Below are 72,089 nucleotides of genomic sequence, written 5' to 3' on the forward strand. Positions count from 1 at the left end.
CGACTCAACGGACGTAGCCCGCTAGGCTCCGCTGTTCATGGGGATTCTCCAGGCAAGAATACTGGAGGGGGTTACCACATCTTCCTCCAGGGAATCTTCCCAACTCAGGATCGAACCCAGGTCTCCGGCATTGCAGGCAAATTCTTTAACAACTGAGCCATCAGGGAAGCCCCACTATTTCCCTAAAATGAGTGAATTATGTGAAAACATCATCCTCTTCTATTCCACTCATCCCAGTATCAGAGTACATGGGTAACTGCCTTTGCTAAGTGTCTAGTCAACCCTGAGTTCATGTCACCCAAGTCCTGCCCTTGTGAAGCTGTATAAGGCAGCAACAACCATCAAAACGCAAATATTTACTAATTATGGCTACTTTTAAAATGAAAGCCCTGAAATCCTACTAAAATATCCCTTACTGCTTAATGATAGCATCAAGAGCCACTGATTTTTAGACATGGCAACTATCCAATGCTATTCAATGCAAATATAAGAGAAGTTAATCAAAATCATGCAAAAGACATGATTTCATGCAGTGGTGGAAATGTTATGAGAGAACTGCCCTGATAAAATACATAGGAATTATTAAACAGTAACTGGCAAATTTATATCTTTTAACAATTGAAGAGAGAAATTATGGAATGAGCTCTTTAAAAGACAATGATTTGCATGTCAAAGGAACAAGAGAGGGTCTAAAAAAGTTAGGGAATTCCTTGAAGAGTTTTGCAAAAACAAATCTCTTTATGATTGTGCTATGAAACAAATGATAAGATTAAAAAAATAATAATCTCATACACACATATTATTCATCTGTTCTTATCCATGCTAATATATCCTCACAATTTTAAGATAATTTATTTTGTGTTCGTCTTTCTTTTTCAAGATAAAATTCTAACTAGAACTTTACTTTTAAGAAATTTTAGGACCCATTTAAAATGTATTAAATTTAAATGTCTGCTTCCTGCTAACAACTGTCTGGATGGTGGGAACTCTTCAATCCATTTTTTGTCAGTAAGAAACTTTTGTTTGGGAATCCTCACTCTCCCCTCTCTTGCAGAGCTTAAACTTTTTTTTCTTCCTTGGTTGTACCTCCTTCATCACACAGGATGTGTCCACACACATCAGCTCTTCACTTAGTTTTACTGTCTCTGGTTGGCTTCCGTGGCCCCATCTACTCAAAGTGGTCTGTAGATCAGCCACTTCTGATCTGTTTGTTAAAAATATAGAACCTTAGGCCCTGCTCTCAGCATCTGAAATAGAATGTATTTACATTTTAACAAGATCCCCAGCCTCCAGTGATTCATATGTACCTTAACATTTAGCACTGTTCTAGATGATTCCCCAGCACTTTTTCTTCAATACTCTATTTCATGGAGAAGCAAATAGCAGCCCACTCCAGTATTCTTGCCTGGAGAATTCCATGGACAGAGAAGCCTGGCAGGCTACAGTCTAAGTTACACAGACTTAGACATGACTGAAGTGACTTAACACGCACATACATACAGAGGCTGATCAATAAATCCCTGTTGAATGCATAAGTACTGCAATAAACACTGCTTCTCAAATAATTCTAAATGCAAGTTTTATAGAAAATACTAACTTATATATGTATTTTGATAGATATTAATATATTATTGAAAGGGAAACTCTATAAGAAAGGACATTTTATCATGGGCATGTTTCTGAAACACTCTTAGAAGAAAAAGCTATTAATGAGGTGCACATAAATGACATACATTTTGGACAGAAGTTATGAGCAATCTCCAGCTTTAAGTTCAATAACTTCTTGAAAACTTTATGGACCACAGTAAGAGGTCAAGTATAGCATTAGCATGCGTGAATGTTCAGAAAAAGGAACTTTTATTTTGTTTTTTCTTAAATAGCGTTGAATGAGTAGAGGTAAAACATAAAACTTCTAAATTGGAAGTGTAAAATACTAGAATTATCCGTGCTTAAATTGTAGCCATACAGCCTGGGGAACACATCAGAATCACAGGAGAGTAGAAGACGAAAAGAAGGGAGAGAAAAAAGGGAGAAGGGAAAGCAGGGAGGGGGGAGGCAGAAAGAGAATACATTGCAAAGATGATCTACTTTCAATAATGGCAAATATCTCAACACTCTTCATGCTATACGGTGTCTTCATACCCTTTAGCAGACACTTGACAAGAAGCCTCTATACTAGAATTAAATTTTCAGCCATATGCTTTACGACTCAGATTATGTATAAATATTAGAATTCAAACTACTACTGATTGACATGTGCATGTAATTTTAAATACAATTTTCTTGATAATTCAATGTCCTGCAAGACCTTTGATATTTCTATTGTGTCGCCTCCTTTTCAGAGAAAATGCTGTTTTCACAATAATGTTCACTTTTTCTACTCTCTTTTTTCACTCAGCAGCCCTATATTGTTATCATTTAGGTAAATATAATGGACTTATTAATTGCAAGAGAGGTAAAAATGTAAAGTACTAGCACAAATGGTGCATATTGTCAAAGGAAGGGCTGAAGAATAAAATTCTCTGTTTTTTGAAGCATAAAACAAAATTCTTGTGACTTAAATTTTATTTTGGGGCCCATAGTAAATGACACTGTCCCTTTCCTGGAGTGAAAAATTAAGAGAATTAAGAGCTAAACTTTTGAAACTAGTTCAAGCACTATCTTTTTCCTGACCATTTCACTATAAGGTACCATCTCCTTTTCTTTTACTCCTCCAGTACATATATGAGATTAGAATTATTTAGCTCATGTGTACATATTTGTTTATACTCTTTTACATTCCCAGATTGATAAATTACCCAAAAAATGAAGCTGTACCCAATCAATCTTGCATTTTTCAGTACAGTATTCTTTTTGGCCAAAGGAATATATTGAATACCCAATAAATGTTTGGAGAAGGAAATGGCAACCCACTCCAGTGTTCTTGCCTGGAGAATCCCAGGGACGGTGGAGCCTGGTGGGCGGCCGTCTATGGGGTCGCACAGAGTTGGACACGACTGAAGCGACTTAGCAGCAGCAGCAGCAATAAATGTTTAGTAGATCAGTGTCTTTAAAAGTCAATAACAAAATAATGACATACTTCTGCTTGTTTTTCTAACAACAGTTTATTATCAGAAATTCATTATCAACAATTTATTACCAGAAAATAATACATAATTAGGCTGGGAAATACAGAGAGAATAAAAAAACATTAAGAAGCAGAAAAAAGTATGTGATTTCAATAACAAGAGACAACCTCTATCAATACTGTTTTCCTTTACTTATCCATTGTCAAGTTCATACATATGTCACTGGACCTCTTTTAGATGAGTATTCACAAAGGGAGCTATTTCTAAGTCAAACTGTTCTAAAACTGTTTTTACAAGGTCAGTAGTTCTTAAATGTGTTGAAACAAAAAAGGACAAGGGAGTGAGGTAATAAGTTTGTGCAGCATCATTTATGTGATGGTTATTTTAATGACCTGGCCTTAACTGATTTTCTGACCACCTTTCATAAAACTTCACAACTCTTATGACACTTTCAGTGACAAAGCCTGCCTGATGTTTCAAGTTCAGATCTTTAGACATTTACGTTTAACTATGTTTCTCTGCTGGATCTTTCTGGAAAAATTACAAAACAATCTTGACTACACATACTGAGGAGGGGACAAATAAGTAGCTAATGCTGCTACATATAAACTAACTCTCCAGAGCTCCTGCTATTTCTGTGAATTTGCTAAAATACAGGCTACAAATGTAATCTTCTCTTATACTCTGAGGTTCAGTGTTATTTACTACTACCAGAATTTTAGTTCCAGCTAAACATTTCAAATGTCAAGAGGGAGATATGCTTTACAAAACAACTTACAACAACCTTTTAGAAAATTGCACGCCTTAAGATCAAATTTTATTCTTTCATGCTACCCCTGGAACAGTCTTCCTTCTGTTCACCAGGCAATTTTCCAACGTCTTTTGGGATTTCTCTTCCTAAACAATTTCTTCCAAAAGAGTTTTTGGCAATAATCTGACACTTTGGTTTGCCCTCATAAGCTGGGTGAGTTAGAAAAATCTGAAAATAGATTCCAAAGAAAATGAAGCAGGGAGTGAACACTTACCTGAGACTCAGTGTCTCCCTGATGAAAGCCTTGCTCTGTCACATTCAAAGATAAACTCAATAAGTGAAAACATGTTACTTTTAATTTTTATGTTCAGCTTTAAGCATTCATTTACTGAGATCATGCAGTGACTTCACTGCAATGCTTCCCCCAACTAATCCCAATTATTTAAAAAAGATAAAATTTGAAATAAGTAGTTGCTTTAATACTGTTACTGTATGTGTGTGTGCATAACACTTAAGAGTATACTTAGAACACAACAGCTGGGGTTAAAATATGGAACTTGCCCTTAATTAGCTGTGTGACCTCAGCTAACTTACTTAACCTTTCAGTATCTCAGTTCCTCATCTACAAATTGGTTATAGGAACAATACCAACCTCATAGAGCTCGTGTGAGAATTAAATGAATTCATACAAATGAAGTTCTAAGAACAGTGCCAGGCAGACAGGCTTAAATAAGAAGCTCCTCAAAGCTGGCCTATGGGATGCATATGTTTTAGATCCTTTCTAGAATATCGTGAGCATTCATTCCCTATGAATCAATCATATTAGAATCAATAATATTTTTCAGTTTTAAAACTCTTAAATCTAAACCTTTCTATTGGTAATTTATACAAAGTTTGGTGATCTTCACTTCCTCATTGCTAAGAATTTCTGTCTCTATTCTTTCTTCTATGAATGTGGGGAAAAGATAAACATCTTTTACACTAGAATAATGATGACAAATACTGATTGTGAACCCCTTGTTTTCCAGGTCTTGTGATAAGGGTTATATATGTAGATGATTATTTCATCCCCACAAATTCCTAAGGAATCAGATTCTCTTGTTATCCTCAATTTATACACAGGGTCTGGGCCGTCACACAGCTAGCCATCTAGTCTAGTAACGTCAAAGCAGAAAGTAAGAAAGGGCCTGTGTGACTGCAAAGATCAAAGCTGAGCTCTTAAATATGGCACTATATCATGGAATGGACTAAATAGGAAATTCAGTTTAATTTCTTAATTTCCCAGTAGAACAACCTAGAGCAAGGCAATGAGGAAGATGATGCAAAATCTAAGTCTTTTGCCTTATAGTCTGAGGGGTTCTTTGTTGCACTACTTTGTATCCTCCTTCCCTCTAGCTCAATCCTGGATTTATATTTTCTCACTTCTTCAATTTTGAGTAGAAAGTCAGAGGAAAAAAACCATGTTTGCCCTGAATATATTCCTCCCCCACACATCCATTTTTTCCTCCTTTGAAGTAGCAACAACAGCTGCCAACAGAGGATCCCCCGGGCTTATACAGCATCAGTTAGCTTCACAGATGAAGGCAAAGATGAGAAGACAGAAATCCCTCCTTTAGAGAACTTTGCTAATGTTTTTCACTCAATTCATTCTTTCTCAGTGAACACTTTTAAGACAACACTGAAACCTCAAGGCAAGAATGGCAAAGCACTGAATTCCAGGAGCCACAAGTGGTCCCTAATTGATGATTGCCAAGGGACAAATGAAAGGAAGTCAAGTGAATGGACACTCAGATCTCCATCGTCTCCAATTCATTTTATTTAAACCCATCCTTTCCATAGCCTACAGTCTCTTCCATCTCCCCATATGTTATCAGAGACAAATTTCTTTAGCCAAAGGCAAAGGGAAAAGAAGACTGCTTTCATATTTATTTAGGGTTCAAGTGACTTGAGGCTTATCAGGAGAAGTCAAAATACGAGTTAGAGACAGTACTTCTTGGCTTAGACCAGAAGTGCTTGCATCTAAATCTCAATTTTGGAAGGAAAAAGCATTCTTAATTTTTAAGTATAAACTGTCTTTATACTCGGGTATACATTCATTATGCACACATGAATACACACATGCAAAATGCAATAATATTACTCTGGGTTAATTTGCAAAAAATAGAGGGGTGCTCTATTTCAATTTTTGCATTTAAAAGGGTCTTCTTTTAACATGAGGGGCGTTCAAGGACAAAACAGTAGTATATTAATTTGTGCACACATTTACTAGGCATGGACTGCCATGTACTAGGCACTCTCCTAGGCATAGAGAATACCCCAGTGAACAAAACAGGCAACATTCCTGCTTTCCTGGAACTTTATTTCTAGGGGAGAAACCAAGTAAAAAACAAGATGAATAATTATATAGGATCTTAACTTATAGTAAGTTCTATGGGAAAAAAAAGTGCAAATCAGGAAAAGATAACATGAAATCATTAGATGAAAAGTGTAGAAATTTGAGAGTGCATGGTCAGCAAAGATCTTATAAGAAAGTGATCTTTGAATTAAAACAGAAAGGAAGTGAGAAGACATTTAAGAAACTGGAATTCCGCCAGAGAAGAGCAATTCCAAAAGTCCTGAGGTGGAAAATTATCTTGCATCCCTGAAGAACGAGAGTGACTCCATTGGAGAGAATGAAGGGAAGGGTTATAAGAAATGAGATTAGAGAAGTAAGAGAAAGCAGATTATGCAGACCCTTACGGATCATGCTAAACATTTTTGCTTTAACCAGGGTGAAATAGGAATATAGTAAACAATTTTAAGCAGAAGAATAACATCATCTGACTTATAACTTAACAGAATCACTCTGATTAGGGGATTACAAAAGGACTGAAGTGGTACAAGGTCAGTAACTGGTGGCTCTTGTAACAAACGAGATGAAAAGAGGATGATGACTTGGAGCAGCCTGGTAGCAGGGAGTGCGATGTGAAATGGTGAATGTTGGATATATTTTGACAGTAGAGATGAAAAGATTTGCTGATGAAACTGATAAGATGTGAAAAATAAAAGAAAAAGTTAAGGTTGAAATCTAACTTTTCATCTATGGAACTGAAATAAAGAAGATTTTAGGAATGATCGCATGTATATAATCGTTTGCTTTATTTCTTTTGTTTTGTTCACTAGAGATCAGGAAGGCATATCAGAAGCTCATTTTTTTTTAACATGTTCAATTTAAGATGTCTATTAACCACCCAAGTGGAGATGTCAAGTAGATAATTGGATATACAGGTTTGAATTGATAGGAGAGGTTTGTGAGGAAGAAATGAATTTGGGAGTCATTAGCATATAGATGAAGAAGCATCAACAAAAGTGACTGAGAAAGAGCTGTCAGAAAGTAGAAGGAAAACTAGGGGAATGTGGTATCCTTCAAGTCAAGTGGTGGGATGAGGTGGGAGGGTGGCAGGGAGGCTCAACAGAGGGGATATATGTATACTTACAGCTGATTTGTTGTATAGCAGAAACTAACAACATTACAAGGCAATTATAATCTAATAATAAAAAACAAAAAAATTACTTCAAGGAGGAGAAAGTAACAGTCTGACGAATACTGTTCATAGGTCAAGAAAGTTGAGAACTAAGAACTGACGGCTGGATCTGACAATGTGTTATTATCCATAGCCTTGATAAAAGTAGTATCGAGTGGAGCCGAGAAGTATGAACAGAAACTTGCCATTAGTGAAAGTTTTTGTTCACTAGGGAAAGTGAAATTGAAGATAGTGAATACAGACAACTCTCAAGAAGGTATGCTGCAAGGGATAATGAGTAATAGGGGAAATAAATGAAGAGAAAACAGGATCAGGAAAGTATGGTTTACTTTGCTATGTTTAAAGAAAAGTATATAGGAAATTATGTAAATGTAATTAAATCTAGAGATTGTCTGAATTAAAGTCTAAATAAAATCGTTAGTAGTTTTAACATTATATTCCAAAATTAATCATTTTTGTTATCTAAGTAGGACACATTATTATTATTAGGTCATTAAGTTTGCATGGTCTAATGATATGTAACTCTTTTCTGAACTCTGTATGTGGGTATCTCACCATCCAGGGACTCTCTCTACCACAGGCAACTAACATGCAGTGTATAACAATAAAATCTACTGTCTCCCTAAAGTCATACTTCTACTTGTATTACTACCTTGATGAGCAACATTCACCACCCAAATTCCTAAACCTGGAAATTCCCCCAAGCAACTTCCTCTCCTACACTTCTCACATCTATTTAATCACTATTAATTTCACCCCAATTCTTTATGAAATCTATCCTTCTGAACTCCACTGACAGTATTCTAGGACATCACTTCCTGCCCAAGTTACGAGAATATGCTCCTAAAGTGATGCTATTATCTCTGATACGCTTTGTTGTTTCTACAACCCCATCTGCCTACCCAAGTCATAAAAATGCCAATGTAATAAACTCAGAGACAAAACTAATGACTTCACAGCCTGTTTAAGACTCCTGAATTACATCCAAGATAATGTCCAAACGTCTTTGGTTGACCCTGAAGCCCTGGGAGTTGGTAACTGCTAGTATTTCCAGTCTCATTTCTTGCTACTTACTCCATCAGCATTCACACCATGCTTGTATTAATAGAACTTCTGTAACCACTAGGTTTCTAGTCTGGAGCACAGGTTGCTACATTTATATAGAAAAATCAGCTCCCCCCCATTTGCAAATGAGAACTCAACATATAAAATGGAAATTATAATCAATTTACTAGATTATGAGAGAAATGCAAACTGTTTAACCTTAACAAATCATAGCTACTTTTATTTTCCATAACTAACAATTATCATAATTTAAGCTTTCTTTCTTTCAGTGTGTGCCTTTTAAATCTGTTTTTCCGAAAACACATTATGGCTTTTATGTTGTTTATAAACATCATCAAATCATAAAGTTTCACTATTGTTTTCTTTTACTTCTTCAGTGCAGGTATTTGCATTTCTGGGAAATTGTAAGAAGCCTTCCAATTATATTGTATTTTTCTTCATTTCTCTTTAATTTGCAAATAAGAGTACCAATTTCCCCTGACATTCATGCCATAGTCTTCTAAGGATGCTGTTATTTTGTTGACTGATAGTTCATTAATAAGTATAATTACCATCTGACATGTTGCATCTTAAATTATCCAGTAATTGCATGTATATTAGTTTTCAATTTTGTAAATTAAGCTCTTGAAAAGACACTCTTCTCTTTTTATTACCAGGTAATTTTTTGAAGAATTAGATTTGTGAATCTACTTTATGTTTTGTTACTGCCATATTGTAATAATAATGTAAAATTTCACAGTCCTTTCCATGAATGCTCTGTTATTTAATATTATGTTTAATATATAAACTATTGTGCTTTTACATTAAATTTACCATATGATGCAATTTTTGAAAAAGACAAAAATAAGAAGTATTTGGTTTTCTGGGCATTGTGGTTAAACAATAAAGTCCAGCTGAAATCATCTGGATATATTCTGAAGGAAAAAAATAGCCTGGATTTCGAGGTAATATACACAAGGAAGATTTGAGGAGCCTCAGTACTCACCTCAGTTTAAAGCTGTTTTTAAGGGTAAAGGCACACGCCTCTATAAATATATATTTATATATATCAATTTTATTAAAGATATTTTCTTTATTTCTTCTGCCAAACTGTTGAGAAAATAAATATATCTTCTTTCTAGATATAAATAATTCCAGAATTCTCCTAAGGAATCAAAACATTTTTTTTTTCTTTTTTATAAGACTCCTTTTCATTTAATTTTCGTTTAGCCATATTTCTATTCATGTCTTCTCTCTGTATTTTTATTTTAAATCACATATATTATATAAGACAGTGGCCTCTGATCTATACCATTTGGGACCTGAGATTTGGATGTGGGCAATTTTGTAGTATTTGTAAAAAGAATACATTAAAATTACCCATAAGCCCAAATTCAATACACACACTTACCGACATAACTCTAATAACAGATCATTGGATTTTAAAGTTAGAAGGGGCCTTAGAGAGCAGAGAATCCAACCTTTACACATTGAAGGAAAACAAAGTGAAGCCAAGGAGTTTTAATTCACTGGTCAGTCACTCAACTAACTAAAAGAGGACAAGGAATTAGACCTTTAGATTCCCTGAAGCCAAGTCCTGTGCTTTTTTAATGTTCGCTCATGATATAGACTTCCAGTATTAGTCTGTCATTCTGCACGAGGTGAAAATAGAGTTAACTGAGTTTGCTGTGTGCCTGTGAAGCTGCTAAGCATTCATTCATGAAAGCAAAACTTGAACCTATGAAATTTCATTATCAGAAGCTTTTCTCCAAGGCTGCCTTTTCTGTCTGTTCACATGTAATATGCCTAGGACAATGTCCTCCACAGGCAGTAGCTATTAATCTCTGACAAATTTTTTAAGAAGCAACAGTGCTAATTTTAGGCTACTATATTAAAAAATAATAATTTCTTACTCAGTATCTAATGATCTTGGATATTCTTTGCAGATTTTATTTTCATGTTTTGTCTAAAACCGCTTTTCCCATGCTCAGAGAAATCTGTAGACAATAAGTCTGGAGTTTGAAACGTGTGCTGTGACAGACCTCAATTAAGGGTTTTTGTTGTTGTTGTTTTTATGAAGAATAAGGAGCAGCTGATTATCCTGACAGAAATCCCAGAGGCAGTGAATTCTTCATGGTAACTGACTACAGTGGAGCAGGAAAAGCTCAAGTTTCCTCCTCTGTTTATCCTTATGCTCTAAAAATTACCAACCAAGCCCCATCAAGAATATTTTGTGTGATGATCCAGCAAAGTACGCGGTAAAGGAGGAAAAGGAAGAACAGGGCACTTCCCGAGAGGGTGGGGGAAAGAGGTTCTGTGAGCTTTCCCGCGTGATTAGAGCTGGGGAAGTTGATCTCTTTTCATGCCGTGGATGTGGCTGCTGCAGTCACGCCTCCCGCTGCCAGCCCAGCACCAGGATCTTAATCAGTCACTATGAAAACTCATTAGCTTTACAGCAATGAGTCTTCCACTGCTGAAGCTTGGCGCTGTGCTTAGTACCATGGCAATGATCTCAAACTGGATGTCCCAAACTCTCCCATCCTTGGTAGGACTGAACACCACGAGGCTATCAACGCCAGATACCTTAGTAAGTCACTCCGGTGGGTTTGGCTGTCTTGGGATGTAAGTGCATTAAAATAGTGGGCTTTTATTTTTATAAACTGCAAAGGCTGAGATTTTGCTTCTCTATTTACAGGTCTACTTCAACGATACAGTATTTATGTGGTAACTATAGTCATGCATATTCTTTTATGAACACTTTAAAGTTACATCAAAGAATAAATGAACTGCCTGAGAAATTAGCTGTGACAGGACATACTAGATTCATTAAATTCTTAATGAAAGCTTTAGTTTATATTATTCTGAGGTTTTTAAAGGATTCTTTCTTTTTAAAGTATGTTTTGTTTCTTGTAATTTCACTTCTTTTAACATGTAAAATCCTCATAATTTGTACTACAGAGTATGCTACAGAGTATATTCTAGCTAATCTAGTTTTACTATAGCAGGCTCTTCTTCAGAATTCAGTTCCTGTGACTGAAATGTATTCAGTCAGAGAAACCAATCTCTATTAAATATAAATGAATAATAATAAAAACAGCTCAACAATTTAAAGCCTGACAAAAAAAAACCTTTTTTTTTTGAGAGCTAAGAATCATGAACAACAGAAAACTTACTTGATAAAATCATCTCCCTGTATTGTTTCATAAAGACTTCTCCTGTCACAAGTTTAACTCCTGTACTCCTGTAGTTTTTGCTCATTAATGTTTTTTTAACCATTCCCACATTATAACAAATGTCTTTTCTCATAGTTTATGAAACATGGTTTAATCAGCAATACCCTAAAATGTTTCAAATAAAAACTATTGTTTTGTCAAATAGAAGGTTACAGATTAAAATAGAAGGAATATCCTAGAAAAACAATTTCTCTGTGAGCAAATAAAAACTACAGAAATCATTAGTATTTGGAGCCCTTTACTTTTTTATCTGTTTTTACCATTGGACTGCTCCAACAGATCAGAAAAAGTCGTATACTTTAAAAAAAAAAAAAAGCAACTCGCCTTCAAGACCTGTTTGCAGTTACTACTAATAATTACTCAATCGATGTATAATTAACTGAATAGAGTCAGATCAAATTAATTACATAATTTGCCAGTTACACCCAGTGCTCAGGGCACCAGCAGAGTACATGTGAGGCACACTGTGACCTGCTTTCACAGTTTTACCTCCCTCCAGTCACTGCTGCTACCTCAGTGTCTCCATAATTGAGAATGCCCTCCTTCCCTGTATGATGTGTGTGGCAGGAGGGATGTAAAAGAGATTATTCATAGTTATAAAGAAAGCATATAACACAATGACAAAACAATGAAATGTAAACTATTTAATATTTAGCAAACCAAGTATCTTCAATGTTCAAGTACCTGGTGATTTTTAACTACTTAGTTTTTGAATTAACTCTTTCAGGAAATGAACCATTTAAGCAATTCATGAATAAATTATATTTCAAACATGGTACCTTGGTTCTGATATATACATTTTTTGCATCTATAGATATTGGTTTCGTTATCTTCTATTTGTTGTTGATGGAGGAGAATCAACTTTCCAAAATCATAAATGATTTTTTTAGGATTTCTTACTCTTTTGTGAGTTAAAAGTAAATACATTCCTTTACTTTCTGATTAGCAATCTTGGTTGAAAAATATAAAATATTGGTATGGCCTACAAATGTTCTGATACAACTGAATCTTGCTTTGAGTGACAAAAATCAAACTAGAATTCAGAGAAGTTTACACTATGGTATTCACTAGAATGGAAAAATCAGGTTGTAAAAGTGTATGCGAGTAAGTGTGTATCTGTTTCTATGTGCATGTTTTACAGAAGTGGCAAACTTTACAGAAGTACTTTCTCCACGTTAACTATTCAAGATAATTGCTCATATCTTAGGATACCCATGGTGAAAAATGAATGAATATATATTTCCTAGATTAAGATCATTAAATGTTAACGCTGGAAAGGATCTTAGAAACTATCCAGGCCAGTTATTTTTGCACTACTTTTGGCAGTGGTGTCTCTTTTTTTTTTTTTAATTAAATCTTATGTAATACAGGCAGAATAAATATTTGTTGAATGAATCTTGAAGTGGAAATCTAATATATAAAACAGGTTATGGGTCAAAAAATAAATGATGGGGGGAAGCTTTACTGGGCCTCTACCATCTGTTCCCTCCCCACATAATCAACCCCCTTCCCTGATCAAAATACCTCCACAGGAAACTTAAAACTCTCAGGCTCTTAGCTGGGAATATGACTGATCTAATCCAACCTCCTTATTCTGCAAGTGGGAAGACTGACTTGCAGTCTAAATGTGTACGTGACTAAAAAGAGTTCCCCTCTCTGGTTAATGACAGAGCTAAGGGTGGAAGCAAGCCACCTGACTGCACTCCTGGCCAGGTAAGTCATCTCACACACCTTTGCTCTCCCTACTCCTCCTGGACCCTGGTGCCACATGATATTCTCTCTACCCAGTTCAGGTGGGTTCCTATAACCCTGGACTCCTCTTTCTTTAGATGGAAGTTATTAGACAATTCCCTTTCTAGTAAACAGAGCTATGATGCTCAGCCCTTCTCAAATTCTCTCTATATTCACTTTAGGCGGTACAAATGGTATAAGCCTGAAACATCCCCCCAAATGAATGAATGAATAAATAAATAAATGACGTTCAGTCGCTCAGTCATGTCCGATTCTGTGCGACCCCATGATGCCAGCACACCTGGCTTCCCTGTCCTTTTCTATTTCCGGGAGTTTGCTCAAACTCTTGCCCATTGAGTTGGTGATGCCAGCTCAAATAAATAAATAGTGTAAGTCTTAAAATTCATTTTATGAGAGTCTGTGGGATGAGCAGATAGCAAAAAAAATGCAGATTTACACAAATATGAATATGGTCTTTCTTTAAAATGGTAGTTTCAAAAGACCTTAAAAAACAAAAATAAGATACAAAGGGTTTTAATCATTAAAGGCAATTAAGCATTTTTATGGCATGTACCTCTGAAAAAAGTAGTATACATTTGATTGCTCAAAAGCTTAAACAAGTTTTTAAATTCCCAAGATATTTTTGTTAGTAAGTAAGTTAAACACAGCTCCTTATTAGAGGAAAAAGCTCTCTCTCTGTTTCTCTTAGAATCTTAAAACATGCCTTTATCCTTCTCTTTGGCCCTATTTTCTTTTCCTTCTAATTGTTCCAGCCTTTGGAGGAGCTGGTGTCTGCAAAGGCAAAGCCTTGGCTTTAAAAAAGCTCAGGCTCCCTCTGGCACATCTCTCTGATGCAGAGTAACTTCCCCCTGAGGCTGAGCTTCTGAGAAATCCCCCATGCTGTGGATTCCACACCAGGAAGAACCTGGTAAAGAGCAATTAGATAAGCAGAGGACATTCAGCTCACACCAGCTGTTCTCAGTCAGCCCCACCGCTGGGGTGGGAAGAGGCCTCGAGGGGACCTGTGGGCACAAGTGATTTGTTTTGCTACATTTTCAAATAGCTTCTCTTCACAAATAACTACTTCAATGAGACAGTCACTTTTAAGTTCTGGAAAATGAGTAGACTACCCTAAAACAAACTCTCAAAGCTCTCCAACTTTCTCAACTTACCAATTTTATTTTCAGTTCTGGACGAAAATATCCGGCTTCTCTGTTTTGCACCACTATTTTACTCCCCCAAATCCTTAGGCAATGTCCAGTTTGTGAAAGACCAACTAAACACATTAAGGAGATGGATGAGAGAACAGAATGGTAAATCTTGAAAGACACAGAGAAAGTGATAATTGCCTTTGTAGAGTAGAATTGTGAAGTGGGTAAGAGAGTAGATGTATTCCTGTCTCAGTACTTAAAGAAGTAGAGCCAAAGGGGAAAATTACAAAGAGAGAACTTCAGATTCAGTCCTTCAGGTTTCCACCAATGAAACGGGCTGCCTGTGAAAAACTGAAATTCCTATCATGCAGAGTTTAAGTGGAAACACAAGGAGAATACACAGAAGTGTCACTGAGTGAAAAGACAGTCCCAGATATGACTTCTAAGTCTTTCCCAACTCTATCATTGTGATTTCCAGAATAGGAGTAGAAATGGTCAACCAACCTAAATTTGATGATGCCTTCAGTCTTTTAACTGTTCTGTATTTACAGTTGTTTTTCTAGAGCTCTGAGGTTGTCTTGAGTGAAGAGTATACATTTCTTATTTCAGTTCCAACTAGTCTCATAAGAAATGGGAAGAGAAGTGCAATACAGTGACATCTTTATTAACACATCCTCCATAACATAGCTTCTTTCAGCGTGGTCTGTCAGTATCTCTGTAATTCCTGTCCTCACATGTCTTTGCTCCCCACAACTAAAGCTATTAACATGCTAAACCACATTTCATTATCCGAAACCAAACGTATCCTCAGACAGAAAATTTATGAAGAGTTTTCATCAGGTATCTCCTCTAATGCATCAGGTATCTCCTACTGTAAATCAAACAGGTTTTAGTGAACAGATTTTTTTCTGCTTTATATTCCCCTGCCTGTACACCATTTTAGTAGCCAAAGCCCTTATTCTTTTTGCCTCAGTCTGTACTTTTAAGAAATGCCCAGGCACTCAGCGTAAAACATAAGACCTAGCAATGTACAACCAGTTGATTCTGTCCTCTTCAAAGTATCAGAATTCTGTCCCTCCACCTACCCCTGCACATGTGTCCTGTCAAGACTACTGCTAACCACTCCTGTAGAGTTCCAATTGCCGCCTGTTTCTACAATTTGGATAATGCCCTCCACCCGCCTGGGTACATCTCCTCTACAGACAGTTTTTTCACCTATTGGTGAATGGACAAAGGCACTTATCTGCAGGGCATAAATATAAAGAGCTCTGGGCTGCAAACTGGAGAAAAACTGGTTTAAGTCCCATATATGGCATTTACTAAATGGGTGACTTGGAAAAAAATTGCTTAAGTTCTTTGAACTTCAATTTCCTCATAAATAAGATGATGCCTATTCCTAAGGCTAGGTGGTTCAAAAGAAGTGAAGCAAATACAAGAGAAGGGATTTTATAAAAAGAAAAATATGCTTAAATATACAATATTTTTACTTTTACCCCAGTCTTCAGGATCTTTCTTTTCTGTTACAAAGCCCCTGAAGTTCTGAGAGCTTCTCACACAGTAATAGTTCTATATTTATAAAGCATAGGTTTGTAATTAAATTATAAACAAAAAAGCCCAACTTGAAATCTGATTGTTAAAATTATCATTTTAATTCTCCTCTTTAGAGCATTCTTAAATATTTCATGAGTTTTATAATATTAAAAAACTGCTAAATAGTTCATTTAGTTCTTCTAATTAACACAAAAGGTTCAAAGAGAACTGCATCAGTAATCACTGTGCATAGCAATGCTTTGGGTAGTAATAAACCCCTGTACCCTCCAGGTCCAAGCAATCAGCTCCTTGGGAGTTCAGAAAATGCTATCAGGACTATCTTCACCATACAAAAAAGGGAATTTCAGACAACCGGTGGTGCAGTGTGGTGGTTAAACTTTCAAACTCTGATACCAGACTGTGCAAGTATGCAAATCCCAGCTCTGCTGATTACCACCATCATGACCTTGAGCAAGTTTCTTACCGTCTCAAATTCGCAGTTTCCTCACCTATAATATGGGCAGAATAATACCATCTGGTCCATAGAGTTACTGTGATATTCAAAGGCAGTAATGCATGTGAATTGCCAACTGATGACTAGGAGCTCCATAGATGTTTGCTATTACTATTACATGAGTTTCATGGTGACACTTGAGTAATCATTTTTTTAAGTCAAAATGGGAGCAGGTCTTTTCTCATTGCTATCTAAAACTCATCTAACTAGAACTTTCTATCTGAGATCTTAGCTGGTTTTATTTTTACCCTCTTTTCAATGCCAATATGTGTTCCATAAATGAGAACACTAGAGCTACTCACAAAGCTTCCTTCATTCATCAGTAAACCTGACACAGAAATCTCTATCAAACCCACATAACTGTCAAGCCCTCATCTTTTATACTAGCCTTTTCTCTTTTGAGTTACCTTTTCTTGCCAAAGAGGTAAGCTGCCAAAGTTGTGATCATTCAAACTAACTCTGTATAGATAAGGCCAGGGTTCTTTCCAATAATACTTACAAGAACACAATTGAATGTACAAACAAGACCAGAGTCTATTTTTATTAAGCTGACACTTCAGGAAGAATGATAAATGAACATCAAATTCTATTCACCTTTTCTGCTTCCCTCATTCCAGGGAGCAACTGACACCTTGCCCAGATGTGATAAGCTCCTCACTAGTTAGCCAAACACTTGGCAAGCAAATATCAATATTAATGCTGCCAGGTTTAATAATCAGTATTTTTACTGCTGTTAAAGATACTTTAGTATTATAATTGGGTGGCTCCTTCTCCTTTATACAAAAGCTAAACACATTCTAGTGAGAAGCCTGAGTTTTCTGACACATTTGAGATTTGTGTCCAATGTCAAGAGCAGCTTAGTTGAAACTATAGGACCTATGTCAAGATATATTTGTTCCATACAGTCACTCAGCTTAAACCTTCAATTATATCATTAAAAGTACTCTGCTAAGCTGTACCTATCCCCATTCTGTAGATAATCTCTTTGCATTTTTTCTACTTTAATTAAAAAAAGACTATTTTTAAGATCCTATCTATTCTAGTCATATATAATTCTAAGTACATTTTTTCTATCCTAACCAGATAGTCAGGCATAAATGCTAGAAAGAAGGAGTAAGGGGAATGGAAAAAAAAAAAAAGAAATGGTAATAAATCCAGCACCCCAGCAATAAATGGCAGCACAGGATACTTCTATGAATTATCTGAAAAAGGAGATTAAAAGGTAGGGTTGGTATCAATTGCTTTTCATTACAGACCAAGGACAAGGACTATGATATCCGAGTTTCATAAGTTTAAAATTTATAGCCTCTGCATGATTGGTGTTGGAATGACTTTAAGCACCCTGTAGTGATTATCTCTAAAGCTCTTAGGAAGAAAAAAAAAAAAAATCTGTGTGTTGGTTGATGGTACATGATAAGCTATGGCCTGGCAGAGAATAGGAGAGTATATCTGTTCTGCAAATTCCAAGACAGAAGATCCCACAGCAGCTCTGTGTAGAGAGTTCAGCCTGCCTGAGTTTGCTTAAGAATCTGCCTCCTACTAAGTAAAGTGCTTCAGTATACATTTAGGGAAACACACGAGTGCAGTTACACCGAGCATTATGCAAAATAGTTCTCTGCTGGTCACCGTTCACCTCCTTGTTTCTAACCCTACCTCAGTCCTTCTCGCATCCTCCCTTGTTCTAGTCCCTTCAGCCTGAGTCTTTAAATACCTTCTTTTATAGACAAAAATCCATCTCTCTCTTCTCCTGATCATTTAAGAAATACCTCCTTTTATGTTGATTCCCTGGAAAACATAGAGGAGAAGGCAAAGAAAAGCCGAAGAATTTCAAATCCCAGCTGCAGGAGTTAGTCAGAGCTTAGCTAGAAAGATGCCCACCGATTTATCTGGTATTTTCACAGGAAAAAGAAACTCAGATGCAAACTGGAGAGTCTGTCTATGTAACATCTGTTATGTAGTTTTTTCAGTATCCATACAATTGACCTTTAAGAATAATTATCTGGATGTTCAGCATCATATTAATATGGCCATAACATTGGAATTAACAGCAAGACAATATAACTATATAGTCTAATAAGGGAGCCACTGTGGCTACTGGAATGTGGCTAGTCCAAATTGAGCTATGCCAGGAGAGTAAAATGCACACTCAATTTCAAAGAGTGTACAAAAAAGAAAGAAAAACAATGTAAAATATCTCATGAATAATTTTTATATTGATTGTACATGTTGAAACAATAATATTTGTATATATCGGGTTAAACAAAATATATTATTAAAATTAATTTCACTTATATCCTTTTATTTTTTTAAACCTGCCCACTTAAAAATTTAAAATTATCCATGTGGCTCTCAATCTATTGAACAGTACCACTCTTGCTTCATACAAAACTCTACTACATACAAGCTGCGCATTCTTAGGCAGGTTAACTATCTTCTGTGAAATGGGAATAATCATTATTCCTGATTCTTGGCATCCTTGATTGTATCCTTCCATTAGCAAGTCAATGCATGTGAGCTGTCACTTGGAATAGGGTCTAACCTTTAGCAGGCAGCATTCCTCAGCCTCAGCAAACCCTAAGAGAATTCAGTTGAGGGTGAAGCCACTAATACCCTCAGCAGTTGGAGGAATGAAAGAGTGCCTCTCTGAGCACTGCATCAAGGCATCCATAATTTCTGATTGTATAATGCAGAATCTATGCTCAAAGCACAGCTCTTCTGAAAAATAGCTAGGCAAAAATGAGTTACTTATTTTTGTACTTGATAGAATGTAATTAATATAGCAGACAAGAAATAGCCAATATATCCCATAGTTGGATATAGACTAATTATTTAAACAAGACATAAGAAAGACAAGATAATACTACTAGACAATGCATATTAAATGCCTAGTGAATAGTACAGACAATCCTTCAAAAGAGGCTGAAACCATGTCTCAGTTCAGCTGCTCAGTTGTGTCCAACTCTGAGACCCCCAAGGACTATAACCTGCCAGGGTCCTCTGTCCATGGGATTTTCCTGGCAAGAATACTGGAGTGGATTGCTATTTCCTCCTCCAGAGGATATTCCTGACCGAGGGACTAAACCCATGTCTCCTATGTCTCTTGCACTGCAGGTGGATTCTTTACCAGCTGAGCCACCAGGGAACCCCAAGGGGAAACCATAAGGGCTGAATAACTGAAGGTTTATTAGCGAAGTATTTCAAGTAGGAGAACAAAATGAGTAATATACAAAGGTGTAAATCTAGGTGGGCATGCTTTCAGGACACACCAAGACCAATTTGGCTGGAAAGAAGTCTCTTATAGGAAGATAGAGGGGGTAAAACTAGAAACATAAATAGGAGGCAGACTGCAGTAGAACAGAAACATCACTTTGAGATAAGCTTCTAGGGAGGCAGGTGATAAGTGCATAAGAGTAATCTGGGAAGATCAATATTTCCAGAGTAATGTGGCCTCTGCCAAAATGTCTTTAATTCCTCTGAGATTCTATATCCTTTGCAAAACAATGTTGGTCTAATTATTTTTACCCTATATTCTCATGTGATACCTTTCCAGCTTTATTAATAATTGACACTTCAATACATAGGAAGCTCTCTGGGAGAGAATTTTGCTTCAGAAGATTACACATGAACAATAATCAGAAAAAATATATATACTACTAATTACCACTTGCGTTGAAAAAGACTAACAGATCTTATGCAGAAAGACTGGTGATATGTGACTAAGTATTTAGCAGATACTTCTAAAGTTGCATTAAAATGTCCAAATATGACAGAAAGCATTAGGGAGTGGTGTAGGATCAATAATCAATAATACACAATCAAAATCAATAATATGGAACCAAAAGAAAAAGGTAGAGTCTCCTGTCCGTTGAAACGGAAGTTATAAGTGAATGCAGATGTGCTGCCTACTTGAATTGTTCAATCTCGTTTTTAACTTTAGAGAAAAACTGTTTAAGTATCAAAAAAAATAAAACGATACTTTGCTTAAAATTATACAAACTCATGTTCTCTTTAACTCTCTGTGTGTTTTGTATGTTTGCTGTTGGTTTCTCCAGACTCAGATTAGTCCCAAAGAAGGGTGGCAGGTATATAGCTCAGCACAGGATCCTGATGGACGATGCATTTGCACAGTGGTTGCTCCAGAGCAAAACCTGTGTTCCCGGGATGCCAAAAGCAGGCAGCTTCGCCAGCTGCTGGAAAAGGTAGGTGTCCTCTGTCCCCTGTGAATATTCTTGCTGAAATCTACCATTCTTTGTAAAGGAAATATGGGAAAGCAGGTTAGGGTAAGGAGGGTTCTTCCAATTTTTCCCCCTTCTCAAATAAATGTTTCCTCCTCTTGAAAGCAGTACCTCAAGATTCCTGCTCTACTGTTCTATTTATGACTTTTACTGTTTCCAGTCTTGCTCTAAGACTAATTTCTGTCATATTTCTCAATATCCAGTTGATCTCTCCTTAAGAAAAAAAATAGTACAAAGCCTTAGTCCTATATCAGAAATTTAGCCTCAACTCTCAAGAGCACACTAAACTCTTTGAGCTCATACTTTTGGATCTCATTAACAAACTTGCAAGGAAGTAAAAATAATGGCATACAATATGCAAGCTATCTGGACAGATAATGAATAATTCTAAGTATTTATCATCATCCTCTAAGTCATTCCTTTGAACATTAAGGTCTTCAATTTCATTCAAGAGCATTCTCTCCATATAATTTACTTAAGCTGGATCCATAACAATCAAATGCAGAATGCCCTTGATTTATTCTCTTTCACAGATGAAAGTCATCTCATGAAAGGTTATTTATGTTTAGTTTAGGGACAAAAAAAAACAGTGAATGGTTCTTTCAATTTTTCTCATTCAGACTTTCACTGTGTCAGTCCCTGAATATAGCTGGACAGCTGGAGTGGCCAGAATCATGGAAGGATGACAACATATTTGAATTTTAAATACCTTCAGGGATAATAAGATAAATTAGGTAGTATGTGTTTTCAGAGGATATCATGCTCAACAATTCACTCTGTGTAATATCATTTCCATGATCATCTACACAATTATGGCACAAAATAGGAAGCTTTAACAGAAAATAGAGAAGCTAGAAAAATGAAAGCACTGAATCTGTTAATACAGACATTCCTATTCTATGGAATTTAAGCTGCAGTAACTCTCTTACACTGCCACATAAATAAAATAACTTTCCTCAGTGTTCACTATTTCAAACTGTATTGATGCCCTAAGATTTTAAGAAGATTTTTTTTCATATTTTCATACAGAGATTAGTCTTTCTGATACCCTTATCCTTGGAGTTATCATCATCTATTTGCTCTCTTTTCTTAAGACTCTTTTTAAACAAGATCCAGTCTTCCCTGTTCCTTCAAAATCTGTCTCCCAGAGAAGAGCAAATTTAACTGTCATTCAAGTTAATGACTCCAGCTATCAACTGTTAGAAATCATGACATATGAACTATGATTATTCTTGGGTATTGTTTTCCAATCTAGATTTTCTTTATATCTATGAAAAAAATTGAAACATATCGTTTAGTATTATTTGGTTACTAAGGAAATTAATTAGGCTGGTAAAAAGATTTAATCTTTTAAGTCCAATTTTGCTTTTCTATTAGTTTGTATTTCTTCTCAGATTACTTTCTACTTCAATCTTCTTTTCTACACACAAAAAATATCTTCTTTCTACAAGTTTGATGAGAAACATTTTCTTAGACATGATTGTCTTATTTGTGTTACTATTTTCAGTATATTATTGCATACACATATCTAAAAATAGACATTTCCTCAAAAATCAGTTGAAAAATTCAAATAAACTGGTAAAGTCAGGAAGTAGATAATACTCTCTACATGTCCAGAGTGAAATGTATTCCAGAGCTATAATAAAACCTAAAATTTGTGAAGGACGAGTAAGGCAAGAAGAGTACAACTAAAGGTAACTGATTGAAAGCAATCACTGAAATTTATGTGACCACACCATTCAATAGGCAATTTGTTTACAGTTTTAAAGAAATTCTAGAAAATTACATCTTTAAAAATTCATCAATACCTAAATGACAAAAGACAAAATTTATTAACAATATCAAGGTCATCCCAAGTTAGGTTGATCCAATTCACCATTTGGTAGTTTCATGGCAACAGAAAAATAGTAAATTGTGTGCACAATACACAGTGGCTTGAAGAATGTAAATATCACTGGTTTGCTGCACTGACCCAAGAAAGCATATCTGAAATCAGCATTCTCTATTTAGACTGAGCCAGTCCTTGCTGACTTCTCTGAAAAAGTGAAAGGGTCAGTGGCTCAGTCAGTTCTATGTGACACTTTGCGATCCCAAGGACTATAGCCTGCCAGGCTCCTCCGTCCATGGAATTCTCCAGGCAAGAATACTGGAGTGTTTCCATTTCCTTCTCCAGGGGATCTTCCCATCCCAGGGATCAAAACTGGGTCTCTCGCATTGCAGGCAAATTCTTTACTATCTGAGCCACCAGGGAAGCCCCTGCTGACTTCATAGTTTTACAGATATCCAAGGTACCAGACAGCAAATAGAAACATGACTATTAAGCAGCCCATTTCACTTTTAACCAAAGGATTGATTTAATCATATAAGGGAATACTCATAATAAGAATAATATTAATAACAATAGTTCCCATCTATTATATTTGTATCTGCTCCATTCCAATTTCACAGCAGACAGATGTCCTTCTAAGTTTACATAAAAGGAAAATGGTGCTTTTTGAGGCTAAAAACCTTATCATTATCACTCAATCAGTAGACTGTGAATCCATACCAGATCAACTTTGCATTTTCTAACACCATGCCAGTGTCATTCAAAATGCCACTGGTGGTACCCACAATTATTTAATACATGTTCTGTAAAATATTTTAAACAAGTATATTTATACTGCTAAATATTAGAAAGATTACAATGAGTTTTACAATACATCAGGCCTTAGTGTGTCCAAGCTAAAATTTTTCACCTAAAAAAAGTTTGTCTCTCAGCTATTTAGCTTCTCTGTACAGACCTGCATTGTCTAGGTCAATATTTCCTAAAATATGATTTTTGGAACAGGATGCTAGTAACATCCTTCCAATAAAATAATTTTAAGCAAGAGTACATGATACATCACTCTTGAGGATTTCCATCACAGAGTTTAATACTAAAGGTTCTGTGGAGACCTACAGCAGTGAAATCCCCGTTTAGCTGTGTTAACTTGAACGCTATCCAAGCATACTGAACTGTAGGGCTTTATTATTAATTTTTTAAGTAGCCTCTGCACTAATTATGGCCTCTCTGGTGGCTCAGACAGTAAAGAACCTGCCTGCAAAGCAGAAGACCCAGCTTTGATTCCTGGATCAGGAAAACACCCTGGAGAAGGGAATGGCAACCCATTCCAGTATTCTTGCCTGGAGAACTCCATGTACAGAGAAGCCTGGCCAGCTGCGGTATGTGGGGTTGGCAAAGAGTTGGACGCTAATTATAAATGAGGGTGAAAATCTACGTTAATTTGTGTTTAAGTTTGGAAAGGACTCAGACATTTCATTTACCCTAAGAAACAGGATAAATAAAGAATTTAAAAAAACTATGAATGAAAGGGGACAATAAGCTTGCCACACTGTGGAGAGAGACATGAGTAGGCAGCTGAATGGCAGAACATCAGTGATAAGCAGACTAACAGAGAAGGAATGTCCTTCCCACAAGTGTAATGATGGGGGTCCAGTCTCGAGTCTCAGCTGGAAACTGATTCTCAGTGGGTCTCCATGACCAGTGGGAAAGTAAACAGTCTGAGGCACAGCCATCAAGAAAAGCAAAAGGCAGCCCAGAACCATCGTTCCCAACTAGACTATTCCATCTCTAGTCACACCCTAAAGGTGGCTCTTATAATTATACATGATTATGCAATATTGAAGGTCACAATTAAGTCTCAGCAAAAATTCTCTCAGTTAATTTTCCCATAACACAAATAAAGTTGAAAATTAACTTCATAAGGTAACTTAGAGGCAAAATAAAAGAGAGGCTGCTTTAACTATCCAGAAAATCTCATCTATCAATTTCTAACTCTGTGTGCTGTGCTTTGTTACTCAGTCAGGTCTGACTCTTTCTGACCCCATGGTCTATATAGCCCACCAGACTTCTCTGTCCATAGGGGTTCTCCAGGCAGGAATACTGGAGTGGGTTGCCATGCCCTCCTCCAGGGGATCTACCTTAACTCTGTGGACTCTGGCAAAGTACACAGAAATCCTAGGAGAATACTGGCCATGCCAATGATGACTGTCTTCATAGACAAATGCCGTGTTTAAATGTGTAGAGTGTTTCTTTAACACAAATGGCTTTTCTTCATTCATGATTAACAGTAAGGGAGCTGAAAATGATTTTGAAAGCACTGCATTTATCTAAGATGCAGTGACCAGGGTTTCAATGTTGCCTCAGTAATTTTGTGCTGAATCAAAGATGTTTTTAAATGAAGCTTTCTGAATGTAGGAATGATAGTAAATTAAGAAATATTTCAGAGCCATGTAATACTATAGCCTAACCACGGACAGGAGAAAGACACCTTTCTTAAAATATTAACTTGTTACCTTTTACTGCTACTGAAAGCCAAAGACAATTTTCAGTTCAGTTCAGTCACTCAGTCGTGTCCAACTCCTTGCAACGCCATGGACAGCAGCATGCCAGGCTTTCCTGTCCATCACCAACACCCAGAGTTTGCTCAAACTCATGCCCATTGAGTGGGTGATGCCATCCAACCACCTCATCCTCTGTTGTCCCCTTTTCCTCCCCTCTTCAATCTTTTCCAGCATCAGGGACATTTCAAATGAGTCATCTCTTCACATCAGGTGGCACAAGTATTGGAGTTTCAGCTTCAACATCGGTACTTTCTATGAATATTCAGGACTCATTTCCTTTAGGATGGACTGGTTGGATCTCCTTGCAGTCCAAGGGACTCTCAAGAGTCTTCTCCAACACCACAGTTCAAAAGCATCAATTCTTCAGCACTCAGCTTTCTTTATAGTCCAACTCTCACATCCATACGTGACTACTGGAAAAACCATAGCCTTGACTAGATGGACCTTTGTTGGCAAAGTAATGTCTCTGCTTTTTAATATGCTGTCTACGTTGGTCATAACTTTTCTTCTGAGGAGTAAGCATCTTTTAATTTCATGGCTGAAGTCACCATCTGCAGTCATTTTGGAGCCCCAAAAAATAGTCTGCCACTATTTCCACTGTTTCTCCATCTATTTGCCATGAAGTGATGGGACCAGATGCCATGATCTTTATTTTCTGAATGTTGAGCTTTATACCAACTTTTTCACTCTCCTCTTTCAGTTTCATCAAGAAGCTCTTCAGTTCTTCTTCACTTTCTGCCATAAGGGTGGTGTCATCTGCATATCTGAGGTTATTGATAATTCTCCCGGCAATCATGATTCCAGCTTGTGTTTCTTCCAGCTCAGCGTTTCTCATGATGTACTCTGCATATAAGTTAAATAAGCAGGGTGACAAAAAACAACCTTGACATACTCCTTTTCCTATTTGGAACCAATCTGTTGTTCCATGTCCAGTTCTAACTGTTGCTTCCTGACCTGCATAAGGGTTTCTCAAGAGGCAGGTCAGGTGGTCTGGTATTCCCATCTCTTTCAGAATTTTCCACAGTTTATTGTGATCCACATAGTCAAAGGTTTGGCATAGTCAATAAAGCAGAAATAGATGTTTTTCTGGAACTCTTTTGCTTTTTCAATGATCTAGTGGATGTTGGCAATTTGATCTCTGGTTTCTCTACCTTTTCTAAAACCAGCTTGAACATCGCGAAGTTCATGGTTCATGTACTGTTGAAGCCTGGCTTGGAGAATTTTGAGCATTACTTTATTAGTGTGTGGGATGAGGGCAATTGTGCGGTAGTTTGAGCATTCATTGGCATTGCCTTTGGGATTGGAATGAAAACTGACCTTTTCCAGTCCTGTGGCCACTACTGAGTTTTCCAAATTTGCTGACATATTGAGGGCATCACTTTCACAGCATCATCTTTCAGGATTTAAAAGAGCTCAACTGGAATTCCATCAACTCCACTAGCTTTGTTTGTAGTGATGCTTCCTAAGGCCCACTTGACTTCACAATCCAGGATGTCTGGCTCTAGGTGAGTGATCACATGATTATGATTATCTGGGTCGTGAAGATTTTTTTGCACAGTTCTTCTTTGTATTCTTGCCACCTCTTCTTAATATCTTCTGCTTCTCTTAGGTCCACACCATTTCTGTCCTTTATGGAGCCCGTCTTTGCATGAAATGTTCCCTTGGTATCTCTAGTTTTCTTGAAGAGATCTCTAGTCTTTCCCATTCAATTGTTTTCTTCTATTTCTTCGCACTGATCACTGAGGAAGGCTTTCTTATCTCTGCCTGCTATTCTTTGGAACTCTGCATTCAGACGGGAATATCTTTCCTTTTCTCCTTTGCTTTTCACTTCTCTTTCACAGCTATTTGTAAGGCCTCCTCAGACAACCATTTGCTTTTTTGCATTTCTTTTTCTTGGGGATGGTCTTGCTCCCTGTCTCCTGTACAATGTCACGAACCTCCATCCATAGTTCATCAGGCACTCTGTCTGAGATCTAGTCTCTTAAATCTATTTCTCACTTCCACTGCATAATCATTAGGGATTTTATTTAAGTTCAGTTCAGTCGCTCAGTCGTGTCCGACTCTTTGCAACTCCATGAATTGCAGCACGCCAGGCCTCTCTGTCCATCACCAACTCCCGGAGTCTACCCAAACCCATGTCCATCGAGTCAGTGATGCCATCCAACCATCTCATCCTCTGTCATCCCCTTCTCCTCCTACCCCCAGTCCTACCCAGCATTAGGGTCTTTTCCAATGAGTCAACTCTTCACATGAGGTGACCAAAGTTTTGGAGTTTCAGCTTCAACATCAGTCCTTCCAATGAGCACCCAGGATTGATATCCTTTAGGATGGATTGATTGGATCTCCTTGCAGTCCAAGGGACTCTCAAGAGTCTTCTCCAACACCACAGCTCAAAAGCATCAATTCTGTGGCGCTCAGCTTTCTTCACCGTCCAACTCTCACATCCATACATGACCACTGGAAAAACCATAGCCTTGACTAGATGGACTTTTGTTGGCAAAGTAATGTCTCTGCTTTTAAATATGCTATCTAGGTTGGCCATAATCTTCCTTCCAAGGAGTAAGCGTCTTTTAATTTCATGGCTGCAATCACCATCAGCAGTGATTTTTGGAGCCCAAAAAAATAAAGTCTGACACTGTTTCCACTGTTTCCCCATCTATCTGCCATGAAGTGATGGGACCAGATGCCATGATCTTAGTTTTCTGAATGTTGAGCTTTAAGCCAAGTTTGATTTAGGCCATATCTAAATAGTCCAGTGGTTTTCCATACTTTCCCTACTTTCTCTTCTTCTTTTAAGTCTGAATTTGGCAATAAGGAGTTCATGATCTGAGCCACAGTCAGCTACCGGTCTTGTTTTTGTTGACTGTATAGATCTTCTCCATCTTCAGCTGCAAAGAATATAATCAACATGATTTTGGTGTTGACCATCTGGTGATGTCCATGTGTAGAGTCTTCTCTTGTGTTGTTGGAAGAGGGTGTTTGCTATGACCAGTGCATTCTCTTGGCAAAACTTTATTAGCCCTTGCCCTGCTTCTTTCTGTACTCCAAAGCCAAATTTGCCTGTTACTCCAGGTGTTTCTTGACTTCCTGCTTTTGCATTCCAGTCACCTATAACGAAAAGGACATCTTTTTTGGGTGTTAGTTTTAGAAGGTCTTGTGGGTCTTCACAGAACCATTCAACTTCAGCTTCTTCAGCATTACTGGTTGGGGCATAGACTTGGATTACTGTGATATTGAATAGTTTGCCTTGGAAATGAACAGAGATCATTCTGTCGTTTTTGAGATTGCATCAAGTACCAAACCCTTTTGTTGACTATGATGGCTACTCCATTTCTTCTAAGGGATTCTTGTTCATAGTAGTAGACATAATGGTCATCTGAGTTAAATTCACCCATTCCAGTCCATTTTAGTTCTCTGATTCCTGAAATGTCAACGTTCACTCTTGCCATCTCCTGTTTGACCATTTCCAATTTGTCCTGATTCATGGACCTAACATTCCAGGTTCCTATGCAATATTGCTCTTTACAGCATCAGACTTTACTTCCATCAGCAGTCACATCCACAACTGGGTGTTGTTTTTGCTTTGGCTCTGTCTCTTCATTCCTTCTGGAGTTATTTCTCCTCTGATCTCCAGTAGCATATTGGGCACCTACCGACCTAGCGAGTTCATCTTTCAGTGTCTATCTTTTTGCCTTTTCATACTGTTCATGGGGTTCTCAAGGCAAGAATGCTGAAGTGGTTTGCCATTCTCTTGTCTAGTGTGCCACATTTTGTCAGAACTCTCCATCATGACCCGTCTGTCTTGGGTGGCCCTACACAGCATGGCTCATAGTTTCATGGAGGTAGACAAGGCTGTGGTAATTTTACCTAATAGATAAAAATAAGATAATTTTACCCAATATATGTTTATTGATCAATTATTCCATGCCTGATTCTGTGTAAGGTCTTGGGAATAAAAGGTATGACTAACACACAGCATCTAACCTCATGGAATTTACAGAAGGACAGCCACTTTTGTGCTCCCATTCACACACATTACACAATTAGGTTAATATAAGTGAGATTGTAGTATGTCCTGAAAGACAGGATTTGTAAAGGACAGGACTATCCATTAAGACAGCAGAAAGAGAAACAGAAAAATATGACCTCTGGGGGAAAAACAGTGGAAGACCTGAGGCAAGCCAAGGCAGAAGAATTCACTGCCTTTTCTGAATATTCTAGATCTGAGGAATATATCGACAATGGGCTTTTTAAAGCCAGCTGGTCCACTAAGTTCTGTGACTTTACCTGATGACAGAAATTTGTCTCTGAAAAAATCATCCCTTTCTTATTTGTAACTCACAGGTTTTACAATGAAAATAAGTTTTTACGTGTTACATAAATAATACATGTTTATTTTAAAACATATGGAATAACAGATAAAAATATATTAAATGAAGCAAGTGAAAGTGAAAGTCGCTCAGCTGTGTCTGACTCTGCGACCGCGTGGAATATATAGTCCATGGAATTCTCCAGGCCAGAATACTGGGGTGGGTAGCTGTTCACTTTTCCAGAGGATCTTCCCAACCCAGGGATCAAACCCACGTCTCCCACATTGCAGGCAGATTCTTAACCAGATGAGCTACCAGGCAAGCCCAAATGAAGCATATCTCATCTGAAATTCCACCATTTTTGACCATGCTTTCATGTATTCATTTATGCAAGTAAAAATATAATTCTATGCAAACGGATTTATATATAATTATTACCAGGGACATCTTTCTGCAATATTTATTTTGTTAATTCTCTTCTCACCCACATCTCACCACCCACCAGGAAAGTAATATCAACCACCTAATATGTATTCTTCTAATCCTTCCATATCTTGATGCACATCATTTAAAATTTTTCATTTTGTATTGTGGAATAGTGAATTTATAATGTTGTGACAGTTACAGGTGAACAGCAAAGGGATTTCTTGGTCTCTTCAACAGTACCCTCTCCAAATTAGGAGGTGTCCCAGCCCTACCACCATTCATCTCGCTCAATTCAGCCTCACCCTTGGGAGTACTTCACATGCAGCTTGAAGTAACTGTACTGGAATAAACGCATTCTAGATCTGTTGGACACTTGACTACCACCCCAAATTGCTCAGCATCCCAGACTCTGAGGATGTCAAGAGTTAGTACCGATAGAAACAACTTATCTTAACACTTAACAGATTGAGTCATCATGAGCTTACTAAGCCCTGGAACGGATATTCTATTGTTTTAAATTTATTATTATGATATATCAAATTCTCATTTATATTTAGTCATTTCTAATGCTAGAATGTTCATTTTATTATTTTCTGCCTAGCTGTAATTTTCTTTTGCTACATTATTGGAATGTTTCTTATGAAGAATTGCCCTTCTGAAAGTATGTCCTGTGGAAATGTAATTATGGATTTGGCACTGCCAGTTTTATTAGTGGAAAAAACTGATGTTTTTTTGCATATACCTCAGTAGTATAGACAATAATGTACAGCTAGTGTTCTTGTTTAACAGGTTCAGAATATGTCCCAATCTATTGAAGTCTTAAACTTGAGAACTCAAAGAGATTTCCAATACGTCCTAAAAATGGAAACGCAAATGAAAGGGTTGAAGGTCAAGTTTCGGCAGATTGAAGATGACCGGAAGACACTAATGACCAAGCATTTTCAAGTAGGTGTGACTTCAGCTGTCTTATTAATGCAAATAAGACACTGAGTATAACAGACAGCCACCATGACACTCAGCTAGAAATAACTGTGCATTGGCCCATACACGTAAGGTTCAAGACTCATTGGGGAGGTCAATCATCTCTCCACTTAAACTGACCATTAGCTGGTTGGAATGCACAGAAAACTTGCTATAAAAACAGCCTCACCCTCCTCGAGCTAGGTGGAGATTGTGGGTAGATTTAAACGCATTTCAATGTGTATGCCAATGGGAAATCTAGGAAAATTAATAATTAAATTTGTCCAAGACTTTCTGATGATTTTATGCCTTGCTAATATGAGGAGAAATACAGAGAATATAAATTATGAAAAGAAGCAATAATACTATTAACAGCACATAAAAGAGGGTTGGTTTCACTATTTGATACAAATAAAGTTTTGTTTTTCATTTTTTAAGCTATTTATTGACTATCTAGAAACACTGAAAATGGAGAAATGGTGCTTTTAAGCACACTATGTGGACTTTTATTAACTATGTATGACACTGTCATAGATTGAAATAAAATCTGACCATGATAATGCCATTTGATCTCCTATGAAAAAGACACAGTCTGCCTGACAAAGGCACAGGACATAGTTTATAAAACATACTAAGATTTCACAAACATAATAGCCTCTGCTTTCCCTGATAATTAGGAAGTAAGATTCGCTGCTAAGGGTGAAGGAATGGGCCTGAATTCAAGTTCTTGGTCAAACATCAGAAGTGTTTTTCACACATAATTGTGATTGGCAAGGAGATAGTTAGGGACATGAAATAGGGTCTCTGGATGACATAATTTAATATGGCAGAAATTATCATTGTTTTGTCATTTTCTTCATTGCTGCTCAGGAGCCTGAATAGAGAGCCAGTTCTAGTTTTATCAGAAAGATACAAAAGAAGGACAAGAGGGTAAGAAAGTTCAGGGTACTGATGAGAGAGGGGGCTAACGTGATAATCTTAAGGTTAAAGAGAGAAGCAAGCAAAGCCAGAAGGTTAAGAAATTATAACAAATTAGAGCAAGACCTAGAAGATAAAAATAAATTGAAAGATTACTGTGAATGAGAGAATAAGCAAACTTAGGATAGAGAATTTATGGAGAAATGGTAAACACAGAAGAATATAAGGTTGACAAGCAAATGAATTAATTTTAACCAATATTTATTGAGCACTTAGTGTGTATAAAGCAGTGCTGGGCCCTCTGCTGGGTGTATAATGCATAAACTCTCTTCTGTGAAAGAGACCTAACAAACTGGTCAAACTGACAGTAAAAAGAGGCATAAACTCTGAGCCTCTTCGTCTCTGTGTTACTCCATGTCTCAGAAGAGAGCCCTGTTGAGGTAGGTTGACACCTCTGCCCTTTGATATATTACACAACTTCCAGGACAAAATGTGACTCTGCATCCTGGATGCACCACGTGTATCGAGTCACCATCCTCCAGATGATCTGGTTTCCCTGTGGTTACTCTGAGAACCACTGAATAATCATATACCAAAAATAAGATTTCTTGAATCTGTTCCGATTTAGTACTTAAAGCAAACAAATGTGAACTGCATACATCTACAGTTTAAAATGCAAGAAGCTTTTTCCACAAAAGGTACACGTGAGGTTAAAAACTAACTTTTCCAAAGCTTATTTCTCTTACTTTAAACAAATAACTGTCTGGAGGGACTGAAACGTTTGAGCCTTGTGCTAGGCGTGATGACGCACCTGAGTGCACCTGCCCATCATCGAGACGCGTGCTGTCGTCCTCGCATCCTTGAGGCTACAGGATAAATCATCTCTGACGTTGACTACTGTCAGGAGGACTCTGTGTAAAAGTATTGTTTGGGGGATTTAACAATATATGCAAAAGTCAATATTGAATGAACAACACATTACCATGAAGTGCCCAACAATGCAGGTTGCAAATAAAGTTGGTCATAATCAAAAAAAAAAAAAAGAGGCATAAACATTACTTAACAGCACAAAGGGAGGAGTCATTAATTTTGTTTAGACAACTTCGGGGGAAGGGTTATCAAAAATCCTTTCAGGGAAAGATTTACCAATAATCAAGAAAATGGTTTTGGACTAGTGCTCACTTTCTTCCCCAGAAAATGTTAAATTACACAGAAGAGCAAGAAAACCAAAAGATTTTCTATGTCAGTTTTCAATATTCAAGATTAGGGTATACAGCAATACAGTGAGCCTGATGCTGTAGCCTTCAACTAAGTAGGAAAGACAAGCCGGCACTTAACAGCGCCTAGGGAGCATTCCCAGAAAGGAGGAGGGACGGAAGAAGAGGAGCTCGGAGTTTCTGGCTCAAAGTGAAAATCATTCAAGATTAGATGGACAATATAGAACTCATTTCAAAGGACTGCTTGCGGAACCAGGGCTGGCAGAGTTGGTGACACATGATGACGTATATGCATCTATGGGAACTTTTGGGAGAAGAGAAGAGACAAAGAAACAAAAAGATACAAGGCTGAGAGAGAAAACAAAAAAGAAAACTGCCTATTCTATAAATATGTCTAGCAGCAGATAAGCTGCCAATAAGAAAACTTAATTACCAGGCAGCATCATAGGACATAATGATTTTGATTTTCCTAGTTCATGTAATCTATGTATATATTGAACTTGTGTGTCAAAATCCATGCAGCAATAATGATAATAGCATCATTTTTTCTGAAGAATTACATGTATTCAACATATAGTTTCAATAACTTTAAATATATTATATATTAACTACTTTAATCCTTACAACAATCCTGTAAGGTAGACATTATGTTTATTCCCATCATTCAGATGAAGAAACTCATGTACAAAGAAATTATGCAATTCATCTAGGATCACATATCTAATATGTGTCAGAACTACAAAGTCTAACTCCCAAGTTAAACCTCTTTAAACCAATGCTACATTGCCTCTCCAAGTCAACAATAGTTCTCTGAATTAAATATAATAATAATAATTAAATGCTCAATATATACTTGCTGAATGTGTTTATTCACCAAGTCCTACTATGATTAAGATTTTGCTCTAGCTGCTGAGCTTCCATATTTGAGAAAAAGAAATGGCACATTTCAAAAGTAAGTTTACCATTTAATATTTTTACATTGAAAGAAAATCCTCCTCTAGTACACCATCTTCAACTTGCCAAAAAATCTAAGTAGGTTGTATCTTCCATATATTTTATGATAAAAAAAAAAACAAGAACTTGTCTCATATCATACTTGAGACTGTCATTCTTCTATGAAGAGATCTTGGTTGGGTAAGATAGTTTAACTATACTCTTTGCTATAAGAGCAACGTAGTAGAATGTGAAATTCTAGAAAGGATTATTAAGCACACAGATCTGTGTTACTCTACTTTAATATTTTAAGTATTTGATATGTACATTAGTTAGGCTTTCCATTCCTCTCTAACAATTGCCCTCAGTTAGAACTGACTGCCAATAATTGAATTATAAATTTTTGAAAAGATTCCAAAATTCATATACATATACACTGGTGACTCAGACGGTAAAGAATCTGCCTGTAACGCAGGAGACATAGGTTCGATCCCTGGGTCAGAAAGATCCCCTGGAGAAGGGAATAGCAACCCACCCCAGTATTCTTGCCTGGAGAATTCCATGGACAAGAAGACTGATGGGCTACAGTCCATGGGGTCATAGTCAGACATGGCTAAGTAACTAACACTTTTACCCATATCTATATATAGATTTTAGCTTAGGGGAAATAAAATGCCACCAAAAATGTCATCTGAATTGCTCTCTTTTCAATATACCCATAAGTAGAATATAAAACTCATCACTGTAACAGTTGTTATAATGTGCAGCAAATGGTACTATCAGAACTCTTCTCATTAAAATTCTAATGAAGCAATTGTGTCTTCCTTTAGGGATTGCACAAAATGCTCAAACTAAGAAGTTTATTTCAAAATGAGACACTAAAATGAGCAAAGCTCTGCAACTCTGCCTTTTGACTGTGATATTTATCAGTTTCTCATCATTAAGACTCTCTGCCCCCTCCCACTCAACATGGACATACAGATAAATGCTGAGAATTCCAATCTTACAGAACACATGGAAATTTCCCCACAAGATACACAAGTCTATAAATCAGGGTGGCAATGGGAGTTCTTGTTATTTTAACACATTGACAGTAATAACATCTCAATGTAATTGTAAAATGCAATTTTCAGCTCCTTAAATTAGTTAGCATACAGCATGGTTTCTGACAGCACCTATGGATTATTCTCAAATGATCATAGCAGTAACGGCTCTTCCACAAATGAGAAAATTTGTAATAAATTCACAACTGAATCAAACACATGAAATATTTTCACTGGGTACCACCATCAACTTAAAGGAAAGGAAAAAAAGGTGACAATGCCAGAGACTGAAAGTGAAACTGTAGTTCTGGCTCAGTCCTAAGATAAGAATGAGGGGGAAACTGTTGGCAAAATACACTTCTCGTTCTCCAGACAAAAATCAGTGTTTCCATTTCAAAAAAACTCTGCGCTCATTTATTACATAAATCATAACCACCTTAGTCCTTGAAAGAAGTAATTCACTACACTGGTAAGCAACTCTGCCCTACATAAAGAGCTCTAAATGATCTATGCTAAGGCAAATGAAGTCAGAGTATAAGTAATAATTCAAAACAATAAACAGCAACATACATTTCTTTGAGCTTTTAAAGCTTTGCATGATTTTTTTATACTTGGTGAACTTACATTCCTAATGATGCTGTGCTAAGAAGGATATTAAAAAGAGGGATGAGTAGAAGGGAGGAGTGGAACAAGCCCAAAATTGGAAAAATTCTGTTAGTGTAAAGCTCTTCCAGGATCCAAAATTTTCTATAAATACCCTTATATTATTGATAATCAGTTAATGGGTAAATAGACTTGGCTAAACAGGGTATTTGACCAATTTATAATAATTCATATTTAGAAGATGGACCCTATTTATATTTCCTGACTAAATAATACATTGTTCACTTTATAAAAAGTCACCAGAAAGCAATATTTCACATAAACCCCTAACTGGTACCATAGGAAGTTCTGTCATTATGATAAGGATCAGTTCGTTGCATAGAAAATCATGTAACCATTTAAAGAGATGATCTTGTACTGAATGGTGAGATAAGTGGATTTACTACTAATGATCATGTGACCACTTACATGCTCCTGAAATACCCAATTTCAATAAAAAATCAATAAGGCATTGTGAATCTTTTCTAATAATCTTCCTGTAGCATCATGAAGAAGAATGTAGCTGCTTGATCTGGTTAAGTGACTCTCAGAAACAACTGGCTGCTTTTCACAGGAGCTGAAAGAGAAGATGGACGAACTCCTGCCTTTGATTCCTGTGCTAGAACAGTACAAAACAGATGCCAAGTTAATCACCCAATTCAAGGAGGAAATCCGGAATCTGTCTGCTGTCCTCACGGGAATTCAGGAGGAGATCGGTGCCTATGACTATGAGGAGCTACATCAAAGGGTGCTCAGCTTGGAAACCAGACTTCGTGACTGCATGAAGAAGCTAAGTGAGTAGAACAATTCCATTTGTCCAGGTTGTGTTTTTAAGTAGTTTCAATGAAAACTGCTTTCTTGCATTTTGCAAATAGTCATGAATTCCTAATTATAGGGAAACTAATGCCTGCTTTCTAAGTGTAAAGCAAGTGTTCCTTAAAGGCTTAAGCATTCCTGGTCATTCTGATTAACAGCTGCCTGACTTTCAGAGCACCCGGTGACTGTTTGGTCGCTTGAAATAAAGAGGTCTGATAGACACAGCAATTCTATCAGCTACACTATGAAAGTAAGTTTTATTTCAGACATAGGATAGGTGATGATCAATCACTGCCTGGCCAAGGGAAGAGGGAAGTCATTTCTGGTAGTGGAGGAAGTTAGAGGCTGGGGAGAGGATATTGCCCTGGAAACAAATGTGAAATAGTGATGTTAAAGGAAACGACAACCATTCCTCTACCGTGCAGAGCTGCCATCAGCTGCTCTGATCCACTCAAGAAACAAAAAGGAGGCACCTACTCGAATGCATATTCACTGCTATACAAGGGGCCAAGCATTTGACTTGTTCATGGACTCGAATTCTTAACTACTAAAATGTGTGGTTCAATCTGGTCTGAGTTTACAAACTTTTCTGTTGTATGCATAAGCTAATTACTCAATTGAAGTCATTAGGAGGCTAGTTCGTAACGTATATGAAATAAATAAGGGTCCACGAATTGAATAAGGAGGGGTGGTAAGTCCATTTAGAAATAATGTTTTACTTGTTGATGTGATATGATAGGATTTGAAAGGGGAGTGCTCAATAACCATAGAAAATGTTCTCTCAAGGAAAAGAAAAACTTCTCTAGAATGTGAAATAAACTGGGAAGAGGATGGAAGAATTTGAAAAAAAAGAATTTCTAGTAAAGAAACATTCAGAGAATAAATGTAAATACTTAAAATTTGGATGACTTACAAGAACATTTTAAAGACTACTTATTTTACAGATGCAATCCCAATGATAAAAACAGCTAAATTGCAAAATGTTGCATTCAGTAATCACAATCTCAAAATAAAGTGGGGAATAACCACATGGGAGGCCCTACAGCAGTCATCTCAGGATTTCCAAGAGAATCCAACAAAATTAATCAGAAGGCAGTAACATAAACCCCTAAGGGTAAGCACATGTGCAGGAACCCTCAGTTCCTTATTTCTCATCATTCAAGGTCCATACTTTTTCACCTAATAGTCATGACTTGAGTAGATGCCACTACTTGCTCTTCTCCACCCACTGTCTACATTATTGCCAACGAGATTTTTTAAAATATAAATCTAAAATTATTTTCCTCTATTTAAAATCTCCTATGCATCCCTTATGCCCTAGGATACAGTTGATCCTAGGGCATGAGGCTTAGGATGCCTTTCATGTGTGGTCCTCCCTATATCCTCGTTGCTCCTGCTACTGCTAAGTCACTTCAGTTATGTCCGATTCTTTGTGACCCCATGGACTACAGCCCACCAGGCGCCTCTGTTCATGTGATTCTCCAGGCAAGAATACTGGAGTGGGCTGCCATTTCCTTCTCCAGGGGATCTTCCCGACCCAGGGATCGAACCCATGATTCTTACATCTCCTGCACTGTCAGGTGAGTTCTTTACCACTAGTACCACCTGGGAAGCCCACATCCTCATTTTAGGTCCTGTCTTTTCTCCCCTTACATGCTATGTCCCATTTTCACATGTGGTCTACATCTAACCATAGGACCATATTGAGGCTTGGTTTGTCCCTTTTCCTGAAACACTCTCCTCTGTTTATCTTTTCTTTATCAATAAATACACTTTCACTTGTCACATGTGACAAAGTCCTATTCATTTTGCAGGTCTCAGTTTTAATGTTAAGCCTCACCAAAATCTTCACAGCCCTCCCCCTGTACCCTCTGCATTCCTGCTAGGTGCTCTCAAATCTTGATATCTCACCAATGATTGGACTTTCCAGGTTTCATTATCATTTTGTGTGTAATTGGATGACTCTTTTGTTAAGAGTTTTGTCCCACAAGAACAAGTACAGTGTCTATGATATTCACTCTAAATATTGTGTCTCTCAATGCCTAAAAAACTTATTAAATTACTCAGTAAACATTTGCTGAATAAATTAATTCTATAAGCAGCCATATAACAATTTCTAAACTTTCAACAGAGTAAATATTAGGTATTTCAAAAACTAACAGAACAATCTCTTTTACTTAACAAAAAAAAATTATCTCCTTCTGCCACATATTTGTGTTAAGATGGCATAGGACTGACTAAGACTAAGCAAGGGAAAAGTCATTTAATACAATGCTTAAAAACTCCTTCAAATGGTTTGCTTTTATAATTCAAACTGTGGAGTTTACTGCTAGTGGAAAATAGGTAAACATTACTGACATAAATTCTGCTGTTATATTTTATTCTTTTTTTAATCAAGAAATACTTTTAGTTCTATGTACAGATTGATTTCATAGCTTGCTAAATTATGTCTGCACCAAACAAGGAAAAAATCCCAAATAAAGAATTGTTTGAGGGCTCTCAATATCTAAGTTACTTTAGTGGTTCAAAGAAGTATCCAAATGAATATTTATTAGCCCATAAAACATCTGGGTAAAGATTTTCTGTAAATGACAGTACCTAGGACTGGTCTATGTAGGGCTTCAATTTGACGTGGAAGAGGTCCATTTGTTGTTGGTGAACCATTAAAGACCTTGTATATCAATTCACTCTGTCATTCCTACCATTTTACAATAAACCCAAGCCACTGGTTTTGTATGCTAAGTCCAGGCACCTACATAGCACAAATGGATTCTACTAAAACAAACACATGCAACAGAAACGTTCTACACCTAGTCATCACCTTGGAGTCTGCCAAGTTATGTGTTTAAAGAATTAACACAGAAAGCTCTTGGGATTTGCTCTACTTTAGAAGTAAACTTTACCTCTGACATATACTCTCTCTGAGTTTACTTAGCTGGAAACAATGTCTACTACAGTTAGGTAATTTCTACACTCCTCTCAGCTCTTTCACAACCCTCAGTTTGTTTTTTCTAATCCACATATAACTTCTGATACAGAATCTCCCCCAATGTTAAAAATTATATTTGGGACAAAAAGGGTTAATCTATGCAGACACAAATTCAACTTATTTCTCCTTACTGAAACATGGATAATGTCTCTATGATGTCCTTAGGCCTCAAGACTGTGATCGGCAATATATATCAAAGACTCCTTTTATAAATTTTCTGCCATGGACCACAAAGTTTGAAAGAATGTATCAAATAAGTTGTATTAATTAGTTAACATGTTTTTGGTAACTACAACAAAAAGTTTATTGAACCAAAACTGTATCTAGGTAATGAAGAACAAGTAAAAAATCATGAAAACATGCTATTCTATTTTTATTTTACCTAATCAAAAATATACAATCTAGCAACCAATATAGATATCAGTTCAGTTCAGTCACTCAATCATGTCCAACTCTGCGACACCTGGACTGCAGCACGCCAGGCCTCCCTGTCCATCGCCAAATACCTGAGTTTACTCAAACTCATGTCCATTGAGTCAATGATGCCATCCAACCATCTCATCCTCTGTCATCCCCTTCTCCTCCTGCCATCAATCTTTCCCAGCATCAGGGTCTTTTCAAATGAGTCAGCTCTTCGCATGAGGTGGCCAACGTATTGGAGTTTTGGCTTCAACATCAGTCCTTCCAATGAATATTCAGGACTGATTTTCTTTAGGATGGACTCGTTGGATCTCCTTGCAGTTCAAGGGACTCTCAAGAGTCTTCTCCAGCACCACAGTTCAAAAGTATCAATTCTTCGGCACTCAGCTTTCTTTATAGTCCAACTCTCATATCCATACGTGACTATTGGAAAAACCATAGCCTTGACTAGATGGACCTTTCTTGGCAAAGTAAAGTCTCTGCTTTTTAATATGCTGTCCAGGTTGGTCAGAACTTTTCTTCCAAGGAGGAAGCATCTTTTAATTTCATGGCTGCAATCACCGTCTGCAGTCATTTTGGAGCCCAAAAAAATAGAGTCTCTCACTGTTTCCACTCTTTCCCCATCTATTTTCCATGAAGTGATGGGACTGGATGCCATCATTTTAGTTTTCTGAATGTTGAGCTTTAAGCCAACTTTTTCTCTCTCCTCTTTCACTTTCATCAAGAGGCTCTTTAGTTCCTCTTCACTTTCTGCCATAAGGGTGGTGTCATCTGCATATCTGAGGTTATTGATATTTCTCCCAGCAATCTTGATTCCAGCTTGTGCTTAATCCAGCCCAGAAAATATAGATATCAAAGAGCAATAACATTAGTATTTACTTTTTTATTTAATGAGGTGAATGCTCTTTGATTAATTGATATGACCTTACAAAATACTGAAAATAGTTCTCACATCACAAGTGCTTCACTTTAGATTTTCGGTAGCCCTCAGATCCCTATTCACTTAACAAAGAGGCCAGTGCCACAATGAATGATTCTAACTCATTTACACTTTTGTCCCAAGAATGGTTTGGGATATTTGGGTCCTCTTCTCTATCACACCATGTTTATGTCAATTCATCAAAACCATTTACTGAGACTATCTGAGCAAAGAGGTTTGCTATTGGCTTAATTACAATATAGAAAACATGTCCAGGTAGAGAGAGACAGCCTTGACACTGTGAAAGTCACACTGGTTCCTGAAAAAATAAATGAATCTTCATATTTTTTCATTAGAAGAAGAATTACTCCAATTTCAAAGGAGGTACTTGGTTAGGTACATATATTTACATCAGAAAATACAAATATATATATATAACTTCGTGTGAAACTAAGTTATAATTTGATTCACACTTTACTTAGTTTTTATAATCCCTGAAAATTTGTACAGATTGGACCAACTTATCTCTGTGAACACTTTTAGCTGCCTACCCAGCAGTATCTCATAAAGAAGTGCCTGAATATCAAAACATTAGAACATACAGACTCAGAAAATAGATGTTAAATAAAATCAGGACCATAAACAGTAAATGTAGAGGGAAAAAAAAAAAAGAACACATTAGGGGCTCAATGTTCCAAAAAGGTCGAAAATCCAGCTGCTATGCTGCTCAGATGTAGAGTGGTATATTGAATAATTATGATATCAGCAATATAGTAACAGGAGCAAGAAGGCTTATCCATCAGTGACATCTTTGTTCTTCACAAAAGCATCTCAACACACAACAGGCAATTAGTAGAGGGTGAAAATGGACTGGGGAAAGAAAATAAAACTGCAACTATGAGGAATACATTTCCACTCACCTTTGCAGTTTATTTGTTTTTAGGGAAAATGTCAGTGTACATCACACAAAGTTTAAGAAACTAAAACACAAGCTAGTGTCATTGCCTGCAAAGTTTAACTTAATAAGGTTGTGAGAAGGAGTCATGAGACCACTAGGGCACCATTCAGCTTATTTCTTCTAGGGAATTAAAGTTTTAGAGAAAATAAAAATTAGAAAAAAAAAAAAAATGCTTCAACAGCAATGCACTCTAGTGGCCTGAATAAGGTACAGTAATGCTGTTTCCTAAGTATTTAATTTTCTCCTATGAGGGACTGAATAAAGTCCCCTGTGCTTAATTAAATCATATCACATTCCAAGGCATGCAAACTATAATTATATGCCTGTGAGAATCTAACTGGAAAAGCACAGTTAATGCTCTTGCACAACCCCTGAGATCACCAATAGATATCTAATTTAGATTATAATCAGGCTTTCTGGCTTTCCAGCCCTTTACAATCCCTTCCCACTTCCTTATGTTAGTTCTATTTTAGGGCAATGGTTTGGTGCCATCTAGTGAAGTACAAGATGCACCCTTCTATTAACAGAAACAGTTCTGAGCCTTCATGTTTAACACAAGTATCCGTAGCATTCAAAATTTGAAATCATAAGTAATTTCAACTTGGGTTACTGTCTTTATCATGGTTATGCCAAATTAGTTGTAGAAGAGAAACCAAATTGTCTTTGTGACAATAGTCTTATTTGTACATTCAATAAATATTTATAAACTCTCCAGTGTGCACTGGCACTTAACCAGGTATTTGGGGATACAAAGATGAGTAGCAGGCAGTGCCCTTCTACTGCCAAGAAGCATGCATTATAGTGGGGAATAAGCACATAGGCAGATAACTGCAGCAATGCTGAGAGCCTACTTGACCGACACTGCCAGCTTTTTTATGTATGTTAGTCCTAACTGCTGCAAGAACTGTGAGTCAGGTATTATTACTAGCAATTTATGGAACAGACACTCAGCTTAAATTTGCCAAAAGTACATGCTGGAGGCAGCAACTCTAAACCCAAGTCCTTCTGAGTTCAAAGACTGAGATTTCTTTCTCACACATGGTATCTTTTGTTGGGTACACAGTAACAGAGCCACAATGGGCTTCCCTTGTGGCTCAGCTGGTAAAGAATCTGCCTGCATTGCAGGAGACCTGGGTTCCATCCCTGGGTTGGGAAGATCTCCTGGAGAATGGAAAGGCTACCCACTCCAGTATTCTGGCCTGGAGAATTCCATGGACTGTACAGCCTATGGGGTCGCAAAGAGTTGGACACAACTGAGCAACTTTCACTTTCACTTTTGTAACAGAGAAATGCTCGGGATACGTCAGTACATTTAACTCAGTAAAAAGAACCCAACTGCTGTAGAAAGAAGTCAGAGTCATTTCTGATTCTTCCCTGAACTTCACTGGCACACAATTACTGCATCTTTACCTCTCCCTCACGGATTCCTCAAAACCACCTCTTTGCATCCACACTTCCACCACCCTAATCCAGAACACCATTCATCACCTCTCAGATGGAATACTACAAAGGCCTCCAAAGCACTCCCCTTACCTGAAGTCATTCCTGCTCCACCACAATAGATATTTATCCTCTTTGAAATGCAAATCTAATTATATCACAACGTGTTCACGTGATTTTCCTTTAAAATTAAATCTAAATAGCTGTTCATGGTTTGTTTCGATGACATGGAATCTGCCTCACTCTGCCTTTTCTCTCCAGTTCTCATCATGCACTCATTCTAATCCTTTTATTTTCTCAATCTTGCATGCTTCTTCACCTCCTGGACTCTGAATTTCCTCCCCACCTTACTTATCCAAATTCGAAGCTTGCTTTTTAATATCAGACCAAATACCAACTTTTCTATGGAGACTTCTCTGATTGCTCCTTAACATGGCTGAATTCCCTTAGCATGGTCTCCCACATGCCCCTACCTCTCTTCCCCACGGCACTTCAGATATTTTACACAAAATGCCCATTTGCTTTTCTTTAACCTTTACTACCCTATGGAGTTATCCCTGTACTGAGAAGTCAGGGATCATCGTTGTCTTGTTTCAGTTGAATCTACATAGAGTATGATAAAATATCTGAAACATAATAGGTAAAAATTAGTGTCTATAGAGTCTCTGAGAGCCAATACTATTTTTAAAACAAAAAGCTCTATGTTACTTTCAAGAAATAAATCAGTGTACATCAACTGTAAAATAATTATATTTTGGGGAAAAAAGACAACAAAAACACAATCTTTTTTTTTAGTCTTGGGTTTTGTTGCCATCTATTCTTTCAAGGGCAATGCAGTATTTTATTCAGAATACCTGATCTTTGGCTCTACTCACCACTTAAAGCAAGAGACAGTAAAAATATCAGTGAAAGGAAGAATTAACAGAAAAGCCAAACTTTGTGCCTGGGATGAAAAGTGAGATTTAACTTGGAGACTTAATGAGAGAAATTTATAAGAATACCTCCTCAAATTAAATTGAGAACTTCTCTGGTGGCTCGGACAGTAAAGCGTCTGCCTACAACGTGGGATACCTGGGTTTGAGCCCTGGGTCGGAAAGATTCCCTGGAGAAGAAAATGGCAGTCCACTCCAGTACTCTTCTCTGGAAAATCCCATGGATGGAGGAGCCTGGTAGGCTACAGTCCATGGGGTCACAAAGAGTCAGACACGACTGAGTGATTTCACTTTCACTTTCACATTTATTAAGGAGTCCTGTTCTTCCTAAGTGAAGAATAGCACTTTTCACTGTGAAGAATAGCACTTCCTAAGTCCTTTTCTTCCTAAGTGAAAGAGAAGAGGGAAAAACTTGGCTTAAAAATCAACATTCAACATTCAACATTCAGAAAACTAAGATCATGATATCTGGTCCCATCACTTCATTGCAAATAGATGGGGAAACAATGGAAACAGTGAGAGATTTTACTTTGAGGGGGCTCCAAAATGAGTGCATATGGTAACTGCAGCCATGAAATTAAAAGACACTTATTCCTTGGAAGAAAAGCTATGACCAACCTAGATAGCATATTAAAAAGCAGAGACATTACTTTGCCAACAAAAGTCCATCTAGTCAAAGCTACAGTTTTCCAGTAGTCATGTATGGATGTGAGAGTTGAACTATAAAGAAAGCTGAGCACAGAAGAGTTGATGCTTTTGAACTGTGGTGTTGAAAAAGACTCTTGAGAGTCCCTTGAACTGCAAGGAGATCCAACCAGTCCATCCTAAAGGAAATCAGTCCTGAATATTCATTGGAAGGACTGATGCTGAAGCTGAAACTCCAATACTTGGGCCACCTGATGCAAAGAGCTGACTCACTGGAAAAGATCCTGATGCTGGGAAATTTGAAGGTGGGAGGAGATGGAGATGACAGAGGATGAGATGGTTGGATGGCATCACCGACTCAATGGACATGAGTTTGAGTAAACTCCAGGAATTGGTGATGGACAGAGAAGCCTGGCATGCAGCAGTCCATGGGGTTGCAAAGAGTTGGACGTGAATGAGTGACTGAACTGGACTGATTCTTCCTAAAATTAAAAATTATAAATATAGAATGCAATCTCTCTAGTGTCCATGAACTTGATGATTCATTCTTCTGGAACCTTGAGGTCCTAGTGATTTTAAGACATTTTGGGGGTACTTTATATATTTTGTTCTACCATAAATTGTTTATTATTTATCTTTCTTTTCTATGTCCTACATTGTTCTAGATTGCAATTAAATTATAAGCCTTTTAATAATATAAAACCTGTGTTTTCAGAGGCAAGCATGAATTGCCAAATTACTGGTTTTCAAGATACAATTCTGCTTCATTTAGTTTGGATATTAAATAGGTTTCTCCTTAAAGATACACACATAATATAAGCTTTAGCTCAGAAAAAGTTCAGGCAGTTTTTAAAATAATTTAAGAGTAAAATTCTGTTAATTTTGGAAAGTGGAGGTATTTAGACACATGTTATTCTTGATCCCATTTACCAGACACCCACTGAAAACTCATTCCTAAGCCATGCAATACAGCATCTATATGTCCATTCTTAGCCCCCATCTTTCCTTCAGCAGCACAGTTGGTGAGATTAGACACGCAAATCAGTTCAGTTCAGTCCCTCAGTCATGTCCGACTCTTTGCGACCCCATGAATTGGCAGCACGCCAGGCCTCTCTGTCCATCACCAACTCCCGGAGTCTACCCAAACCCATGTCCATCGAGTCAGTGATGCCATCCAACCATCTCATCCTCTGTCGTCCCCTTCTCCTCCAGCCCCCAATCCTACCCAGCATTAGGGTCTTTTCCAATGAGTCATGCAAATACATGGTTAAATAATATAAATATAAACATTTACTATCCAATATATGGTGGAGACAAACTTAAGCAGCTTTAATAAACAGACTTCAAAGATCAAATCATATCTACTTTTTGCTATATGAGTTCTTCAACAGCCTTAAGTAAAAAGAAATAACATTCAGTCATAAAGATATTTGCCACTCCATTTATTTATATGGTCATGGCCTTAGGATTCAAGGCCTGAGCTACTAGTCCAGGATATTACAAAGTACAATTATATATTAAAGAGATAAAAAAAAAGACAGATGGTTTTTATGCTTCATTGATCCAAACAACTGATCTTCCTGCAGAATCCCAAATGATACCTTTTCCTGAACTACTTACTGATAAATATGGATTGCAACTGATCATAAAAAAATTAATGTCTCAAAATTCTCAGAGTATTAAAATAGTTACTTTTTTCAACTACCCATTCAGTATATTTTCTGAACGTACAAAACCATGCTATGTAGAACAGTGTAAAATGCTAATATTTTCATGTGTCTCACAGCAGACAGAAGACCATAGCAGGAGAGAATCAATGAAGCAAGACTTCTAACTTCCTTCTATGCCAGTCACTTTTGCAGGAACATTTATCTTCCAGGCATTTTGGGAAATTATCCTATCTGTCTGGCTTCCTTTGTCCTCATAGAAAGTGAGAGAAAAGTGGGAAAGATAATGTTTATTTGAGCAAAAGCCAGTTTGGGGGAACCAAGAAACAGAAGTTACTTATTTTTTATTTTACTTTGTAACTTCTGTGCTCAGTCAGAATGAGAATACCTGTGTTTACTAACCCTTACAGCAGAAAGTGAAGAAGAACTAAAAAGCCTCTTGATGAAAGTGAGAGGGGAGAGTGAAAAAGTTGGCTTAAAGCTCAACATTCAGAAAACTAAGATCATGGCATCTGGTCCTATCACTTCATGGCAAATAGATGGGGAAACAGTGGAAACAGTGGCTGACTTTATTTTTCTGGGCTCCAAAATCACTGCAGATGGTGATTGCAGCCATGAAATTAAAAGACGCTTACTCCTTGGAAGGAAAGTTATGACCAACCTAGACAGCATATTAAAAAGCAGAGACATTACTTTGCCAGCAAAGGTCCGTTTAGTCAAGGCTATGGTTTTTCCAGTAGTCATGTATGGATGTGAGAGTTGGACTGTGAAGAAAGCTGAGTGCCAAAGAATTGATGCTTTTGAACTGTGGTGTTGGAGAAGACTCTTGAGAGTCCCTTGGACTGCAAGGAGATCCAACCAGTCCATCCTAAAGGAGATCAGTCCTGGGTGTTCATTGGAAGGACTGATGTTGAAGCTGAAGCTCCAATACTTTGGCCACCTCATGCGAAGAGTTGACTCATTGGTAAAGACCCTGATGCTGGGAAGGATTGGGGACAAGAGGAGAAGGGGACGACAGAGGATGAGATGGTTGGATGGCATCACCAACTCGATGGATATGAGTTTGGGTAAACTCCGGGAGTTGGTGATGGACAGGGAGGCCTGGCGTGCTCCGATTCATGGAGTCACAAAGAGTCGGACATGACTGAGCGATTGAACTGAACTGAACTTAATACTATCACAAATTATAACTAAAAAAGCGGCCAGCTTTTATAAATTCCTGCAATTTTAATTTATTAATTTCACTTGACAAGATGAACTTTAGCTTAGGAATCTAATAACTATTTCTAAGAGAAGCTTCTATCCAGTCCATGTCCCCTTAGTTAGCGTAACAAAATGTTAAGCTTCAGAACTTGCATTGAGAGATGAGAAAACTCCATCCTGGAGAATAAGCACATTATCCAATACTATATGATTATTTAATATTATGATTCAGAAACCAGATCTCCTATCACTCACCTCAGGATTCTAACCTGGATGAAATACACTGCACAAAGAACATTTCCTGAGAAACTGTGGAAGTAAGAACAGAGAGACAAACAACAACAAAACCATAAAAAGATAGCGGCATAAATTAATAAACAGATTGAACTATCATCTGCTTATGAAATTCATTTTTTCCATTTGTATTATCAGTTTCTCCCTTTCTACTAGATTATTTGTAAAGGCAAACTAATCTTTATTAAGCAACAAGAGTCACATCAGCACAAGAATTAGAGTAACAAAATTTTCCCATAACCTCATATTTCTCCACCCTCTTTTCTCTGCTTCTTAGTTAAAATAATCTTTTATAGCTCCTGCTTTAGTCTACAGTCTTTTCAAAACCAACTCTAACTAAACTTCTGATCTCAACATTCTCTTAATTTGATTCTTCTAATCATGAATGACTTCTTGCTGCCAAATTCCATGATCATTTCTTTGATTATTTCTGAACAATCTCTGTATTCCCCTGAGGTCAGTACTTCATCCTTAAAACTTGTTCTTTTTTAGGATTTCTTAACACTACACTATTTTCCCTATTCCATTTATAGCTTCTTATTGGGCTCCTTTACTGGGTGCTATAAATACTGTGATGTCCCAGAACTCTGTCCTATATGCTTTCCTCTTCTTTGTGTGTGCCCTCTCTCCAAGGCTCTGGCTTTCACTAATATCAGTGTGCTGAAGACTCTGAAAACTGTCTCAGAAGGGTGTCTGCTATCTAGATTTGTATAGTCATCTCTACCTCTCTACTGATAATGATAATAGTCATGAAACAACATAAAATAACCCATACAAAATTCTTGAGGTTTGTTTCCAAACCCATTCCTTCCTGAACATTTAATCTGAGTAAATCACCCTATAATCTGACCATCTGAACAAGCCAATATCTCAATTATTTTTCAATTTGAGATTTTCTTTAATTTCTCTTTTTACTTCTCATTCTAACATCTAATCTAAAGCCTGGTCCTATTGACTTTATCTGAGAAAGAAAAATATATATATAACCCAAATGCATCTACTTTTCTCCATCTTCATTCAGTTCAGTTGTTCAGTCATGTCAAACTCCTTGCAACTCGATGGACTGCAGCATGCCAGGCCTCCCTGTCCATCACCAACACCCAGAGTTTACTCAAACTCATATCCATTGAGTTGGTGATGCCATCCCACCATCTCATCCTCTGTCATCCTCTTCTCCTCCTGCCTTCAAGTTTTCCCAGCATCAGGGTCTTTTCCAATCAATCAGTTCTTCACATCAGGTGGCCCAAGTATTGGAGTTTCAGCTTCAGCATCAGTCCTCCCAATGAATATTGAGGGCTGATTTCCTTTAAGATGGACTGGTTGGATCGCCTTGCAGTCCATGGGACTCTCAAGAGCCTTCTCCAACACCACAGTTCAAAAGCATCAAGTTTTTGGCGCTCAGCTTTCTTTATAGTCCAACTCTCACTTCCATACATGACCACTGGAAAAACCATAGCCTAGACTAGATAGACCTTTGCTGGCAAAATAATGTCTCTGCTTTTTAATAAGCTGTCTAGGTTGGTCATAACTTTTCTTCCAAGGAGTAAGCGTCTTTTAATTTCATGGCTGCAATCACCATCTGCAGTGATTTTGGAGCCCAAAAAAATAGCCTGTCACTGTTTCCATTGTTTCCCCATCTATTTGCCATGAAGTGATGGGACAAGATGCCATGATCTTAGTTTTCTGAATGTTGAGTTTTAAGCCAACTTTTTCACTCTCCTCTTTCACTTTCATCAAGAGGCTCTTTAGTTCTTTTTCACTTTCTGCCATAAGGGTAGTGTCATCTGCATATCTGAGGTTATTGATATTTCTCCTGGTAATCTTGATTCCAGCTTGTGCTTCATCCAGTCTTCATTACCACTTTCATTATCTCTCATCTGCCCAATGTGGTAACATTCAATGGGTCTCTTTGCCTATACTTTATCTCCTCTACAATTAATTTTCCATGTATAGCTAGAGTGATCTTTTTTAAATGCAACTCACATTTGTCACCTTCCCATTTTCTTAAAATCCTCCAACAGCTTTCCATCACACCTAGAGTAAAATTCAAATACTAACTGTGATTTTGCAAAGTTTTATTCTATTCACCTCTACAACCTCACCTTCTACTTTTCCAAGTTTTCTCTGGATATACTGGCCTTCTTCATTTTTAATTCAGTTTCCCTTTTAACTCATCAAGCATATTCAAATTCAGTTCCTTTGCAAGAAAAATAATAGCTAAGATTTATTGAACTATAATAATGGCTAACATTTATTAGACAATTAACTGTTAATCAAACACTCTTCAAAACACTTGACATATATTTTTATATAATCCTCCCAATAACTGTTTGAGTTAGGTATTACTACTGCTGTTACCCGCCAGACACTGAGAGGTTAAAAACTGTTCAAGACCCCCAGGGAGTGAGTGATAAAATCAGGATTCAAATCCAGGCAGATTTCTTAAACCATGCCTCCAATTAGTTTAGAATCCTGCTTTCCTCTAGTTGATTCACTATCTAAACATATCTCTCTTCAAAGATCCATAGCTTCCTTCTTGTCAATTAGATCCCAAATTAAACATCATGTTCTTTGAAAGGTGTTCCCTACCCACCCATCTAAAGCAGTTCCCCTGTCTCTCTTTATCAAATTACTCTACTTAAATATACACTAAATTTATTCCTATTTGATCTATTAGCTAGGTTGCTTATTTTTCATTTATTTTCTCGCTCTTCCCATCAAAATGTAAGCTTCACCAGAACAGAGGTGTTATGCCTTTCTCATCACCGTCTTTCTCATCATTCTCAGTTCAGTTCAGTGGCTCAGTTGGGTCCAATTCTTTGCTAGCCCATGGACAGCAGCACGCCAGGCTTCCCTGTCTATCACAAATTCCCAGAGCTTACTCAAACTCATGTCCATCACGAAGGTGAGGCCACTCAACCATCTCATCCGCTGTTGTCTCCTTGTCCTCCGGCCTTCAATCTTTCCCAGCATCAGGGTCTTTTCCAGTGAGTCAGTTCTTCGCATCAGGTGGCCAAAGTGTTGGAGTTTCAGCTTCAGCATCAGTCCTTCCAATAAATATTTAGGACTGATTTCCTTTAGGACTGACCGGTTGGATTGCCTTGCAGTCCAAGGGACTCTCAAGAGTCTTCCCCAACACCACAGCTCAAAAGCATCAATTCTTCCATGCTCAGCTTTCTTTTTTCTTTTTTTTTTTTTTTTTCATGTTCAGCTTTCCTTATAGTTCAACTCTCATGTCCATATATGACTACTGGAAAAACCATAGCTTTGACTAGACGGACCTTTGTTGGCAAGTAATGTCTCTGCTTTTTAATAAGCTGTCTAGGTTGGTCTTAATTTTTCTTCCAAGGAGTAAGTGTCTTTTAATTCCATGGCTGCAGTCACCATCTGCAGTGATTTTTGAGCCCCACAAAATAAAGTCTGTCACTATTTCCCCATCTATTTGCCATGGAGTGATGGGACTGGATGCCATGATCTTAGTTTTCTGAATGTTGAGTTTTAAGCCAACTTTTTCACTCTCCTCTTTCACTTTCGGGAGAAGACAATGGCACCCCACTCTAGTACTCTTGCCTGGAGAATCCCATGGATGGAGGAGCCTGGTGGGCTGCAGTCCATGGGGTCGCTGATAGTTGGCCTCAACTGAAGCAACTTAGCAGCAGCAGCAGCAGCTTTCACTTTCATCAAGAGGCTCTTTAGTTCTTCTTCACTTTCTGCAATAAGTATGGTGTCATCTGCATATCTGAGGTTATTGATATTTCTCCCAGCAAGGTAATCTTGACTCCAGCTTGTGATACATCCAGCCCATCATTTTGCATGATGTACTCTGCATATAAGTCAAATAAACAAGGTGACAATATACAGCCTTGACATATTCCTTTCCCAATTTGGAACTAGTCTGTTGTTCCATGTCTAGTTCTAACTGTTGCTTCTTGACCTGCATACAGATTTCTCAGACGGCAGTAAGGAGCTCTGATATTCCCATCTCTTGAAGGATTTTCCATAGTTTGTTGTGATCCACATAGTCAAAGGCTTTGGTGTCTGGAACTCTCTTGCTTTTTCAATGATCCAAAGGATGTTGGCAATTTGACCTCTGGTTCCTCTGCCTTTTCTAAATCCAGCTTAAACATCTGGAAGTTCATGGTTCACATACTGTTGAAGCCTGGCTTGGAGAATTTTGAGCATTACTTTGCTAGACTATGAGACGAGTGCAATTGTATGGTTGTTTGAGCATTCTCTGTCATTGCCTTTCTTTGGGACTGGGATGAAAACTGACCTTTTCCAGTCCTGTGGCCACTGCTGAATTTTTCAGATTTGCTGGCATATGAGTCCGGCACTTTCATAGCATCATCTTTTAGGATTTGGAATAGCTCAACTGGAATTCCATCACCTCCACTAGTTTTGTTCAACAAAACAAAACTGAATTCTTCATTTCAAGTGTACTTTTTACATTAATACTACAAAAACTGGTTTACTGAAAGGCTGTCACTTTGGGATTAAAACTTATGGTGGGCTGAGCTCAAATTCCAAATGGTACCAGAAAGACAAACTCTGACACTGCACGCTGTGAGTCACTAAGCAGAGAGGAGACAGGTAATGGGTAATAGACATGGAGGAACATGATGGAGAAAGATATACAGAGAAAAATCAAAGTACACAAAACACAAAGTTCTTAAGTGTTCATAGGATCTTTCCTGGCCAGACTAGATACACAACATTTTTATTTGAAACCAGAGCTAACACAGTTTCACAGGCATATTTGGAAAATGCTTTTCATCTAACTTAAAAACCTATTCACTGAAATCTTCCAGAGTTAAATGTTTGTAAATTTATATTGATTTACTAGATAATAGACATGTTACTTTCACACAGATAAGACCACTACCCTTATCAAATGTAGTTAGACATAATAAGAAATATAACTCCATTTAACTTATCCTTTCAAGACTCTCACCTTCATTTTTTTACAGAAAACAAAACATGGGAGATTAGTTGAATCTGCTTGTTTCTATGTTTGACCATTCATGGGTATGTTTTAAAGAAGGATACAGGTAAATGTGGCTTAAAATGAGATAAATTTCTAGTATCTAAGAAGGCTGTGTTACTGAAAGAAGTGTTATTATATAGTTCAGTACCCAGAGCTGAATTTCTATAAATTTTATTTATCATCAACAGATGTTTAGTGCACTCAATGCTGCATCTTTTTTTCTCCAAATAGTTTTGGCCTGAAATAAACTCTACTTAACTTTCCTTGCCAGTGGAATTCAAAAAAGGGAAAGAAGAGGAACAGAAAGGATAGCATGTAAACAATCATATTTTGAGAAGCTAGAACCTAACGAACCTATTTTGCCTTCCTGTTCACCTTACACCCTCAGTATCTAGCACAGTCCTGGTACATAGTAAATTCTCAGTAAATGGTTGTTTAAAAATACTTATTTCACATTTAAATTGTAACTATTTATTTCACTCTCTACCATATTTCAGAGAAAAATCCTACTGCTGCAAGAGGAAAGCAAAGTCATTTTTAGTTGAGGTTTAGAAGCGTTTAACCTCTGGTGTAATTTCTTTCTTAATTCCTAGTCTAAACAATATAAGGCTTAGCAGTATCTCTTTGCCATATAGATACAACGCTGGGTTAGAGCCAAATGCTTCAGAAGCCAAGATACCCCAAACCACCAAAGTGTTATCAGTTTCTAGAAATGTTGATTCATAAGATTCATGGTGACAATCTTAGTCCCAGAGAGCATTCTTATGCAGATTTTACTAAGCCGTCCAACTCAATTCACATTAAAGTTATGTCAATATAAATTATCCAGAGGATCATTTAAATCCAGAAAACAACTTAACATCTAAAGTATGCATATGACTGAAGGAAATATGAGCTTTGTGTCTTCTTGCTTTGTCCAAGCTGTATTTCAGTCTTCAGGCACTGGAGGCCACCTATGGCAACCGGGTCAATTTTGCTGAGAAGTCAGGTGAAAAACCTGAGTTTGAGGTTTAACTTTATGGTCTGTCCATCTAAAATGTTACATTAAACTTTGTAACTACAAAATCTCTATTCACTTTCAGTATCAAAACAGTCTGACATCATCATAATTTATTACTGATTGTGTTACCATTTGGTCATTTCCTCTGGGTATAAAGTTTTGTGGGGATGAACACTATCTTACATTTATGTTGAATATTTGGCATATTATATTGATCTATCTCCAGAACTAATTTAAACTAGCATCTGAGATTCTTTGTATCTTCTTTTTTAATGATCATGAAATGTTATTCACCTTTGAAAGATATTTTTTAAGACATTTTAAACTAATTACTCCTATAGAGAATAGATATTCAATAGGCGCATATTCTTCCAAGGTCATAATCACTTACTATTCTGAAACAAAAAACAATTCTACTGGAATCACATGATCAGTACTGTTTAGTACAGCTCCTGCAAATGTATTAACCAATGTTATCACTTACTAGCTTATCTTAACACCTATATGAAGTGACTGATGAATGTTAAAATTCATAATATGGATTCTACCTTTTTAAGATAAAAAAAACCGAAGAGAGAGAGATTGCATTATCAATTGTAAAACAGAGCAAGAAGTTTAGAGAACACAATTTCAATCTAGTGCTTATAGTATGAAATCAAATTAAAATGCAGAGTAGTCACAGCTTCTAATTCTAGAGACTATTTGCATCTTTAATTTCCAACTACCTCCTAGACCTGCAAGGAAGCATGGTAAATAAAAATCTGGGAATTATTTTTCAATAGGCAGTATATAAATGTGACTTTTGCTTTTTCAATGTCCACTTTTAAGTTTTTGCAACTATATTAACTTTTTAAATTATAATTCAATATTGTATGTGCATGGCTAGAGTGAAAAGCAACAGTCACCTCCCTTGCACCCACTGCCACTAATACGTTAGAGGAAGACTTTCAAAATGGCAACCACCAGCATTGGTCTCAGCAAGGTGGCCTGAGATTGCAAAATTGTTCCCACTGGTGTCTCAGTCCACAGGTAGTATCCTAATTGCTTTACACATCTCCAGAAGATGCCTAAAGATCAGAAAGTGGATCCTCTTCACCTACGGTCCATGAACTTTTTAATTTGGTGCTTTGTTTTTCCCTCGTCAAGAGGCCCACCTCTGCCTGTTCTACCCATCTCAATGCTGTTCTCTTACCCTTTGTTGTGGAGGCTCTGTTCATTCAGCTTTCAGATCCCTTTCCAGGGGAATAATATTCCATTGGAACTATTCCATATGTAGTTGCAGATTTGCTGTATCCATGGAAGAAGGTGGGTTCAGTGTCTTTCTGCACTGCCATTTTGAGTGCTCTTACTTTTCTTCAAAGCAGAGCAGCTCCATCCTCAGCTCTTATCTCCTTTGCATAGACATGATTGCATCTCATTTAATTCTACACCTTTAATTAATTACCACTCTCCATCACTTTCTGCCTTCTAGAAATTTGTTAAAAATTTCTTCTACACTCATGGCTTTTGTACCATTCTCTTTGCTTTGACCCCCACCCCCACATTTTACTCCTTTACCATCATTTTGATGAGATCTTGCAAAATAAAGGCAATAAAAGCACCATCATCTTAAGTCAGTTACTTTTCATATTTCACCTACGTTTGATATTTATATTTTGTTCAGTGAAATAATTTATTGTTCATGCCTAAGGAGGAAGCCACATATTTTACTTTGTGGTGTTTTCTTAGTAAAAGGGATGTCTTTATATCTATCTCAACGTACTTATACTTTAAATTTTCATGCACTTATTATCTGTGCATTTACAAATATTTATGTAAGCCACCATTAAAGATTATATAGCTTTCACTTATTGAGTGCATCCAGAGAATACATTCAACTTATACTCTTTCAGGATACATTTGGGGCTTCCCACGTGGTGCCATGGTAAAGAATCTGCCTGCAATTCAGGAGACCTGGGTTCATTCCCTTGGTCAGGAAGATCCCCTAGAGTAGGAGATGACAACCCATTCCAGTATTCTTGACTGGAAAATGTTATGGACAGGGGAGCCTGGCCGGCTACAGTCCATGGGGTTGCAAAGAATCAGACATGACTAAGCACAACACAACCCAGGATACATTTACCTTTTCCTAGTTCAAACTGATACCATTTTACTCACATACTGTTCATGAGTTTACACCAACTTGAGCTAATAGGTTTAACCAACGACCTTGCAATTCAATATAGATAATGCCACTTGACTTCTGACTGGCTCAGTTTATCCAGTCTTGGGAAATTATAAAGTAATTCATTTATATAAAATGTACAAAGATGCTATCACATCTAGTTTTCTCAAAAAAAAAAAAGAAAAAGAAATATCTTCAGCTTAGACTTTATAAAAATCTGGAGATTACTTACTGTGTAGTTATCAATGAAGTAATAGAACAAAATATAATGTTATAATTTATCATCTTTCTAGCTGCATGCTTAGTATTCTGCCAGTTATAAATTATTCTTATGAGGAACATACATAGAGAAAAATTAGCCAAGATAAGCCCTAAGCTACAATTAGTTTTGCCCTTTATTTGCTTTGGGAATCTGTTCTTTTCTTTCCAAACACACAGGAACCAACAGGTACTAAGGAGAATTTTATCAATTCTAAGGACAGGCAGAGGTGGATAAGCAGCATGGGCCATATAGAACAATTTTTTAAGTGGAAAAAAAGAACAGAAAGGAAAATGTGGTATAAATGGATAGGAAATAATATTTCTTTGTTTAGACCAAAGTCAATATTGATAGACATTCAGAATGTGTATGATAAATCACTGAAATTTTGCTGTTAAAAAAAAAAATTCACAAAATGCCTGGGTTCCTTTTTGCTTTATACTTTGGCACTTATGATGTCCAAGCTCTTCCTAAGATTTTATTCATAACTAGAGTGATAAAATGTACAATTTTTCAACAAAGTCATTAACTTTTATCATTTATTATATCAATTGATACTCTGTATCTTTCATGGTATGGAACTACAGGGTCTGAGGGCTTGACTTTTGAGGGATTTTTTTTCCCTTGTACTAAAGCTTGGGGCTGCTCTACCAGACCTAAAGGCATTTTACCCTTCAAAACTTTACCGCATTCAGGCAGACTGTGATTAAAGCTTTATTATTATATTCTATAAAAATAACTTTCACAGGAGCTGCTCATTTACCAGTAGAAACTGAAAATCAGCTTACAGAATTCTTTCTGGCTTACATAGGTAGTCCAAAGTCTCAAAGCATGAGGAGAGAGGGTCAGGTGAGGGAAAGCTGAGCTGAAGATCAGGTAAACAGGTCCATGAATAGTTTTAACTTTTCTGACTACTTAGAAACAGCAGCTGAATTGGTAAAATGATAATGACTTTCTTCATTTATTTCTGTCCAGGTTACAAAAATAATTTCCCATTTTAAAACTCCACACTGGATTTATAGCACTGAAAAAGCCACTACTTGTGATTCAAATTATAGTTAAATCTTAGCACCCAACATGAATGATCATTTATTTAGAATAAGTGATATTTATTCTCTTTGTTTTGTTTTAGGATTCGTTTCTTTGCTGTTGGTGTAAATATGTGTGTTGGAATCATTGGCCATTTTCATCCAATATGTTTATATTACTCTATTTCAGCCTGTGGCAAACTGATGAAAATCACAGGCCCAATTACAGTCAAGACATCTGGAACCCGATTTGGCGCTTGGATGACAGATCCTTTAGCATCTGAGAAAAATAACAGAGTATGTTGCTTCCTAAAATACCTTTGCTTAGAATTATGTTTTATTAAATTTTATGTCTACTATTCACTTGTTTTCAAGGACATCAATTTCTACTTGAAAATTACTATACTATTTGCAAATATTTGAAGTTTGATAATATTAACATATCTACAGATATATGGTAAACTTACTTTAGTAAAATGTTCTATCCTATAATTTATCAGTATACTGAGCCTAATTTTTATTGGTTTTAGACCTGTTTTATGCTTTTAAAGGGCTAATTATAAGTGGACAAAATTCTCCATATACTCCTATAATTTGACCCTTAGTATAAAAAAAAAAAAAACACTAAGTAAGTAAAAATCTCAAGAGTTAACCAAATCACTAAACAAGCCATATATTCCTAGAATCTAGGGGTAATTTTAAAGAAAACAGTGCTGAAATTTTAAGGGTATTTGGCAATATCCATATTAAGAAAATCAATATATTAGAAACATACTGTGGCTCTATTAATGTTTTATTAGTGAACTCAGTATATATTAGGATTCTCAAGAGGTATATCCAAACAAGTTATATCCAATTAAGTTTAGTAGCTTAATTAGTAAAATTATTTCATTAAAATGTGGTTGTACCTATAGGCTGATCCAATGAACAATTATTACTAGAAGGTTCTGTGGTATCCATAAAGGGAAAATAAGTTGAATGTACAAAATTAGACAATATATTTTTCAGAGCAAGGGATGAAATAAATAAATTTTCCAAATGTGATGATTTTTGCAATTATCACTAATCAAATTGATCAGGTAAATCAACTAAGTGATGTGTTTTGCATTGATATATGGTTCACTCAGCGATAAGCACCAAATGACCAAAAATTTTTAAAAATAACAAAAAGAGAGAGGACAAAAAACCAAATCAATTTCAAGGCAGTACATTGTTCCTTTCCATGTAGGCCATGCCACTGTTTTTTGTCGAAGTCTGCAGTACTTTCACACTGCAGCAGGTAAGTGGAAAGAAAACATTCCAGAGCCTGAAAATGACAATATTAATATATCCTGATTCTTAGTGTCTTTATTTTGGAATTCTCAAAAAAGTATATAATTTAATTATTCCATTTCCCCCCTTATTTTTCCAGGTTTGGTACATGGACAGTTATACCAACAATAAAATTGTCCGTGAGTACAAATCAATTGCTGACTTTGTCAGTGGGGCTGAATCAAGAACATACAACCTCCCTTTCAAATGGGCAGGAACTAACCATGTTGTCTACAATGGCTCACTCTATTTTAACAAGTATCAGAGTAACATCATCATCAAATACAGCTTTGATATGGGGAGAGTGCTTGCCCAACGAAGCCTGGAATATGCTGGTTTTCACAACGTTTACCCTTACACATGGGGTGGGTTCTCTGACATCGACTTAATGGCTGATGAAATCGGGCTGTGGGCTGTGTATGCAACTAACCAGAATGCAGGCAATATTGTCATCAGCCAACTTAACCAAGATACACTGGAAGTGATGAAGAGCTGGAACACTGGCTATCCCAAGAGAAGTGCAGGGGAATCCTTCATGATCTGTGGGACACTGTATGTCACCAACTCCCACTTAACTGGAGCCAAGGTGTATTATTCCTATTCCACCAAAACCTCCACATATGAGTACACGGACATTCCCTTTCATAACCAATACTTTCACATATCCATGCTTGACTACAATGCAAGAGATAGAGCTCTTTATGCCTGGAACAATGGTCACCAGGTCCTATTCAATGTCACTCTTTTCCACATCATTAAGACTGAGGATGACACATAAGCAAATGTAATTGTTTTCATCAATTTAAACAGTGTCATTTGTGATCAACTCTATAGGACCCCTTCTGTTTTCTCTTTATCATAACTTCCATCATTTCTCCAAAGCATTTTTTATTATAAAGTTAGTGTTTCAAGAAACATCTGAACTTGTATAAATTAACCTGTTGGAAACACATCTTAACTTCTTAATTTATAAGGCCTATCATGTCCTTGTCATGAAAAGCACTAAAAAGAGCTTAAGTGGCTAAAGTCATACTTTTACAAAAGATTAATGATCTGCCTTATATTAGAGTCAGAGATTAATGGTGGCTTAAATGCATGAATGTCTTTTTTTTTTTAATCTGTCATTTTTTACTGTGTTTTGCTCCACATCAGAAAATATTTTGGTAGGAATTAGGGGAAAAAACACTTTCCCCTCATTTATTTCTAAAACAGATTTAAAGATCTTATTTATATGAGAAAATAATATTAATCATTTTGCTGTTATACAATTCTCTGATGCGGTGCTGTACAGTCATTTTTAAATCTCTTGCTAACACTTTATTGGCAATACGTATTTCTACCATTGTAACCACCATTGTGCAATTGTATCTCTTCACTTCTGTGAAAGTAAGTAATATTTTTTTATAAAATACACTGAAGTTTAATCTCAGTAATCATTATGGGTCACTTTTCAAGAGTGGTCAAGAAAGAAGTATCTTTTCAACCTATTCCTTTACATAAGCATTATAAACTAAAAAGAAAATCAAACCAGATCTCTTAGATAGAGTCTTTATTTTAGCCTAAGTTTATTGGATCACTGACATGGAATCCTAAAACTGATTCAGTAAGGATGAGCTACTTGGTTCACTCCACTGGAAGCAGCCATATAGTTGCTTGCAAAGATGCAGCTTGGTCACAACTGGACTTGACTCTATTCATTTATTACACATTCAAATTTTGGTCCTATATAATTAAGTATACTAATGTTTTAACTTAAATTTTACATACAACTGGCAATAATTAACTCCTTATGTCAGGATTCTAAAAGTACATGAAGCACATATGAAAACTCTTAAAATTAAATTTTTGTAATGTCATCTAGACTTATAAATTCTGAAGAGCTGTTGGCAAGATTTGTACAAAAGAAAATTGTGGGAAATCTTGGGAGTTGCCCAAGTGGTTTAAATGTTTAAATAATCAATTCAGAACACAAGATGGGAAGAAAATCCCTTGTTACCCTGATTCATTGTGTGCAGAAGTGGTGTAATCAAAAAAACAGAGCTTTAATAATATCTTATGTTAATAACACCAAAAACATATAATCAATATATATGAAACGTCACTGTATTTGGATGTAATTTCTACATACTTAAGGCAGTTTTATGGAAACCAGTGTGGGTTTGTTTTACAATTTAAAAAGTATATTCCATAATAAACAATATATAACTTAAATTGTTGTAAATGTTTAGTTTCACATATACATAATATAATCATGTCCTATGTAAAGTAAGGATATAATAAATCAGATAAGGCATTGTATAAAGAAATAATTCTTAAGAGTAATTCATTTCAAATGTTACAAGTAAATTATCATTCTCAAATATCTTACCATCAAAATTTTAGGATGAAAAATTCAATGTTGAAATTGTTAAAATTTAATAGTTTCTTTTTTTTTAACCTACAAAAATATATTAGCATGATTTAATGACCATTCTGTGTTCTTTTCCAATGCTGTCTTCTCTTTGAAACATTTACATATGTTCTCCTCTGCTTTTGAGAGTTAGAAAATTTAGGGGACTCACTTGTCATTGTACACACACTACAAAAATATTCAGCCAATATTTTGTACATCAAGAGTTTGTATGAAGAAAGTCAATTTCAAAAATGAATGAATTTTTAGTAGATGGCCTCTAGTGGATATCTGGGTCTCCATTACTTTCAAAGAAACAATGTAATATGATATCATGTAAATTCAAAACCTGGATGTTCACAGCTTTTTTGTGAGATGTACGGCTTGTAAAGCACTTTATTGTTTTCTATGGATGAGTTCATCACCATATCCAATTATAATGTATGTGCTGCTAGAGCAGACACAGATTTTACTACTGTCACTACAATGGGGGTAATATAGGTTTAAAAGTGTGATTTGCATTAAACACTTAGTTTACAAGTGTTTTCTTAATAAATTATCAGTTTGTGCCTGAAATAAATAAGAACTTAGTCTAATCACTGTTTTTTTTAAATGTCCAACAAATAAATTTTATGAGGGAAACATTGACTATTTTAAAATCATACTTGTTATTCAATCAGTAAAGAAATCCAAGCTCAGAAAGTTTTAATTCTAAGTGAACTGTATAAGTGGTATTTTTCTGAATTAACCAGATCATTAACAAACTTCTATGTCATTTAAATAATAATATGATCATGGTCTGACTGTGTTTGTGTGACATTTGTTTTTGTGGTACTTGAATCATAATGCTCCTTGCACCTGCACTTCTATCTATGCATTCAGAAAATGACAGTGTGTTAGAGCATTCCCAATATGTAGAGATAAAAAAGAAGAAGAAAATAAGTGCCTGTGTGCAACATTTCATATAGTGATAAGGTTGTGATAAGATTTATCATGAACTCAAAATCTCTATCTATGGTTCCTATCACCATATTTATATTTCATCTTTATAATTCATAGTAGTTTCTCTAATGAAATCTTATTTTCATAAAACCGATTCTTAGTACTATCAAGAAATAGTCTTCAGATCTGAAAGTTATTATCAAAAGTACAAATCTTTCAAACAGAAGAATTATTTTAAAAGTATAAATATAAAATTGTACTTATGTTCATCAACAAATGAAACCACTTGCTTTTCTATTACGGTAAAATTGACATGTAATAATCCTTTAGCTTTATTCTCCTTAAATAGATTTTTTAAAAACCCTATCTGGTCTCCTTAGCACTCAGGATTACCAAATTTTTTCTGCAAAAGCTAAATCTGAATGCAATTGTCAGCAAAATTAAAAGTATCCCTTCAAGTTAGAACAAATATGAAAAATCATCAACACTGTATAGTTTCTAAAAGCCAAGCCTTCTAGAAATATGTATACTTTAAAAAAGAATAAAAAATGGCACCCTTTTGGTAGAAACCAACATAATACTGCAAAGCAATTATCTTTCAATTAAAAATAAATAAATTTTTTAAAATGGCATCTTGCTGACTTGACAAGGTAGGTATGATTGTGCACTTTACTAAATGTACAGTTTGAGTCCTTATATGACAATACAAAATAATATCAGTTTATATATAGGTAAAGCAAATTTTTCCTCTCCATCATCACATGATAAGTGGACCATGAGAAAAACTACTATAATGTGGTCCACCTAGCACAATATGCAAGGAACAGTAATTAAAACTTAGATGCTGTAGGATGACACAAAGCTTAATCTCTGACTTCTCATAGCTACAAACAATCATTTCTAGAAAGGCTCATAGGCACTGCATATCATTCAGTTTAGTGGACGGTATCCACACTGAAATCTAGATCATGGAACGATTTGTTTCTAAAATTGAGTAAGATCAGTATAAATTTCTTAACTGATAGTTTGTCATAATCAATGACTCTTCAGAAAAGGTCCTGAGCTTAATAAAATGTGTTCTGTTGAATTGTTGAACTTCTACCAGAAAAAAACACAATGAAAACATTAGCTTGTGGAGGAAAAACCAACTTCACCAAACTTTTAGTTAACTATAAATGATGAACTCCATTGATGGCAATCTCTTGAACAAAGAACAGAAAAGTGTTTACTCTACCACATAACCAATCAGAAGGAAATCCTCCACAAACTAACTTTACCAGGCTGATGTTTTCTGAATCACACTGGAAAATTATGTTATATCCCTCTTCATCAGGTTTAGAAGAATTTAATCATGTTTGCAGTTTGCCTTGTCTCCAAAATAGCAAACTAACTGACAGAAAATACATCCTCTTTGAAGCTCAGTTCACTTATTGCCATATAAGTTTTACAAGTATAAATTATTATTATTGAACATGACTTGAAAATAATATAAAAAGAACATACAGTTGTACCTTGTCATGCGTTCCTAGTACTTTCATAATGATAACATCTTAAAACATCACTCGTAGTTATAGATATGAAGCAATATGGTGAATATGAATGTGTTCTCAGGAACAGAGCTTCAAGAAATCTGCTGGTAAATCATACTCATCTATGTAGTTCAGTACCAAGTTACATCCCTAAGCTATTTGTTGTTGTTTGGTTCCTCAGTTGCATCCAACACTTTGCAGCCACATGGACTATAGCACACCAGGCTTTTCTGTTCTTCACCATCTCCCAGAGCTTGCTCATACTCATGTATATTAAGTCAGTGATGCCATCCAACCATCTCATCCTCTGCCGTTTCCTTCTCTTCTTGCTTTCAATCTTTCCCAGCATCAGGGTTTTTTCTAATGAGTCAGCTCTTTGCATCAGGTGGCCAAAGTATTGGAGCTTCAGTTTCATCATCAGTACTTCCAATGAATATTCAGAGTTGATTTCCTTTAGGATTGACCTCTTTGCAGTTCAAGGGACTCTCAAGAGTCTTCTCCAACACCACAGTTCAAAAGCATCAATGATTTGGTATTCAGCGATCTTTATGGTCCAAATCTCACATCCGTACATGACTGCTGGAAAAACCATAGCTTTGACTATACAGACCTTGGCAGGCAAAGTAATGTCTCTGCTTTTTAATATGCTGTCTAGATTTGTCATAGCTTTTCTTCTAAGGAGGAAGTGATACCAAGGGAACATTTCAGGCAAAATACAAAAGTAGACACAATAAAGGACATAAATGGTATGGACCTAACAGAAGCAGAAGATATTAAAAAGAGGTAGCAAAAATACATGGAAGAACTATACAAAAAAATCTAAATGACCCGGATAACCATGTTGGTATGATCATTCACCTAGAGCCAGACATCCTAGAATGCAAAGTCAAGTAGGCCTCAGGAAGCATCACTATTATCAAAGCTAACTCAGGTGATAGAATTCCAACTGAGCTATCTCAAATCCTAAAAGATGATGCTCTTAAAGTGCTGCATTCAATATGCCAGCAAATTTGGAAAACTCAGCAGTGGCCACAGGACTGGAAAATGTCAGTTTTCATTCCAATCCCAAAGAAGGGCAATGCCAAAGAATGTTCAAACTACCACATAATTGCACTCTTTCACATGCTAGCAAGGTCATGCTCAAAATCCTCCAAGCTAGGCTTCAAGAGTACATGAACCAAGAACTTCCAGGTATATAAGCTGGATTTAGAAAAAAAGCAGAGGAACCAGAGATCAAATTGCCAACATTGTTAGATCATAGAAAAAGCTAGAGAATTCCAGTGAAACATCTACTTGTGCCTTATTGACTACACCAAAGCCTTTGACAGTGTGGATCACAACAAACTGTGGAAAATTCTTAAAGAGATGGGAATATCAGACTACCTTACCTGCCTCCTGTGAAAACTATATCCCAGTCAAGAAGCAACAGAACCAAACATGGAACAACAGACTGGTTCAAAATTGGGAAAGGAGTACATCAAGGCTATATACTGTCACCCTGTTTATTTAACTTATATTCAGAGTCCATCATGCAAAATGCTGGGCTGGATGAAGCATAAGCTGGAATCAAGACTGCCAGGACAACTATCAATAACCTCAGATATGTAGATGACACCACCTCATGGCTGAAAGTGAAGAGGAACTCAAGAGCCTCTTGATGAAGGTGAAAGAAGAGACTGAAAAAGCTGGCTTAAAACTCAACATTCAAAAAACTAAGATCATGGCAAAGAAATTAACATCCTAGTATTAACAGTAATTTTTTTCTTCAGAGGAACTAAAGATTAAGTTGTTGTTGTCAAGATTAAGTTGTCCCCTTAATCTAGAAAACAAAAACAAAAAGCCTCTAGCAGGGCTTTTTTATAACTGAGCCAAATCCAATTATTGCTTTGTGACACAGCCTTCGATCTGCGGGCCATGGTCCTATTATGAGGCCTGTCCTACATCTCCTGGAGTCTGGAGGACATTCTATTATAATGCTAACACAGCTTTTCAGCAGCACCATTAGAATCTGACTGGAACTGAGCAGAGGTAGTATGTTCCATGAAATTTAACTCCTCTTCTGAAATTAACTACCACAGCAACACATAAACAGCAAAAGGAAAGAGTATAACACTTGCCTTGGTCTAGAAGCTACTGTAGTTAAGATGCATGTAATCGACAGCTACAGGAAATAAAAATGATTTTTATTAAAAAATAACTCATTTTATATATATAGACACACACACATACACACACACAGATAAAGTCACGCTGAGTAGAGAATTGAGGCTCCTTCCATCAGTGATATTTTGTTTGTTTCCCAAGCTACTTTAGAAGACATTCATTAACTTCCACCCTAATATGGACCAAAATAATAAAAATAAATATCTGTAATATCTTTACCAAAGTCCATTAGAATTTACTCTTGGAAGATGCAGTATACATTGAAAAAGAAGTTAAACATGTCTTTATATAAGTAATGAGTTCTTACACTCAAATGACATTGTCACTCTTCAGGTAAAGTTTGGCCCAGTAAAGTGGTTAAAATGCATAATTCATTTATTATTAGCTTTTCCTATCATTCTTCCTTAGAAAATGTGGACTAAACAAGTATAACATAAAGAACTTTTCTTCCATTGTACATTGTTTTCTATTTTTCAAGGCTATTTCATTTCTATTTTAAGGCCTTACAACATCCTTATGGAATAGGGAGGGCAAAATATATCATTTTGATTTCACAACTGAGTAAACAGGACATTTATGTTTCAATGTTTATATTGCCTCATAGATATTCCACAGGCACCTCACACTCAGTATGTTTCAACCAAAATTGTTCTCTTTCCTTCACTTGTCCCCCAATCTATTTTTCTTCCCTACTGCAGTTAATAAAAAAAAAAACTCCATCCACAACCCTGCTCTACCACACCTTTGTCTCTTTAAACACACCTGTCCTTTCTATTATCAGATATCTAAGATAAATAAATAAAACCTAACCATATGTAAAATCTAAATGAATGCTATTCCAGCAGTGAAAAGTAAGTGAAGTCACTCAGTGGTGTCCAAGTCTTTGAGACCCCATGGACTGTAGCCTACCAGGCTCCTCCGTCCATGAGATTTTCCAGGCAAGAACACTGGAGTGGGTTGCCATTTCCTTCTCTAGGAGATCTTCCCGACCCAGGGATTGAACCCAGGTCTCCCACATTGTAGGCAGATGCTTTACGGTCTGAGCCACCAGGGAAGTCCACACCTTTGTCTCTTTCAACACACCTACTCCTTCTATTATCAGATATCTATGATAAATAAATAAAACCTAATCATATATAAAACCTAATCATATGTAAAATCTAAATCAATGCTATTCCAGATACTGATCTCAAACATTATCTTCTAATTTGTTGGTTTCACTTATGGTTTCCTGCTCTATTCAATTAACCTCCTAATCTCCATCTCCATGCCCCCAAAGAGATGCCCTGTTTGGAAATACCTCTTTTATCTACTGACCCCTGATTCATTTCCTACATAATTAATTTTACTTTTTGCTTTGACCAAGGGCCACTTTCATCAGCTATGGATTTATAGAACATCCCCTGATCAAGCAATCTCCCCATTTTCCAAGTCATATTAAAGGGTTTTATACGTTTCTTCATAATTCACATTTAAGACTGACCTCTTACTCTCTAAATGTCTATTTATCATTCAAAATTCACTTAAAGTACCACCTTATTGCTGAAGCTTATAAAATCTCATTCAATCAAAGTATTGATTTCATATTGTCAAAATTATCACATCACATTCTAATTATTTGTTTTTTTCAAGTTAGTGTGGACTCCTCAAGCAAGGGTTTCCCAGGTGGCTCAGTGGTAAAGAATCTGCCAATGCAGGAGCTGCAAAAGACATGGGTTTGGTACTTGGGTCGGGGAAGATCCCTGGAGGAGGTAATGGCAACCCACTCCAGTATTCCTGCCTGAAAAATTCTATGGGCAGAGGAGACTGGGAGTGGGCTACAGTCCATGGATCTGTACAAAGAGTCCGACATGACTGAGCACACACGCGCCTCAGGCATAGGGACAATGAGTTATATTCTTTATGTTTCATAGCACAGTGTCTGACACAGAATAATTCCAGAGTAAATCATGAGAAACACTGGGCTGGAGGAAGCACAAGCTGGAATCAAAATTGCCGGGAGAAATATCAATAACCTCAGATATGCAGATGACATCACCCTTATGGCAGAAAGTGAAGAAGAACGAAAGAGCCTCTGGATGAAAGTGAAAAAGGAGACTGAAAAAGTTGGCTTAAAGCTCAACATTCAGAAAACTAAGATCATGGCATCCGGTCCCATCACTTCATGGCAGATAGATGGGGAAACAGTGGAAACAGTGGCTGACTTTATTTTGGGGGGCTCCAAAATCACTGCAATGGTGATTGCAGCCATGAAATTAAAAGACACTTACTCCTTGGAAGGAAAGTTATGACCAACCTAGACAGAATATTAAAAAGTAGAGACATTACTTTGTCAACAAAGGTCCGTCTAGTCAAAGCTATTTTTTTTTCCAGTAGTCATGTATGGATGTGAGAGTTGGTCTATAAAGAAAGCTGAGTGCTGAAGAATTGATGCTTTTGAACTGTAGTGTTGGAGAAGACTCTTGAGAGTCCCTTGGACTTCAAAGAGATCCAACCAGTCCATCCTAAAGGATATCAGTCCTGGGTGTTCCTTGGAAGGACTGATATTGAAGCTGAAACTCCAATACTTTGGCCACCTGATGTGAAGAGCTGACTCATTGGAAAAGACCCTGATGCTGGGAAAGGTTGAGGGCAGGAGGAAAAGGGGACGACAGAGGATGAGATGGTTGGATGGCATCACCGACTCCATGGACATGAGTTTGGGTGAACCTTGGGAGTTGGTGATGGACAAGGAAAACTGGTGTGCTGCGGTTCATGGGGTCGCAAAGAGTTGGACACGACTGAGTAACTGAACTGAACTTAAACATTAATAACCAAAGAAGTATAAGACTAAATGACAAGGTGATTACCTTGCCATATCTAAAAACATTCAAAACATTGTTCCATTCTCAGAACATCCTAAGAAATCAACTTTTCCAAACTGATTTTATTGAAAATAATTTCCATTTCTTACTAAGGTCAGATTTTAAACATAAATATAAGAAGACAAAACTGAGCTTAATTTACTCTTTGGTTAAACTGATCTCTCCATAACAATTTCAGAATTAAATTTTATTTCTACAGCAACCATAGTCATTTGCATTATTTCTTGCCTTAAAATTCATCTTTTAAAAGGAAAAAGCCTTTATATTTTCACCCACTCAGCTTCTGGTTCTCTATTTTGCCTTTTTTTTCCTGAAAGTAAGACATCTCTTAGGAATATATGTCTTGGCAGAACAAACAGGTTTTATCAAAGAGGCATATGCTAACAGGGCAGGTAAGAGTGAAACAGTCATCATTCCCCTCTCATGTGTCCCCCTTTCTGCCTTATTCTGTGTTTTTAGGGGGTGCACAAATAGGAAATCTGATACTCATTAATCTGTCAATGATTCTAAGTAAATGCACCTTCTAAGTAACATTATTGAAGAATAGTTCCTCCTACAGTGCAAGAAACCCTCCCAGAAGGCAGACTCTTTGTTCTAAAACTAGATCTAACTGTATGTCTTTGAGTGAGTTTGCTGGCTTCTGCAAATGAGAACGCTGGGGTCTATCAGTAGTTTTCAAAAGCAGCCCTACAGAGTTTGAGGTTTCTAGAGGGATCCCTCAGAATCTACCACAAGTGATAAAGGAACTTAACTGAGGTGGGACAATGAACCACAATCTCCCCATCACCCCACCACTTCCAATGAAAGCAAACTTATTTTATCTACTTTTTAAAATGCTTCTATTTTAAGATTTTATTGTCAGAAAACATGTTTTTTCCCCTAGGTATAAAAGCCCTTTACCTAGAGGTCCCCAAGTTTTCTTTTAACTCTAATCTTCTCCTAATCAATAATTCTCAAAGATCAATAACAGCTGTGCATGAACTGGGGCTTGGATACTTGTACATCTCAGACTCAAAAGGAAAACACCATGAGGAAAGGAGAGATAAAAGTGGAAGTTTACTAATTCAGTTTCCAAAAGTTTCCAAGTAGTTTCTACAGAGTTAACTGTATTATGTTAAAACTAAGACAAAAATTTCATACTGTCCTCTGTTACTTGGCTAAACTTGTTTCCTAACTAGGGATGTCCAATTCCCTGATAAATCATGGTTTTATCTATTTTATCCATGGATTTTATTTAATCCATGGTTCTTTCTTCTTTGCACTCCTTTTAAGAACTCATCCTATCACATGGCTTCAACTATCTACTTAATGACTTTTAAATCTATGTCATATCTTCAAATTCAGAATTTCTATTTAAGTGGTACTTATAATACAATTGATCCATCAGTATAAAGGTGGCATATTCATAAATGAATTAATCTTTCTTGAATGATCATCCCTAGGGAATAAAGTCAAATCTCCTTAATACAATACATTCAACACTCCACCATCCTTAAAAAATAAATACTTAGACTTCACTCCTTGCATTCCCCCTACTCCCCTGCTACTCCTTCTACCTACAGCACTATCTATAGTATCTTTCTTATCTGATCAGTTCTTGCCTGCGTTTCAAAGATTAGATTGTGCTTCTTCTAAGAAGCTTTCCTAATTATTTTCTCAGCTCTGCTATTTGCCCCCTTTTTGTGTAGTCATACTACTTGGTACTTGCCTCAATCACAGCACTTTTACTACAAGTGTGTTTGCTTGTCTGTCTTCCACCCTGGACTGAGTCTCCTGGGGTCACTATATTAACACTATTCCCTGGCAAACTGTAAATTCTCTATGTTGCTGACTTGACTAGCCAAGCCATTATATTTCATCAATAATACCACTATTCTTCTAGACATGTTTAACTCTTCCATCACCCTGATTCTCTACGTCCAATCTTTCACTAAACTACAAAAAAAAAAAAAAAATGTTGTCTTATCTTTCAAAGGATTTTTCTTCCATCTTAAGACTCATTTCAATGTCTCAAGTAATACAAGGTGTTACCATAGTCTGCCTACAAAAACGCCAAATGCTGCTGGCATCTCTCTCTCTCTCCAGCCTCTCCTCACAAAATCTAATCTGCATTCTTCCATCAGGCTCACCTCAATAAAAATTACCACACACCCCGTTCATTAAGAAATCATGGTTTTCTGTTTCCCATTACATCAATTTCAGGCTGCTTTATTTCCACCTGTCATTTACAACTTTTTTTTCCAATTATTACCGAATATACTTTCTCTAGTCCAATCATAAAGTCTACTTGCATACTACAAGCCTTCTTTTCTCTAAACTCATATTTACATTCTCAATGTTTTCATTCCTCTTCTGTTAACAGAATTTTTGCTTATGCTTCTTGGCCAAATGTAAAGCTCACTTAGTCCAAATAATTTCATATAAAGCATCAGTATTAAAATATAAAGAAAAATAGGAGTCAGACAAATTCACAAAGAAACATGTGGTTTTTGTCTCTGCAGGAATATATAGTGATGTAGTGAAATGATTTTCAGGGAAATACTAGGTCACATTTATAAAATAGACATAAAACCTTGTCCTTGACTTTACAGTCTAATTAATTACTTTCTCAACTATGTGTGTGCTATTTCATAAGATCAGCATTGTCAGAAGCTGACTAATGATGCTATACAATCTCTTCAAATAAACCCCATATCTGAACCAACATATCATAGCAAATCAAATTGTTGATGTTGCTCTGGAGGAATGACAAAATTTCTAGTATTTCTAAAAACAGAACCCCATCTAATGAATCCTCAAAGAAAACTGGATTATTTGTTAAAGAATAAACAGTTCTGGGCTACAGTGAAATTCCTGCTTGGGGCCTTTAACCTTCCTGGGGGTTTTTTCAGGCTAATTTTGAAATTTATTATGTCTAATGAAACTTCCTCAAAACCCCAATATTTCAGTTTCACCACAGGAAAAAAAAAAAAGGAGGGGGTAAGGACAGTAAGGACCAGGATGTGTGATTTAAAAAGGAAGGAAAGAAATCAGGCAATGGGAGAAACTAGAATTAAACTCAGTAATTAAAGAGTAAGTTTAGGTCCTACACAAATTGATTCTAAGTTGAGACAATCCATTCCCTCATTCAGCAAATATTTATTGTCTCTCTTTATTTCAGGTATATCTATTAAAGCTAGGCACTAATTACTGTGGACACTGAAGATAATTAAAGGCAGACTTAGGGACTCCTTCCATGAACTCTGAAGTCCACAGTACTTGACTAGGTGTGCTGTGACTTTCATAAAAGCAGGAGGTGGACATGGACCACTTTGTTAAATGCTTCTTGATCAAATGTAGCTGCAAGATTCAGCTTCATGTCACTGAAACTGCTTATTTTTTCTACTTCTCACAGAATGCTAAACAATAAGGAAGCTCCATCATGGTAAGAATCATAGTTGTCTTACTCATGTTTTTATCTGCAGAGCCTAAATTAGTGCCAAGAATATAGTAATATCCCAATAAATAACTGAATGAATCAATCAACCAATAAGTTGTTGAAAATATACAAATATCTC

At 36.6% G+C, this 72,089-nt stretch overlaps 1 protein-coding gene across 2 annotated transcripts; it reads left to right on the forward strand.

Annotated features, from left to right (window-relative positions):
• The first annotated feature begins 10,845 nt into the window (after nt 1–10,845).
• OLFM3 (olfactomedin 3) lies at nt 10,846–59,423 on the forward strand. Of its 2 annotated transcripts, XM_081493135.1 has the most exons (7): nt 10,846–10,991; nt 11,900–11,935; nt 20,610–20,745; nt 30,693–30,848; nt 36,191–36,410; nt 57,525–57,631; nt 58,746–59,423. In XM_081493135.1, exons 1-7 carry the CDS (start codon nt 10,846–10,848, stop codon nt 59,421–59,423), a joined length of 1,479 nt encoding a protein of 492 aa, XP_081349261.1. The 2 variants fall into 2 exon arrangements, with proteins under 2 accessions (XP_081349261.1, XP_081349262.1); XM_081493136.1 differs by lacking the exon at nt 11,900–11,935 and having other exon boundaries at nt 10,846–10,974; nt 20,599–20,745.
• Nucleotides 59,424–72,089: the final 12,666 nt, after the last annotated feature.

The sequence above is a fragment of the Giraffa tippelskirchi genome, chromosome 5, assembly GCF_054371585.1.
Source record: "Giraffa tippelskirchi isolate mGirTip1 chromosome 5, T2T-mGirTip1v1.2.pri, whole genome shotgun sequence".
Lineage (NCBI taxonomy): Eukaryota > Metazoa > Chordata > Mammalia > Artiodactyla > Giraffidae > Giraffa > Giraffa tippelskirchi.

Bases quoted from the DNA above. Each gene is read 5' to 3' on its own strand.
- OLFM3 (XM_081493135.1), top strand. From the start codon at position 10,846: ATGAGTCTTCCACTGCTGAAGCTTGGCGCTGTGCTTAGTACCATGGCA. The intron at 11,936-20,609 runs GCAACTCGCCTT...GACTCAGATTAG, and splicing joins TACTTTAAAAAAAAAAAAAA to TCCCAAAGAAGGGTGGCAGG. The intron at 30,849-36,190 runs GTAGGTGTGACT...TGCTTTTCACAG, and splicing joins TAATGACCAAGCATTTTCAA to GAGCTGAAAGAGAAGATGGA.